General features: G+C 51.0%; 1 protein-coding gene and 1 non-coding gene across 2 annotated transcripts; one reads left to right on the forward strand and one right to left on the reverse strand.

Annotated features, from left to right (window-relative positions):
• Positions 1 to 16,409: 16,409 nt before the first annotated feature.
• Positions 16,410 to 16,482, forward strand: TRNAV-AAC (transfer RNA valine (anticodon AAC)). Its single transcript has one exon. It is a non-coding gene; the product is annotated as a tRNA-Val (tRNA).
• Positions 16,483 to 19,141: 2,659 nt separating this feature from the next.
• LOC127053661 (zinc finger protein 560-like) lies at positions 19,142 to 28,808 on the reverse strand. The gene is made up of 5 exons (XM_050958749.1): positions 28,688 to 28,808; positions 24,725 to 24,808; positions 23,905 to 24,031; positions 22,000 to 22,082; positions 19,142 to 19,725 (listed from the first exon to the last, which is right to left on the reverse strand). The coding sequence occupies exons 2-5, from the start codon at positions 24,794 to 24,796 to the stop codon at positions 19,558 to 19,560; spliced, it is 450 nt and encodes a 149-aa protein (XP_050814706.1). The 5' UTR covers positions 24,797 to 24,808; positions 28,688 to 28,808; the 3' UTR covers positions 19,142 to 19,557.
• Between the last annotated feature and the right edge of the window lie 30,635 nt (positions 28,809 to 59,443).

Genomic DNA, 59,443 nt, shown 5'->3' on the forward strand with positions numbered 1-59,443 from the left:
GCGGAATGGACAAAAGCCTAGTCTGAATTCTCACACCTTGCCTTTTCACCCCGGCAGGCCAGAGAATAACATCCATGTTTCGCTGCAGATCATCTCGTCCTCCCAGGGGCAAGGAAATGGCTGCAATGGAGCTGGCTCAGGTAAGAGATTATCAGGGTGGCGGGCTCTGCTTGGAGGTTGAGGAGCAGTAAATGCATAAGAGGGTGGGAATTGCTAGAGGTGGTGGAAGCAGGAAATATCTCGGGTGGAGAAAGGGAGGGACAGCATGTGACAAACCTGCTGAGACTTGTGTAGTGTAGGAGCGTGATGGGTTGTCACCCCCAGGAGGCAGTTGTGGAGCTTCTGGGAACTGCTGTGTCCTCTAACCCTCACGCTGGGCTGGCCCTTCTCACACTGCTTTGCTGGAGATTTCGCCAGCCTCTCCAGGGCCTGTTATCACCCAACACAACAGCAGGTGGCGCCATGCAGCCAACTAAGCTACCTGAGTGCGTTACCTAAGCCACTCAAGGACAGATAGAAGACAAGAGCCAATTTCCCACTCCCCAACCTTGCACACTTGCTGTAGTATAAATCCAGAATGATACCATCTTATAGTGCACAGGGATCTCTATAATGCAAGCTCATTAATGTAGTTCCCCTTCCCCTCGATATGGGACAGATGTGCACAACAAGCTGAGATTTTCCCCAGACACTTCACTCAAAATACGCTGGTTAAGATAAGCATCAAACAAGTTTATTAACTGCAGAAAGATAGATTAAGTGATTATAAGTGATAACAAACAGATCAAAGCAGATTATTTAGCAAATAACCAAAACTCAGACTAAGCCTAACATACTAGATGGATAGAATTTGAATTAGCAATTCTCACCCTGACTGATGGTACAAGCAGTCCCCCAAGTTTCCATACACAAGCTAGAAATCTCTTGATCCTGGGAGCAGGCACTTCCCCCACATCCGTTTTTGTTTCTCAGTGTTTCCAGAAGTTCTCTTGTGTGGAGAAATGAGGCCAAGAGATGATGTCACACCCCACCTTATGTAGCTTTTCCATATGGTGGGAACCTTTTGTTCCAAACTCAGTTCCTAGTCCAGTTTGTGGAAAAATACAGGTACTAAAATGGAGTTTAGTGTCATGTGGTCTGGTCACAGGCCCTGCTGAGTCATAGTAGCCATGACTCAATAGGCTGCTGAAACATTCACAGGAAGGCTAAGCTCTTCCACAGTCCATTGTCTTTGTTGAGCCATCAGCACTGTCTGGCTTCTTCATTGTTGTACCTGAAAGGCTCATTGTGGGTGTTACCCAGAGTAAGCACATTTGAAATACAGATCCAGAGTCAATATCCATAACTTCAGATACGAACATGATATGTGCACACAAATAGGATAATCATATTCAGCAAATCAGAACTTTTCCAGTGACACCACACATGATGCATCTTCTACAAAATAGATCATAATTATGTCCTAATCATATTATAATCATACCACTATGATGAATATGGGGGTGTAGTGTCAGATAGGTCCTAATTTCAAGGCACAGGAGTTGGGAATGGAACTTCCCCTCTTTGTGGAACAGGAAATAACCCTCCAGCCAGGGCTGGGACAACTTCCCAGACTCTCAGTGATGGAGCCTGAATCTACTGACATTTCATTAATTACCACCAACCCCAATCTTTGTGGCAACTGTAAACTTTATCAGTGATGATTTTGTACTCTCTTCTAAGTCATGGATAAGAATGTTAAATAGCACAGGGCCAAGAACCAATCCCTGCAGGAACCTGCTAGAAAGAAATCCACTCGATCATGGTTCCCCATTTACTATCAGAGTTTTTAATCTATTTAATGTATGCCGTGTTTATTTTGTATCATTCTAGTTTTTTTAGTAAAAATATTGTGCTAATCAAGTCATGTCCCTTACGGAAGTTTAGGTATATTACATCAATACTATTAGCTGCAACCAAACTTTTGATCTCATCCAATAAGGATATCCCGTTAGTTTGATAGGCTCTATTTTCTCTAAACCTTTGTTAATGGGCACTACAATTCTGACCTTCTAACTTCTATTCTTTATGATTGACTTCCCCTTTCTTCCATATATTTTATTTGGAGAGTGCTTGGATTCCTACCAGGGAGCCACTATCAGGGTCCAGAGACAGCCCCATCTCCTATATTAAGCTCTGGCTAGTAGCTATGTGATAAATGTGAAGACCCTGCTTCTGTCTGTCAGATGGGAGACACAAAGGTTCTCTCTTTCTACCCTCTGATGCCTCCTGGCTGCTGTAAGCAAGGTGGGGTGGGACTCTGTTAACATGTGCCTCCCGGAGCTTCCATTTCCCTGGTGCTGCTGTTCCGTGAATAGTGGGGTTGTGAGTGGGTCAGCAGGTACTGAGTATTGGACTCCTGCTCTTTCAGGGGCCGGTGACCTTCGAGGAGGTGTCTGTGTATTTCTCCAGGGAAGAGGGGACTCTGCTGGACCCCACTCAGAGAGCCCTCTACAGAGATGTCATGCAGGGGAACTATGAGACGATGGTCTTGCTGGGTAAGGATTCCTGTCCCTTCTGTTCTTGGAAGGGGAAATGAAGAGTGAAGGTTCATGCCACCCCCACAATGCCATCTGTACCCTGTCCTGTTTCAGCATCACCCCAATAGGCCAGTAACATACATACTACCAGAGACCCTCCTCTGCTGCAGAACACTTTGGGAACAGAGCACAGGAGCAGCATCACACAATGTCAAATATCTCCTCTTTACTCAAGTAAAACTGGGGTTAGGTCCAGCATAATGAACAGAAGCTTCCTACCCCCAGCCTTCTCTCAAACCCTGAGCCTTCTCTACCCAAACCAGAATGTGCTTGGGGTGTAACAAGCAGGCGGCTGGAGTCAGAGCTGCCAGTCCAGGGTTACTTATCATACAGACACTCAGTGCGTCCTTGAACGCTGGCTGGGAGTATCCAGACAGGGGAGCTCCAGCAGCAGAACACTGAATCTCACCCAGGATTACAGATGACACAACTCCTCGCTGATCTGGATTGCACCCCAGCATGTGAAAATGGCCTAGGTTGGTAGTGACATTTCTTGAGACATGGAGAGTCTTGCTCCCATATCACCAGGTGTAATAAAAATAACAGGAAAGGCCAAATATGGAAAACTGATTGTTCAGCTTGCTTTTGACCTGCATCATATTTTGCAATATATTCCAAATAAGGAAATTAACGTGCAACGTATGTGTCATTGTTTGTGGTTTTAAGCTGTAAAAGGCTTGTGTGATTTTTAGCTCGGGAACAGTATTCCAATAGCTGTCGCCCCCTGCGTGCTTGTAACCAAGAAAAGAGCCTCAGGCTGAGCTGATTCAAATATTAATCCTGTGGTCGTTTTCCACAACAGCCTCAATAGGTCCCTGTGATGGAATGTAAGGCTACATCTAGACTACCCACCGTATCGGCGGGTTAAAATCGATTGCTCGGGGATCGATATATCGCGTCTCATCTAGACGCCATATATCGATCCCCGAGCGCGCTTATATCGATTCCGGAACAACACCAACCCCAACGGAGTTGCTGATTTGACAGGGGGAGCCGCGGACATCGATCCCGCGCGGTGAGGATGGGTGAGTAATCCGATCTTAGATATTCGACTTCAGTTACGTTATTCACGTAGCTGAATTTGCGTATCTAAGATCGATTTCCCCCCGTAGTGTAGACCAGCCCTTAATGTCTTCACACCTTCCCCCTGCAGGAGAATGGCTGTTTGACCAGCTGTTTGCCTTGCTGTCTCTGAGGAACTGGTCTGTGGGTGTTCCCCAGAACTGTAACTTTTTCAGTAATATCATACTGTAAAATCTCACAATTTTACATACAGTGTTACTACACATTTTAACAGGAGGATAATATTCAGTAGGTTATGCGTTTTCTAATGATACCTCACAAGCCATACTGGGTACAAAATTGATCATAATTTTCTAGAAGAGTGAACACAGGGGTACAGATTGACACAGTGTCTGTGTGTGTGTTCCCAGCAGATATGTGGGTATTTCAATCCCTCCTAAGCACAATGTTTGGCATCTTCAAGGACCTGGGGAACTGGTCCTGGGAATTCACTAGTTTAGCAAGTGTGAGACTGCATGAAATTGTGAGACACTTTGGTATTAATAATAAAATAATATAATCTGATAAAATTGCAATGAATCATGCTAGGTATGCCATGTAAAGTGTCAGTGAAAATGTTATGATTTGCCAAGTATGATAATTTTATTTCTATGTTTCTATCACCTTTGTATTGTGAGTTACAGATATGTAAGGTATATCTGTATTTCCAGACTTGTGCAGTTTTTCTGGGTGACACCCCCAGACATATTGGCATCAACATTGCCTAGCATGTTTGATGGCCCATTGAGGGTCATCAGCTGTACAATGAACCTATGGACCAAGGGGATACACCTATTGAGTCAGCAAGACATGCCGGGGTTTGCCTGTGTAATGAAACCTCCAAAGCTTTTCCATGCCATGTGCTGTGAAGCTTGTGTTTGGGACACAGGAAGTACAAGCCACATGGCAAAAGGAATATAAAGCGCAGCTGCATCATCTCCATCTTGTCTTCAATCCCCCTTCCTACCTCTGGAGCAACTTCTCTACAAACTGAACCCTGGAACAAAGGACTGAATGACCCATCCAAGCTGTGGATGCGTTCCAGACAGACTTTCAAGCCAGCAACTCACCAATACTGCTAAGAACCTGATATATCCATTTTGGAATGTATCTGACTGCTTTTCCATTTAAATTCTTTCTGTCTTTCTTTCTTTTAAACCTTTAGTTTAGATGCTAAAGAATTGTCTGGAAGGATGGAATTTAACTTCATTCTTTCATTTGTTCTTTCTTCTAAACATTTAGTTTAACTGCTAAAGGATTGGCTGGCAGCATGGTATTTTGGATGAGATCCAAACCTGGGTAATGTGGCTAACCTTCTACCCACCCACTTCCTGGATCCAATTAGGATCACTCTCCTGCTGCCCTCTGGCCATGCTGTATCACAGTGAGCAGAGTTTTTAAATAACCTCTCACTGTACGGGACCTAGTTGCTGATTAGGAGTCAGAGAACTGTCATGCAATAAAGGGGGCCGTGTGATTTCTTTTTTCAGAGTCTCGTTAACCAGTGTGTGGGATCAGAAGCACAGTTTGTGACTGGTCAGTGAGTTTAACTTCAGTGTTAACCACCAGTATGGGGAGCATCTGCTCTCCCTTTTTCAGCCTGCTCTGACCTTGGCATTTTCAGTGAGGACTGCCCCAGGCACACTAGGTCACACTAAGCACTGAAGATAAATTAACAGAATGTTTTTGATGATCAAGTTGTATGAAATCAACTGAACTCCTTTGTTTTCTTTCATCTGAGCGGAGTTTCTGGTTTTCCAACGTGATATGATCTCCCAGCTGGAACAAGGGGAAGAGCCATGGGTCCCAGAGCTCCAGGGTTCAGAGGAAAGAGAGATCCTGAGATCTCCCCGCACAGATGAGGAAACATTAAACCAACTCAGAATCTGTAAGTGCCTGAAGGAAACATCTAGGATGCCCTACAAAGCTCTTGGGAAGTCTCTCAGTTCATTATTGTCCATAGCAGGGGTCGCATCCGCAGGGTAAATATAGCTCAAGGCTTCCTATAGATGCTAGCAGACACCGGGCAGTAGCTTTCTCCCTTCCCCCTGTGAAGTTGGATGGGATGTGAAGGCTGAATTGATCCCCTCCTCTCTCCTGTTGGGGGGAGCTGAGTTCCTGATTTTTATTTGTCCTCTCTCCAGCACTTGTTTTGGTTTGGCCTTCCCCTTTCCATCCCTGTTTGAGGTTTCTGTCTCTATCACAGCAGGTGATGCAATGACGTGTGAGGTTCAGCACAGACCAGAAAAAAGAGCAGGGAAACCAGCCAGGGGAGAAAATGGATAAATTTATTTCCTGTCAGGGAACTCAGAAGGGCCATAAGGAAACCAGAATACAGCAGGAAATCTGCAGGGAAAAGCAAAAAAAATACATGTGCTGAGTGTGGGAAAAACTTCACTTACAGATCAGGCCTTTCTCAACATCAGAGAATCCACACAGGGGAGAGGCCCTGTGAATGCAATGAGTGCGGGAAAACTTTCAGTCGCAGCTCACACCTTATTCGGCATCAGAGAATCCACACACAGGAGGGGTCCTATGAATGCAGTGAGTGCGGGAAAACCTTCAATCGCAGCTCTCACCTTATTCAGCATCAGAGAATCCACACGAGCAAGAAGCCCCGCGAATGCCGTCAGCAGGCCTGCACAACTCGTAAAGTGGTGATGTAGAGAAATCTCTGTATTAACTATCTCTATAAATCTTTATAACGTTGCATTGTGTTATTTTGTATTAAGTATCTTTATCTTTATGACATTGCATCCGGCATGATGTTATTTTGTAATTCATATGACTTGGCATTGTGCCTCTCTATTTTCATACAACTTTGTATTAGATCCCTATATAGAAAATTGGTAGAAAACTTTGTATCAAATGTTATAGCCCCTAAGGATAGTATAGTTAAAGTAAAAGAAAACATGTGCCTTTTTGCTAGAAGTAGAATAAGATCTTCCCCCGCACTCTGTAATCAATTGCTCTATTGACTGAATGAGGTGTGAATGAGTGAGGCTTGGAAGACACCCACCTCCAGACAGCTACAACAGTTGAAGAGGGAATGGGAGCCAGAGCAAAGGACAATACAACTTGTCAAGTGGGCCCAATAAAGAAGAGCAGACATATTGATGGCCTCAGGGATTAGAAGCAAGCACCTTCTTTAGAAAACACCCTCTTTGAGCAGCATTGGGACAACACCCAGAGAAAAGCAGCACAAAGACCAACGGACGCAGACCCAGATTTTGAATCTGGTCTAGATTTGCATAAGAGGGAAGCTGCTATAAATGCGAGGTGTCTTGCAGAAGGACCCCGGATCTCGTCTTGTCACCATCGGACCATCGATTTGGATCGGTAGAAGCCCGGCTCCACCCCTCCCCCATCTAACTCACCTGGCCAGTGCAGTTAAGGGGAGCAACTAGTTGGTAACAACAGCAAGACGGAGTGTGTTTATGTCTGTGTGTGTGCGTGAATGCATGACTGTGATATATATCTCATGTGCATATCATAGAGTATTAATTGATACCTGTATTACTAATAAATGTGGCATTTTGCCTTAATCCCCCTGAAAAGTTCCTGTACAGTACTTTGAGTAAAACAGCGAGGGCCACAATACTCCAAAGAAAACAGCTGAGGACCGAAACCCCCCGGCCCTGCGGAAACACCCCCCACTCAGGACCTCCCAGCCTGGCGGAAACACCCCGCCCAGCCCTGCAGAAACAAACCCTCCTTCCCCAGCGCCGCCTCACCAAAACAGCTGTGGGTCAAAAAGGAAGGTTGGTGGTGGGGAGGTGTTACTTGATGTTAAATCAACCAGGGACTCCCAGCCAAAGAGGTGGCTGGGAGCCCTCAGGGTCAAATTAAAGGGCCTGGGGCTCTGACGACTGGGGAACCCGGAGCTTTTCAGGGCTGGGGCAGGGATTTAAAGGTCCCAGAGCTCCTGCTGCTGAGGGGAGCCTGAGCCCTTGAAATCCCAGCCTCACTCCATCCCCTGGAGCTGCCGCCAGGATTCAAAGGGCTCTGTGCTGCCTGCAGCCACAGGGATCCCTGAGCCCTTTAAATCTCAGCTGCTGCCGGGATTCAAAGGGCTCTGGGCTGCCCGTGGCGGTGGGGAGCCCTGAGACCTTTAAACCTCAGCTGCGGCCGGGAATCTCTGCGAGCAGCCCAGAGCCCTTTGAATCCCGGCCGTGGCTGGCAGGCCGGCTTTAGGAAGTGCGGGGCCCAATTTGAACATTTTTGGCGGGGCCCCGCAGGGATGATTGGGGAAAAAAAAAGCCTTTCAGTTCTTAACAACCGGTTCCCTATAAAAAGTTCTGCCACAGTATGTATTTTTTGTACCAGTAGGGTTACCATACGTCCGTATTTTCCTCCCAGATGGCGATTTAAGAACCAAAAAGCCTGACATGTCCGGGAAAGTACAGATGTATGTTAACCCTACCTAAAAGTTCTTTTTTAAAAAGATGGGTCTGAACTAGAAATGAGCTCTGCCACTCCCTTAGGGTGTGCTAGGGTGCACATGTGTGGGTCCCAGCTGCTCCCTGCCCATCTCATTGAAGCAGGTGTGCAGGGTTACTTCCCTCGGAACTGCAGGGCACCAGTGAACATGGGGCTGGCTGGAGGTGGGGAGAGGGGAGGATGCGAGAGGTAGGGTCTGGCTGCAGGCTGGGCAAGGGGTGTGGGGCAGGCTGGAGACAAGAGGTGTGGGGTGGGCTGGCTGGCTTCAGGCAGGGCCACAGGGAGGGTGCGGCATGGGTTGGCAGGGCTGGAGACAAAGGAGTGCGGGACTGGCTGGCTTCAGGCAGCGGGGTGCGGCAGGGGTTGGCTGGAGACGGGTTGGTGCAGGGCTGAAGGCAAGGCAGGGGGTACGGGGTTGGCTGGAGACAGGGCAGGGGGTGCAGGGCTGGTGCGGGCAGGGCAGGCAGTATGGCAGGGGTTGGCTGGAGACAGGGCAGGGGGTGCAGGGCTGGTGCGGGCAGGGCAGGCAGTGTGGCAGGGGCTGGCTGGAGACAGGGAAGGGGGTGCAGGGCTGGCTGGAGACAGGGGTTGGTGCAGGGCTGAAGGCAAGGCAGGGGGTGTGGGGCTGGCTGGAGATGGGCAGGCTGCAGGCAGGAACTGGTGCAAGCAGGGCAGGAGGTGCGGGGCTGGTGCGGGCAGGGGGTGCAGCAGGGGCTGGCTGGGGACGGGCTGGCTGCAGGCAGGGCAGGGGGTGCAGGTACAGGGGGTACAGCCCATCCTCTATGGTGAGTGCCTCCTTCTCCTCCTCCTCCTCCTCCTCCTCCCCCCTCTCCCACTAGGGTAGCAGCAGCAGCCTGGGGCTTGGGGGCTATTTCAAGGGCCCGGGGCGCCCCTGCTTCCACTGCCCCAGCTCTGTAAATAGCCGCGGGAACCCTGGGGAAGCGGCGGGGCTCCAGTGGCTATTTAAAGGGCCGGGGAGGTAGAAGCAATGGGAGTCCTGGACTTTTTAAATAGCCCCCAGAGCCCCGCAGCCATACCCCAGGGCTCCAGCAGCAGGGCTCTAGTGGCAATTTAAAGGGCCTGGGGTTCCAGCCCCTGCTGGGAGCCCCAGGCCTTTTAAATTGCCCCCTGGGGAAACTGGGCCACCCTGGTACAGCGCACTGGCTTTTGCTGGTACTGGGGCTTGGGTGCGGGGTCCTCTTAGGAGCGAGGCCGATTCAAGGGAATTGGTTAAATTGGCCTAAAGCCGGCCCTGGTGGCTGGGATTTAAAGAGCTCTGAGCTCCCCGCCCGCCTGCCCAGAGCCCTATAAATCCTGGCCGCGGCTGAGATTTAAAGAGCTCTGGGCTCCCTGCGGCTGCGGGCAGCTCAGAACCTTTTGAATCCCGGCCGCGGCTGAACTTTAAAGGGGTTTGGATTCCCCGCGGCTACGGGCAGCCCAGAGCCCTTTGATTCCCGGCTGCGGGACGCACAGTGAGACTTCACGGGCCGCACGTTGCCCGTGGGCCGTATGTTGTGCAGGCCTGGCATGGAGGGGCAAAATAGGTAAGAAATTTCCGTGGCCTGTCACTAGCAAATAGTAGCCACCATGGATCCTGCCAGAGGTGGCTACATCTTAGCACTGTGGGAAGCAACCCTTCACAGAGACCATTTGTCTTGTGGTTTGGGATACTTCTCAAGACATGCTGCACTCAGAGTGACCCCCTCATCCTGTGCCAGCTGGAGAAAAGAAAAGGGGCCAGCCAACTCTCCCACTACCAGCTGCGAACCACTGATCCCCAAACAGGGGGAGGCCTCTGGCTTTGATGTGTATTAAATATCAGGCTGGTCTCTTTCTTTGGCAAATATCTAACAGAGCTAAAAGAGGGAACAAATGATCCTCAAAGGAGAGGGGAAAGACAATCACTGGGAAATTTAATCCCCTGCAACATCCAGAATGGAGAGCGACTCAGGGCAACAGGTTCCCCCGAAGGAAGAAGTTTTGGGATTTAGAAACATAAGGAACAGCACAAAACTTGAGAGGATTGTTAATTGACATTTGATAATGACACAGAGGGAAAACCTGAGCTTTCAGATCAGTGTTCAGAAATGAAAGACAAAGGGTGGAAATCAGAGATTTTGGATCCATTTTGCAAATTATAGAGAGGAAAGTGGAAAATCAGAGGGATTTTATATCAGTTGTTGATAGGAGGTAAAATCTGAGTGTTTCACATGAATACTTGATAAATGAATAAAGAGGAAATGGGCAACATTTGCAAACATTTTGTGTTCAATAATCTGAGAAAAGGTGTAAATCTGAGATTTTCTTATTATTTTATAATTAGAGACAGGAAAATCTCAGGGCATATTCAATTAGAAATAGACAACTAGAGAGAAGTGGGGCAAATGTTTAGGTTATTTTATTTGAATCTTTGAGATTTGCAAAGAAATTGTGTCACAAACTGCATATTTGATAACATGAGAGGAAAACACCAAGATCTGAGGGGAGAGAGTCACTTTCCTGTCAGGGCCCAGTGCTCCCTCCCCCTCCCCCTCCGGGGTCTCTCACTCACTGGGGGCTCCAGGCGGGGCTGGTGCGGTCAGAGCCTGGGGCTGCCTAGGGGGCAGGTCCCAGCTGGAGAAAGCCCCCCCCCCCGGCCAGGATAGGAATGTGCTACTGGTAGCAGCCTGGGGCTGGACCCTCTCTATGGGGGACACTTGCTCCCCCCTCCCCTTCCTGGCCCTTCCCACGCCCTGTTGCCAGCAGAGAGTGGCCCCCCCAGCCCAGCCCAGAGGTGTCCCTGTCTCAGGCCCCCCCCAGCCTCTGCCCAGTTCAGAAATCACTCGGGGGAACCATTTCCCACCTACACAAGGACAAATCACTGCAGGTGAAAATGGGGGGAAACACCCCAAACCTGAGATCTGAACTGGCCATTGGCAAAGGGGAGAGAAAATGGGGCACAATGGGGGGAGGGGAACAGGGAACTTCTCAGGGGTTTGAGGGAAGGGGGTGTCAGCCTGGATGTTGCTTGTTGCTCTCTAGGGAGAAAGGGGGCAGGACAGGAGAGGAGGGGGGTCTCCACGGAGGGGGCAGTGGTAATTCCGAGGGGATCTCAGCCCTCCCTTTTTCTCCCCGCTCCTCAGGGGTCACCTGCTCTTCTCCCCTCGCCCCCCGGCCATGTCCCGGCTGCACAGACATTTTCCATCCATCCCTTTCCCAGGTCTCCCCCCTCCGCAGCCCCCGCCCGACCCCACGCAGGGGCTGCTAGGTGTAATGCATGTTCAGTAGGGATTTCTCCCCTACTAATGCTGGGGTGTCCTTCTCCTATAGGTTAGTCTACTAATGATCTCATCTTGGTGCCATGTGTGTCAGTTCATTGCCATGGCACTCGTGTGCTTAGACATCTGAGGATGCTCTATAGAAAAGCTCCTTGAGTGAGGTGATCCACAGGGAGTAGCTCAAAGCTCCAAAGTGCCTGGCCAGGGGCAGGACATTGGCACAGCAAGGGCGGGGTGTGGCAGTGACATCACAAAGGCCTTTTGCAGGACCTCACACTATTGGTCAAAGACTATTGGTGAGCAGGTGGTGACCTCACAGAGAGATCCTGACATCAGTCAGGGGCCAGGGGCTAGGGAAACCTCAGAGACCCCTGTGGCTTTGCTTCAGCAAGTCTCCTTCTCCAGGTCTCTGTCTGAGGACTGAGAGAGTATTCGGGTTCACGGACGTGAGCGCCAGGAGAAACCTCTTTCCAGTTTTCTCCTTCCCTTGTAGTGATTTTACTAGAAAACAGCCGTCCCTGTTTAGAAGGTAAGAGCCTCCTGGAGGTGTGAAACCTGTTCAGTCTGATCCATCTGGTGAGAGTTGAATTCTAGGCATGGAAAACATGAGCTTAAGGAGGCAGAATTTTATTCCGCACCTGGGATTTTGTCCCTTAGAATCATGGGGACATTAGGGTTTGTCCTTTGTGTTTCACCTTTTCCTCCATCCACCTGTCCCTCCCTCCTTTCTCTTCATCTCTTCTTTTGTCCTTTCTCCTGTTCCCCTCCCAACACCAGGACGAGTGTGTGCGTGTGTGTTGCGGGGGAGTGCTCTGCAGCTCTCACTGTGGGAGTTCCACCCAAAAATGTGAGGCTGAAATAGTGCTCAGGCAGTCAGGGCTGGATTAACCTTTTGTTGGCCCTGGCACCAAACATATTTGTGGGCCCCAGTGTAGTCACTGTGGGCTCCGAGTGTGGGCCTGGTGGGGCAGTGCCATTGGTGCCTTCGTATACCCGGTACTGAACCTCAGAGACATTTTTCATTTTGATCACACACCTCTCCATGACTATATGCATTGCCATACACAGCTCCCTCAGCCCGCGGGTTTTCTTATTGAGCTGTACACCCATGTGGGTTTACCAGTGTCCACAGTGAGCAGAACTTTCATAGTGACCAAGGAAACTCCCCACAGATTTATCTCTTTCCTCATTCAGACCTTCTCTAGCCATGTCTCCAGTACCCCCCCATGTCACCAGTCACTGCATGTGGTCCTAGTCTCAGCTCAAAGTCCTAAAGCCAGCAGACACCTGATCAGTTCTGACAGATCCCTCCCTCAGCCCCCATCCTGCCATGTGAGCAAGCCACCTGCAAACACCATTTCCCCAAAGTGAGGACTTAGCCCTTGGGAATCTGAAGACACCAGCGTCTCTCCCTCTGCTCCCATCTACATGCTAGTCTGCTACCTGGTCACCACCACCTCTCCCCATACTTGTTTCCTTTCTACTTTGGACATGCTCCCAACCAGCTGGAAGCTCCCTCTGCAAGCCTGACCTGCTCCCGCCTTCCCTGCTCCCCCGACATTCCTTTCCTACTGGTGACCTCTGTTCCTTGAGGTTAACTCCAGTGTCTTTAGGTGCTCTAGCTTAATGGCCCCAGGAGTCATAGAGCCACTTGTAGTTTCTCTAGCTACAGCCATGGGGCAACTGCCAGAGGCCAGCCTTAGACAGCTGCAGCTACTAGCCGCAGGAGCGGAGGCAATGCCAAGGCTGAGCATGCTTGAACCTTGCAAGGGCAGCACTAGGGACTCTAAATCCTCAGCACTGGCCCTAGGCAGCTGCAGACTCTGGAGTTAGGCACTTTCCTCCTCTAGGTTCCTGCATGGTTACAGAACTGCAGTAAAGTGGAACAATTATCAGCTTCTGTGATTGGAAGATGTCTGGATCCATCTAATAAGACTGTCCTACATAAATGAGGAAAGTTGAGGTGCCTTTATTATTCTTTTGTTCCATTCTTTGTTTCTATGGGGAATTTGCCAGTGCAATATCACTGTCTTCCTTTTAAACAAACAAAACTAAAAAAAAAAGTGTAATGGCTGTTGAAAATAGCAATTCCAGCCCTCGTTAGCACTGTGAAGACCCCAACGTTTGTTGCTCAATTTTCTCCTACTTTTTCTACAGTAAATGACAGTGGATCAGCATATTTGATTTGGGAGAAATGAAGTAACAGCTGCCCAAATTGAGCTTGAGCACTCCTGATTTTGAGGTGTTCAGATCTGGAAGGCAGGGGCTAGATTCCCTTTATGAATATTAGATACATCTGGAAAGGAAAAGTCAATTTCTATTTTCATGGCTCAGAAGTGGAAATCCTCCTGTCCTGTATCTGAAGCTGTCCAGGTCCAGTAGAGCCTCCCCTTCCTTACTTACCATTTTACCTTCTGGTGGGATCCACATACCTCCCTTGCCCAGCTTCAGATAGAGAGGGGCCCTGTCCAGTTAGTCCACCCAGTTCCATCTTTGGGGGCTGCCAGGCGAGGTCACACCAGCATCCCTAAGCCTGTCTGGGGAAGTCTTCTGAGGGTGCTACCTGGGCCAAAGCCTTCTACTCCTTGGTCACACCTCTTCCCTATTCACAGGTGGCACCCCCTTCTAGCAGCCAGCCCCCAGCCACAGCAAGCTGCAGCGCATGGAGTCTCACAGCTTCCCCCCTCCCTTTCCTGTTGATAGCAGCCAAGGGAATGCTGGGAAATGTTCCTTCTCTGCTCCAAGGCAGGGAGCTGGTCAAGGAACTACAGCTCCCAGGGCCCTATGGGGTCTCAGCTCCCCTACTGAATCCAGGCTGCTCTGAGGCTCCCTTTCTGCAGAGGGGAGGAAGTTACTGTTACAGGTCCCTTCAGAGCTTGGGCCTAGCACTATGGCACCATGTCAAATCCAGTACTGCTCCCAACTCTATCCAGCTCTGCTGCTGGCAGGATCCCTTCCCATTCTTTTTGTTTCCTGTCTCCCCTCCAAGGAGAAGCTCTGCATTGTTCCTGTGTGGGGAATTGAACCCAGGCTGTCTGGGTGAAAGCCAAGAATCCTAACCACTAGACCACATGGGACTTCCATAACACGTTTACATGTTCATATTCAATAACACAATTAAACGTAGCCATTCAAAGTAGCCATTTAAAAGAAGCCATTCAAAAAACTTCAAAAACAGACTTCAAAGAGAAATTGCAGAGTTACAACTGATCTGCAAACTTAACACCATTAATTTGAGCTTGAAGAGGGACTGGGGGTGACTGGCTCACTACAAAAGCAATTTTCCCTCTCTTGGTATTGACACCTCCCTGTCAATTACTTGGAGAGAGCCACATCCACCCTGACTGAATTAGCCTTCAACACTGGTTCTCCCCTTGTATGGTAACTCCCTTTACATCATGTTCCAATATATATTTATGCCTCTATCTGCAATTTTCACTCCATGCATCTGAAGAAGAGGGCTTTTTACCCACGAATGCTTGTGTCCAAATAAATCTGTTAGTTCTTAAGGTGTCACCGGACTCCTCGTTGTTTTTGTGAAATAAAAGCAAAATGCACTCTAAGCTGATCTTAACCCTTTCAATGCCCTTACAAACTTAGATGCTTCTCACCACAGGCCGGCTGGTGGCTTTTCAGCCAGGCTCTCCCCTTTCGTCAGCGCTTCAGTTGCTTGGTGTGGGGGTGTCTGTAGATGTAGGTGGACGAGAGAGACAAAGCATGGCAAATGTCTCTGCTTTTATCATGTCCTTTCTTCCCTCTTGGCTTTGCTCCCCCTTCAGAGTCAGGTGAGCATCACTGCGTCTCTCCAAGCAAGTCTGAGCAATTCCCCTGGGGTGTCCTCTTGCAGGTAAGTGATTGCACTGTAGCTCCCTTGCTGAACAATGGCTGTTGATGGGTTGTTTGACACCCTGTCCGGGTGTTGGTTACTTTCCTTGCTGTTGTCACTGGGGAGCTAATATTTGGCTGACTCCCCCACCTTACAGCATAGTGATAACCACACTGCACAATTCTCATAACTTCATATGCATGAATGGTAAACATCTATGGGTAGAGAAATGACTTTCAGCAGATCATATCCTTTCCCCTGATACCTTACAAGGCATGCTCTGTATATAAGATCACGATTATATGAAAATGAGGAATATGGGGGTTACAGCACACTCCCCCAAAGGTACAGAATGTCACACTGAGATTCTATTTTCATTTGTTATGTAACAGCATTAAAGAGATCCAGTGACTGACCAATGGCATTTTCAAGTGCTAAAATAGCAAGCGCTGTTGGTCTCTCATTGGCCATCAGCGACTGAAGATACGGTTTAATGAGCCAGAGCTTCAAGGCGAGGGTGGCTCTGTCCACTGCCTTCCGTTGCGCTGCTGGGCACCAAGTCCCTGGCGGTCAATATGTGAAGCTGGGAGAAGAGAGTGGGGTGGCAAGCGGTGGTAGAACTTTTGCCACCAGGGTCTAGCTGTCTAACTTCCTCTTCGTACTGCTGGGCCCCCGTTGCCTTCAGGTAACACAGGAACTAAGGCAGGAATAGGGTGAGGAAGCAAGTAAAGCCGAGCAAGGAAGGCAAAAGTTAATCTTATCTTCATGGGCAGCTCGCAATGACGTCCTTTTTCTGTGCCACAGCTGACAACAACATCCCAGACAGAAAAGTAACAGGCCAAAAAGAAACCTAGCAGCTGCTGAAACAGTTCAGTTGGGAGCGTGCTAGACTAACAGGCTCTTCTATCCTCCTTTATGCACGGGCGGGATGTTTTCTGAGAGTGCAGCAGTTCCTTTAACTGCCACGAGTCCCTCATTTCAGGCTATGCAGCAGGAAAAGACAGCATGGGCTTCTGCACCGAGTTGGCCCACCTGACCTTTCATTCTTCTCTTGCTCTTTGTCAGCAAGGAGAAGAAAAAGAAGCTCTCCCTCAAGCTGGAGTCACACGGGCGAGGTAAGGACGACTTCCTGAGTGCTGGCTCCAGTCCTCTGCCCTGCCAGCTGACCTATCGAGGGGCTACCACCACATTCTCTAGATTTGTCCATCGGTCTGTGCCAGAGTGAGCAACAACCCAGTAGGTGGAGTTTCTGTAGTGTAGTGGTTATCACATTTGCCTAACACGCAAAAGGTCCCTGGTTCAAAACCAGGCAGAAACATGCTGGCTTCCTTTTCCCAGATCCCCTTGTTATTCAGAAAGGGCACTCCTCCTATTGGCCTGTCCCTGGGATAACTCCAACCCCTGCATGACAGAGGATGCTGACAGCAGTGGAGAAAGCACCTTGGTGTCAGGCTGGAGAACCTAGAGTAGTTAGGCCAGTCACCATTTGGAGGCTTGTGGCTTGGCCACCTCTGCTGTTGGAGGTTGGCCTATAGAGGCTCTCACTTCCTGCTGGGCTCCTTTGCGTGACTGGCCAAAGGAGGAAGTGAGGCAGGAATGGGGCAATAGAGGAAAGTTGAGCTGAGGAAGGCAGGGAAGAAGCTGTGCGGCTAAGTGGGGTTAGTAGAGCACCACCCTTCATTCTGCAAAGCCTGGGGAGGTGTGGTTGGCTGCTGGGAGGTAGAATCCTGTGCCTGCCTCTTGGCTTCCCAGGAGTGGCTACTTGCAGCCCAGGAGAAGAAGGGAGGTTCTGGGTGAAAGGAAAACAAGCAAAGCTGAGTCCAAGTGGAGAATGGCGGCTCCTTTATGGCCAACCTGGGGGCATGACTGATGGTTTTAGAGGTGGAGGCTGGGCTGGCTGTGAGCAACTGGGATCCAGGAAACCCCCACCTGCCCTTCTGAGGGCTGAACCCATGGAGGTGCGGTTGGCTGCTGGGAGACAGACCCCTGTGGCTGCCTGTTGGCATCCCAGGGATGGCTACTTGCAGCCCAGGAGAAGCGGGGTTCTGGGGGAAAGGAAAAGCAGCAATGGTGAGGCTGAGTGGGCTCCTTTCTGGCCGAGATGGTGGACTGTGGTGAGTCTGGGAGTTGCCTGTAAGCCATAAGTGGACGTAGTGCAGTGAAAACTGCTGCTCCATTCTGGCCGACCTGGGGGCGCCATGGATGACTTGGGAGTGGGGGCAGGGCGCTGGCTGTGAGCAAATGGGATCCAGGAAGCCCCAGCCTGCCCCTCCAGGGGCCGAGTCTTCTTCTCTCCTGCCATGGGGAGCCCGACCTTAAGCCTGCCCAGCATGTGCAGCAGCTCGAGCATTAAGCCTTCCTGTGTGCATAACTGAACTACGCCCTAGTGTAATAAGGTGTAAAGTTTAGATTGTGAATTTATCTTTAATTTCCATGGTAATTTACTTTGATCTTTTATTCCTACCACTTATAATCCTTAAAACTCCATCTTTCTGTAGTTAATAAATCTGTTTTATGCTCTACTTAAACTGGTGTATTTTGCTTGAAGTTCTTGGGAAATCTCAGCTCCATTACAAGGCTGGTTCATGTACTATTCACAGTGAGGGAGGGGTGGACCCTGTGTAATAAACTCACACTGATCAGGCTTCTGATTAAGGCAAGATGGTATGATCCAGGGGTGCAAGGCTGCAGAGCTGTAGGGGGGGCGACTTTCTATCATTAGTGTTATGAGTGGCTGCAGAAGCATTCATGTAATTCAGTTGGCTGTGTCCCTACCTACGGATGTCTGTGTAAGTGCAATATCTGCCAGAGATTCACAGCTTGTCTCAGCATCACATGTGTGAGAGGGAGCCCAGGTGGTGGGACAAAGGGCTCAGGGGTCCCACTGTTCAGTTGCATCCCATAGATCCCATCACAGACTTTCAACAACCACAGCGGGTGCTCACTGAGACAGAGAGAGAGATGCCAAAATAGTGATCTCCAGTGCCAGCAGACATCAAACTATCAGAAATTCTGTGAACAGAGAAGACCCTGCTAGTGGAAAATGGCTTGTGAGGTATCATTAGAAAATGCATAACCTACTGAATATTATCCTCCTGTTAAAATGTGTAGTAACACTGTATGTAAAATTGTGAGATTTTACAGTATGATATTACTGAAAAAGTTACAGTTCTGGGGAACACCCACAGACCAGTTCCTCAGAGACAGCAAGGCAAACAGCTGGTCAAACAGCCATTCTCCTGCAGGGGGAAGGTGTGAAGACATTAAGGGCTGGTCTACACTACGGGGGGAAATCGATCTTAGATACGCAAATTCAGCTACGTGAATAACGTAACTGAAGTCGAATATCTAAGATCGGATTACTCACCCATCCTCACCGCGCGGGATCGATGTCCGCGGCTCCCCCTGTCAAATCAGCAACTCCGTTGGGGTTGGTGTTGTTCCGGAATCGATATAAGCGCGCTCAGGGATCGATATATGGCGTCTAGATGAGACGCGACATATCGATCCCCGAGCAATCGATTTTAACCCGCCGATACGGTGGGTAGTCTAGATGTAGCCTTACATTCCATCACAGGGACCTATTGAGGCTGTTGTGGAAAACGACCACAGGATTAATATTTGAATCAGCTCAGCCTGAGGCTCTTTTCTTGGTTACAAGCACGCAGGGGGCGACAGCTATTGGAATACTGTTCCCGAGCTAAAAATCACACAAGCCTTTTACAGCTTAAATCCACAAACAATAACACATACGTTGCACGTTAATTTCCTTATTTGGAATATATTGCAAAATATGATGCAGGTCAAAAGCAAGCTGAACAATCAGTTTTCCATATTTGGCCTTTCCTGTTATTTTTATTACACCTGGTGATATGGGAGCAAGACTCTCCATGTCTCAAGAAATGTCACTACCAACCTAGGCCATTTTCACATGCTGGGGTGCAATCCAGATCAGCGAGGAGTTGTGTCATCTGTAATCCTGGGTGAGATTCAGTGTTCTGCTGCTGGAGCTCCCCTGTCTGGATACTCCCAGCCAGCGTTCAAGGACGCACTGAGTGTCTGTATGATAAGTAACCCTGGACTGGCAGCTCTGACTCCAGCCGCCTGCTTGTTACACCCCAAGCACATTCTGGTTTGGGTAGAGAAGGCTCAGGGTTTGAGAGAAGGCTGGGGGTAGGAAGCTTCTGTTCATTATGCTGGACCTAACCCCAGTTTTACTTGAGTAAAGAGGAGATATTTGACATTGTGTGATGCTGCTCCTGTGCTCTGTTCCCAAAGTGTTCTGCAGCAGAGGAGGGTCTCTGGTAGTATGTATGTTACTGGCCTATTGGGGTGATGCTGAAACAGGACAGGGTACAGATGGCATTGTGGGGGTGGCATGAACCTTCACTCTTCATTTCCCCTTCCAAGAACAGAAGGGACAGGAATCCTTACCCAGCAAGACCATCGTCTCATAGTTCCCCTGCATGACATCTCTGTAGAGGGCTCTCTGAGTGGGGTCCAGCAGAGTCCCCTCTTCCCTGGAGAAATACACAGACACCTCCTCGAAGGTCACCGGCCCCTGAAAGAGCAGGAGTCCAATACTCAGTACCTGCTGACCCACTCACAACCCCACTATTCACGGAACAGCAGCACCAGGGAAATGGAAGCTCCGGGAGGCACATGTTAACAGAGTCCCACCCCACCTTGCTTACAGCAGCCAGGAGGCATCAGAGGGTAGAAAGAGAGAACCTTTGTGTCTCCCATCTGACAGACAGAAGCAGGGTCTTCACATTTATCACATAGCTACTAGCCAGAGCTTAATATAGGAGATGGGGCTGTCTCTGGACCCTGATAGTGGCTCCCTGGTAGGAATCCAAGCACTCTCCAAATAAAATATATGGAAGAAAGGGGAAGTCAATCATAAAGAATAGAAGTTAGAAGGTCAGAATTGTAGTGCCCATTAACAAAGGTTTAGAGAAAATAGAGCCTATCAAACTAACGGGATATCCTTATTGGATGAGATCAAAAGTTTGGTTGCAGCTAATAGTATTGATGTAATATACCTAAACTTCCGTAAGGGACATGACTTGATTAGCACAATATTTTTACTAAAAAAAACTAGAATGATACAAAATAAACACGGCATACATTAAATAGATTAAAAACTCTGATAGTAAATGGGGAACCATGATCGAGTGGATTTCTTTCTAGCAGGTTCCTGCAGGGATTGTTTCTTGGCCCTGTGCTATTTAACATTCTTATCCATGACTTAGAAGAGAGTACAAAATCATCACTGATAAAGTTTACAGTTGCCACAAAGATTGGGGTTGGTGGTAATTAATGAAATGTCAGTAGATTCAGGCTCCATCACTGAGAGTCTGGGAAGTTGTCCCAGCCCTGGCTGGAGGGTTATTTCCTGTTCCACAAAGAGGGGAAGTTCCATTCCCAACTCCTGTGCCTTGAAATTAGGACCTATCTGACACTACACCCCCATATTCATCATAGTGGTATGATTATAATATGATTAGGACATAATTATGATCTATTTTGTAGAAGATGCATCATGTGTGGTGTCACTGGAAAAGTTCTGATTTGCTGAATATGATTATCCTATTTGTGTGCACATATCATGTTCGTATCTGAAGTTATGGATATTGACTCTGGATCTGTATTTCAAATGTGCTTACTCTGGGTAACACCCACAATGAGCCTTTCAGGTACAACAATGAAGAAGCCAGACAGTGCTGATGGCTCAACAAAGACAATGGACTGTGGAAGAGCTTAGCCTTCCTGTGAATGTTTCAGCCAGCCTATGAGTCATGGCTACTATGACTCAGCAGGGCCTGTGACCAGACCACATGACACTAAACTCCATTTTAGTACCTGTATTTTTCCACAAACTGGACTAGGAACTGAGTTTGGAACAAAAGGTTCCCACCATATGGAAAAGCTACATAAGGTGGGGTGTGACATCATCTCTTGGCCTCATTCTCCACACAAGAGAACTTCTGGAAACACCTGAGAAACAAAAACGGATGTGGGGGAAGTGCTGCTCCCAGGATCAAGAGATTTCTAGCTTGTGTATGGAAACTTGGGGGACTGCTTGTACCATCAGTCAGGGTGAGAAATTGCTAATTCAAATTCTATCCATCTAGTATGTTAGGCTTAGTCTGAGTTTTGGTTATTTGCTAAATAATCTGCTTTGATCTGTTTGTTATCACTTATAATCACTTAATCTATCTTTCTGCAGTTAATAAACTTGTTTGATGCTTTATCTTAACCAGCGTATTTTGAGTGAAGTGTCTGGGGAAAATCTCAGCTTGTTGTGCACATCTGTCCCATATCGAGGGGAAGGGGAACTACATTAATGAGCTTGCATTATAGAGATCCCTGTGCACTATAAGATGGTATCATTCTGGATTTATACTACAGCAAGTGTGCAAGGTTGGGGAGTGGGAAATTGGCTCTTGTCTTCTATCTGTCCTTGAGTGGCTTAGGTAACGCACTCAGGTAGCTTAGTTGGCTGCATGGCGCCACCTGCTGTTGTGTTGGGTGATAACAGGCCCTGGAGAGGCTGGCGAAATCTCCAGCAAAGCAGTGTGAGAAGGGCCAGCCCAGCGTGAGGGTTAGAGGACACAGCAGTTCCCAGAAGCTCCACAAACTGCCTCCTGGGGGTGACAACCCATCACGCCCTACACTACACAAGTCTCAGCAGGTTTGTCACATGCTGTCCCCTCCCTTTCTCCACCCGAGATATTTCCTGCTTCCCACCACCTCTAGCAATTCCCACCCTCTTATGCATTTACTGCTCCTCAACCTCCAAGCAGAGCCCGCCACCCTGATAATCTCTTACCTGAGCCAGCTCCATTGCAGCCATTTCCTTGCCCCTGGGAGGACGAGATGATCTGCAGCGAAACATGGATGTTATTCTCTGGCCTGCCGGGGTGAAAAGGGCAAGGTGTGAGAATTCAGACTAGGCTTTTGTCCATTCCCCAAGCCGATTCCCCCCAGCTTTTCCCCTGCTAATGCACATTCTAGGTTCTAGCACACTGTGAAGCACAGAGTGACCTTATTCCAGTACAGGCCTAGCCCCCTCCCACCAGGGTGTAACCCTCTGACACATGGGGAAACCCTCCCAGTAACAGTCTCTCTCTTACACGTATCAAGTTTGCGGACAACACCAAGCTGGGAGGGGTTGTAAGTGCTTTGGAGGATTGGATTAAAATTCAAAATGATCTGGACAAACGGGAGAAATGATCTGAAGTAAATAGGATCAAATTCAGTAGAGACAAGTGCAAAGTACTCCACGTTGGAAGGAACAATCGGAGGCCAGAGAAGAGCAGAAACAAAGGAGTCACTTTGGGGGATTCTCCCTGTCATTGTCCCCAAGGCAGCTGTCTCAGGTTTACAAAGGTGTTTCATGTTCCAGCCTTTATACAGTCTCTCCTGGGAGTGCCCCTTTCATGGACTGGGCCTAGTTTTAGTTTTTGGTAGTTAACAATCTTGGTTTATTGTTCATCTAACCAGTATGTGTGGATTGAAGTGTGTTGGAAACTCTGTTTGGGATAACAAGCTGGTGCATGTCATTTTCCGCTGATGAAATGACAGACTTCATATGAGCTTGGGTCGTTCAGTAGCGTGCTGGACAGTGCAAGATGCACATTTCTGGGGGAAAGTTGGGCACTTGAGAATTTGCTGGTTTTCTCCTGAGGTGTAATTCATGAGTGGCTGTCTAGCAGCACTCAATACTGTGTAGCTGGGAGTGAGTTACATGCTGGAGACTGTGTGTTAATTGGCCAAGAGGGGCTGTTCTCGCGGGAAAACAGTGGAAAAGGCACCCCATGCTGGAGGACTGAGGGGACAGCTATTTAACAGTCCAGATTGTACTCTGGGTAACATCACAGACACTCATTATGACAGAGCCTCTTACAACACAGAGAAAGTAAATCCATGTCCCAGAAATCGAAGACTCCAGACAGAGGGCAAGTGTCCCTGGCACTGCTTCTTGCTGACAGAGAGGTTCAGAGACAGTGCGAGAATCCTGGGGAAGCTGGGAACAGGAAGCATGGGCTGGCGGGGTTCGGTGGAGAAAGGGAACAGGAAGGGCAGGGATATTACTGAATCCAGGATCTCAGCAGTACTAGATGACAGGATAGCACATAGTGCAGCCCATTGGAAAACACAATCCCAACTATACATACAAAATGATGGGGTCTAAATTAGTTGTTTCCACTCAAGAGATGGATCTTGGAGTCACTGTGGATAGTTCTCTGAAAACATCCACTCAATGTGCAGCAGCAGTGAAAAAAAGTGAACAATGTAGGAAATAATTAAGAAAGTGATAGATATGACAGAATATCTCATAGATCATATTTGTAAAAACAGCAAATAAATCCATGATACACCCACATCTTGAATACTGCATGCACATGTCACCCCATCTCAAAAATAGATATATTGGAATTGGAAAAGGTTCAGAAAAGGGCAACAAAAATGATTAGGGGTATGGGACAGTTATGCCAGACCTAACCCCCAGTTTCACTTGAGCAAACAGGAGATATTTGACACTGTGCAATACGGCTCCTGTGCTCTGTTCCCAAAGTGTTCTGCAGCAGAGGAGGGTCTCTGGTATTATGTGTGTCACTGGCCTATTGGGGTGATGCTGAAACAGGACAGGGTACAGATGGCATTGTGGGGGTGGCGTGAACCTTCACTCTTCATTTCCCCTTCCAAGAACAGAAGGGACAGGAACCCTTACCCAGCGAGGTCACAGTCTCATAGTTCTCCTGCATGACATCCCAGTAGAGGGCTCTCTGAGTGGGGTCCAGCAGAGCCCACTCTTCCCTGGTGAAATACATAGCCATCTCCTTGAAGGTCACCAGCCCCTGAAAGAGTAAGAGTCCAACACTAAGGACTTGCTGCCCCACTCACAGCCCCACTATTTGTGGCAGAGAAGAGTGAATCAAATGGAAGCTCTGGGTGGATCATAGTCAGGAGAGTCCCACCTCGACCTGGCTCAGAGTATCCAGCAAATGCCAGGGTGAGGGGATGAAGAGAGAGCCCCTTATCTCTCCCAGCATATCCATCACCCCCCTACTAGCCACTGACTGATACAGGAGATGGAGCCCCTAGCAGGGTCCAGGGAGAGCTCGCTGGTAGGATGCCCAACACCCTCCTCATTGTGAGGAGCGGGATATGAAGGGAGAGGCAGCTCCAATAAGCCTGACTCATGGGTGTCCCCTTTATATCTCACAGCAGCTGATGGTTAATGAGGTCAGGCTCCAGCACTAGGAGTCTGGTCAGTTTGACTAGCTCCATGTAGGTGGGTTATTTTCTCTCTTCACAAATTAGGGCATTTCCACCTCCAAACCTCCTGGGTCTGTTCCTAGAATCTAGGCCACTTAGTAAATAACTCCCAGCAGGTCTGCCACACCCTGGCCTCCTCCTTTCCCCACGCTGTGAATTTCCTGCCCCGCTCCAACCTCCAAACCAGACTCTGCAAACCTTCCCACCTCTGGTGTATTTGCTCTCCCTTTCCTCCAGCAGGAACCCACCAGCAACCCCCCGATAATCTCTACCTGGACTGACTCCACTGCAGCCATTTCTCTTCCCTGTCCCACGCCAGGCTGGGATGAGCTGGAGCAAAACATTCTGCAGCCTGTCTGGGGGAGAAGGGCAGTTGTGGGCGTTTCACAACCGGTTTTAGTTAATTTCACATCACAATTCCCCCAGGCCCTTTCCCTGCAGACAGACACCCTAGATTCTGTCATGCTGGGAAATGCTCAATCTGTTTATTACAATTTAGACCTGGCCCCTCCTGCCAGGCTAAGTCCACAGACACATTTTTAACCTCCCTTCTCTCTCCCCTCACCCCTTCTCTGAACACAAGGCTAGAAAAGAGCAGAACCAAAGGAGTCACTGTGGGGGATTCCCTCAGACACTGACCCCACGGCAGCCACACCCCAGCAGGGGGAATATGGAGTCAGGAACTGGCTTTTGCTCTGTCTGATCCTTGTTTTGTTCACTGGAAAGTGGTTCTGCCCCAGGATGCAGCAATACATGTGTCTGGGTGGACTAGAGAGCTGGAAATCTCTCCCCCACATTCATTTCTCCCACTGCCCCTTTCAGTCTCTCCTTCCCCTGTCCTCTCTCCCTGCCCCTCTGGCTGGGACAGTCCCATTCCTGGGGGCTTTGCTCTCCCATGGCTGGATTTCCTCCTGGCAACCGCTAATGGGAGGAGAAATGAGGTGGTGTTGTTTGTGCAGAGTCACTTTCTTGCCAGACCCTAGGACATTCCCTGAGGTCTTTCAGTTACCTGGAGACTCTGGCTCAGAATTTAGTAGTAACAGGGCCCAGGACTGCCCTAGGGGGCTAGGACCAGCTGCAGAAAGTCATCCCCTGGGCCGGGCAGAGAAGAAGCTTTAATTAAGGTCACTTCCCAGCACAGAGCCCCACTGGGGGAGCAGCAGCTGCCAAGCCTGGTCTCCCAGATCACAATGGAGGCTGCAGCATCTGACCCAGGAAGCTGAACCCCAATATCCTGAGCAGAGAGGGACAGAGTGTATGAGCAGCTTCCCTCCTTTAGCTCTCTGGGGAGAGCAGCTAATGGGAGCCCCTCCTCACAGGGAGAATGGCTGATCTCATTTGACCCACTGTCCATCTGGAATCACTCCTTGTCTTTCCATACAGTGACTCTGGATTAACAACGGTCTCAATGACACCGGATTTCAGAAAGAATGAGTTCAGAACGCTGTGGAAAAGACCATCGTGTGGCAGTGCTGACTCCCTTCCCACCTCCCTCACCCCCGCAGATCTAGGACAAGGACTGGGGGCAAAAATTTTCCAAACGGAACCGAAAGTTCCTGCAGTTTTCAAAAGAGGAGAAAAGTAAATTCTGTGATTTCACACTAACAGTGTTTGCTAAGTGGACAGAAAGTTATCACAGTGACAGGGCACGTGACTGGGGAATGGACTTGGTGACCTGGTGACTAGGAGCCAGGACTCTGGTACAAGTTGACCAGAGAGAAGGATCATGGTTAGCAGCAGCCCCCAGACACCCCCTAGTACCCAGAGCCCAGACCCCCCAGCCAGGGGCCCCAGACACCCCCCAGCCAGGATCCCATCAGATATTCCCTGGGACGCAGCCCCCAGAGTCCCTGGCCAGGGACCCCAGATACCCCTCAAAGCCCCACCGGCCAGAGAACCCCCACCACACCATGATTGCCAGGTTGGGAATCCCAAAGGGTTCCCCCCACCAAGAGCCCCCAGCAGCCAGGGACCCCCTCAAGGGACCCCCCCCCACTGGGAACTCAGTCCCTCACTGCCTGCCTAGGAACTTCCCCACCCTCCAGAACGATCTACCCTGACATTTGCCTGGGACCCCCTCCTCTGCCCAGTGTGACCCCCTGATGCTTTACAGTGCGACCCATCACTCTGCTTCCCTGGCATGCCCTCACCTAGTGCCAGGGATCCCCTCCCCCAGCTCTGTGCACTGGGCATGGCAACAAAACCAGGAACCAGCGGGGGAAGCACAGACAGAGCCCCTGGCACAGAACCAGGCTCCCTCTAACCCTCTGTCCCGCCTCCCCAAGAGACACCCACCCCCACTGTTCTGCAGCCACCAGGCCCCCAGCGATACCCACCTCCAGGACCCATAGCCTCAGGGATGGGCACATCAGAACCACCACCCCCGAAAACCCCAAACCTCCACAACCCACCAACCTGACTAGGGTACCCCCTGCCCAGCCACCCAGAGGCCTCCCCCTACCACAATGCCCCTTCAGCTGCAATCTCCCCACACAGACACCTTCCCTGCCCCTGCAAGTGTTACCTCACAGAGTGGGAGAAGTGGCTAGAAAGTTAACACCACCTCCTGCTGGCCAGTCACACAGGCAGAGGGAGCCTGGGGAGTGCTTCTTTAACAGGAGAATGGAAGGCCTGGAGGGCAAGAAAGATCCACGGGCTGTCACTAGCAAATAATGGCCACCATGGATCCACCCCAGAGGCGGCTGCATCTTAGCACATTGGGAAACAACCCATCATATTCAATTAGAAATAAAACAACTAGAGAGAAGTGGGGCAAATGTTTGGGGTATTTTATATCAATCTTTGAGACACGCAGAGAGAACCCTGTCACAAAGGACATTTGATAACATGAGAGAAAACCACCAAGATCGGAGGGGATTTGATGTTGCTATTAAATAACTAGTGGAAAAGGGGGACTGTTGGACTGGATTTTATATGACTGTCCAATACATAAACAGAATGTGATGGTCCCCCCCGGCCACGGGGCAACCATTCACGTGAGCAGCTCAGAGCCCTTTGAGGAGCTGATTTAAGGGCGGGGGGGAGCTGGAAGGCTCCCTGGACAATGGAAGGGGGCCGCAGGGGAATTGGGAAATGGGGTCTGGGCAGTCTCCATGGGGGATGTGCTCCTCCCTTCCCTTCCCTGCCCTGGCAGAGAACGGGAACCTCATCCCATCCCACTCCAGTGGGAGCCATGTTCTGGGGAATGACCCAGGGCAACAATTTCCCACCCAAACAAGGACAAATCGCTGCAGATAAAATGGGTGGGAAAATCCACCCCCCATCGGAGAGATTTTAAATTGACATTTGAGAAGTATGGAGAGAAAAGGGAAAATCAGAGGCAATTAGAGAGCTGATCATTGGGGGGGGGAGGAGAATCTCCCTGGATTTTATAGCCACGTGTGATAATGAGAGAGAAAAGGGGAAATCTTGAGAGAATGTGTGTGTGGGAGGAAGTGGCAAAAACAGGGACAGGATCCAGTTAACTCACCTCCCTCCCACCCCGGGAATGTCCTGGCTGCACAGAGACAGATCTACCCCCCCACCCCAGTGACCTCCCCCCCCTGCAACTCCGGCTTCTCCTCCCCCCTCGACACCTCCGCCCTCACACCAAAGGGGGGGGCTCTGCCAGCGCCTCCCCCTGAGCTCAACTCCTGCTCCTCCCCCCAGCCCGGATTGTGCCCTTTAGCCCCCCACGAACCCTGCCTCCAGCTGCCTGACCCCCCCCCGCCCATCAATTTCCTGCTCTGCGCCCGCCCCTCCCACGCTCCCTGTTACTCCCCCGCCCCGCTCCAGCCCCGCCCCCAGCGCCCGGCGGAACGTTACGGCTGGTCCGGGCAGGGGGAAGGGCAGCGGCTTCAGCGGCTGTTACTGGGTATGCGCAGTGCCCGGGAGTAGCACATTGCTATGGGGAGGGATTTAATACACCGCCCCCCCCCGCCTGGCCCGGGGTCCGCCCCTCCCCCCCACACGACGGCCGGGCCCCGGCCCCCCCATCCCAGCGGGGCGGGCGGGCGGATCCTCCTGCAGCTCCACTGGGGCCGAGGCGCCTTCAAGGCTTCTCCCAGGCTCCCTGGGGCAGAGTCACTTTCCTGCCCCCCAGCGCCTCTCATTCCCCGGGGGCTCCGGGTCACAATGTCCCACCGCCCTTCCCCCGCCTGCAGCTCCGGCTTCTCCCCTCCCGCCCCCGCCAGCCACACCAAGGGGAACCCCCGGGCCCCAGTCTCTGTCCCCACCTGGATCCCAGCGGGGCCGGGGGCAGATCCTGGCTGCAGCTGAGAACAGCGGCTCCGCTCCGGCTCGGGCAGCTCCAGCGCTGCTGGCAGCACGTGGAGAACCAGGAAGCAGCTGTTCAGCCCGGGCTCTGTGTCACAATGTGCCAGAGCCCCGCCCCCAGGAGCTGCCCCGCCCCTGAGCTGAGCCAGAGCCCTGCTCCCAGGAGCTGCCCTGCCCATGGGCTGTGCCAGAGCCCAGCCCCCAGGAGCTGCCCTGCCCATGGGCTGTGCCAGAGCCCCGCCCTCAGGAGCTGCTCCACCCCCGCTCTGTGCTGGAGCCCCGGCCCAGGAGCTGCCACGCCCCCGGGCTGTGCCAGAGCCCCACCCCTAGGAGCTGCCCTGCCCATGGGCTGTGCCAGAGCCCCGCCCTCAGGAGCTGCTCCACCCCCGCTCTGTGCTGGAGCCCCGCCCCCAGAAGCTGCCCCGCCCCTGCTCTGTGCTGGAACCCCACCCCGAGCAGCTGCCCTGCCCATGGGCTGTGCCAGAGCCCCTCCCCCAGGAGCTGCCCAGCACCTGGGATGTGTCAGAGCCCCGCCCCCTGTAATTTCCCCATGTTGGGTCTCTGAACTTTGTTCTCCTGCCGCCTTCTTCCCAGCACCCCCTGCTCCCTTCCTGTGTCTGCAAACACCCCCCCTCCCCCGGGGCCGGCTGCAGTGCTCGCTGAGGCTGACTCCAGTGGCTGAAGTTGCCTCCATCTCTGCTTCACCTGGAGGGGGAGAGACAAAGAGAGGAGATGGTCCCAGGGTGTGAAACCAGAATCAGGGGGCAAGGAAAGAAGGACTGTTTGGAAAGGTGGGTTTTTTGTGGGGGGGGGGTGAGCCAGAGGGATTCAGAAGAAGTTGGGCAGCAGAGGCTCAGGGAAATTGAGGGGAACCTCCTGGGTGTCTCAGTGTTGCCCAGGGTTTGTACAGCACCTTGCATAATATGGGGTCTGATCTCAGTCATGGTCTGTGCAGCACCTGGGAGCCCTGATGTCTGTTTCCTGATCACAGGCTCTGGGAATGGAGAGAGGGAAACCTCAGCACCTGAAGGTTAATGCAGCCCTGTGTGCAACCCCTGCTAGGGTGATCCGACAGCAAATGTGAAAAATTGGGATGGGGGTGGGGTTAATAGGCACCTATATAAGAAAAAGACCCAAAAATCGGGACATCTAGTCATGCTAGTCCCTGCTGTTCTCATAAGGGGTCGGCTTAGAGAGGGTTTGGCTACACTTGCAGCTGTCCAGCGCTGGGAGTTAAAGCTGTCTTCCTACAGCTGTTTAGGGAAAGCGCTGCAGTGTGGACACACTGACAGCTACCAGCACTCTGTCATGGCCACATTTGCAGCGCTGTTGGGAGTGGTGCATTATGGGCAGCTATCCCAGCATTCAAGTGGCTGCAATGTGCTTTTCAAAAGAGGAGGGTGGGGTGGAGTGTGACACGGAGCGTGGGGGAGACAGAGCGAGTGGATTTTTGGAGCTGACACTGTGTCAGCTCCCTGCCTGGCAAGTTCAAGCCTCCTCCCCCACCCCTCTCTCATTCACTAAATGCAAATAGCCGCCTTTGTTTTTTTCCTCACAGACCAGATAAGCCGCTGATCCAAAACAGACCCCCCCCCCGTGCCCACCCGGCTGCTTCTCTCCTCAAGCAAACACCAGCTGTGGGTGTTCCAAAGGGATCCCCCTGCCTCTGCTCATTCACTGCAAACAGTAACTGTGTTTGGTTTTTAGATAAGCAGCTCCGGGAGCCTTGAGCTCACAACAAAACAAACAGAGGCATCACACCAAAACAAAGAGCGTTATCTCTACTTAAAAGCATTATGGGAAGGTTCCGGAGGTCAGTGACAGCGTAGTAAGATTAATCACTGTTTACACTGGCACCCCAGCGCTGCATCACCAGCTCTGTTCTCTTTATTCCTCTCGTCGAGGTGGAGCACATGCAGCACTGTAGCCAGGGAGATACAGCGCTGTATGTGCCTTGCCAGTGTGGACGGGGAGTAAGTTACAGCGCTGTAAAGCCACCACCTGCACTGTAACTCTCCAGTGTAGCCAAGGCCTGAGTTGTAGTAATAATAGCAGCCAAGAATCCGGTGGCACCTTATAGACTAACAGACGTATTGGAGCATGAGCTGTCGTGGGTGAATACCCACTTCGTCAGATGCAACAATAGTCCCATATGGGCTAGTGGTCAGGATTCCTGGTTTTCACCCAGGTGGCCTGGGTTCAACTTCTGGTGTGGGAAGAGTGCAGAGCTTTTGCCCAGAGTGGAGGCAGGAAATGAAAGGAACAGGAAGGGATCCTGCCAGCAGTGGAGTTAGACAGTGTAGGGAGGGGACCCCAGAAGTGGGGGTGGGGCAGTGGTTTGGGGGGAGATGAGGGAAGGATCCCAGCAGTGCGGGAAGTTGACAACCTGGAGAGCACAGGCCTGGAATGGGGACCTGGAAGAGTGAATGTGTCCCTCTAAACCCATCAACTGCAGACTAGGCAGGCTTGGAAGAATTGTGTATTTGTTGGTAAATGTCAATTTCTGTGTAAACACACAACCCAATGGCAAAATATTTCCATCAATAATCATCAAAATTGACAGATGGGCAAAGTAAGAAACATGCTGCTTGAGAACTTATCATGTTGTAGGAGCAGCAGTGATCTGTATGCTCTGTATAACCTGTATGCTCAAAAGGTCTGTTAAACTCCCCCAGCTTGTGTCCTTTCCCTCTTTGAATGCCTGTGAAGTGGCTTTCCCACTCTCCTTTGTACCTCCAGTGAATGCCCTTCACCCGGCCCATCTGGCCAGTGGTTCGCTGTGTTACATTCTATTGCACCTCAGGGAGACTGATCTTCATCGCATTGTCCATCGCTGCGCTGTGGGACACTTACCTTAAAGGATCCTGACATCTCCACTGCCAGGCCTGTCCTGGGAGCGTGAGTATGAGTGTGACACCCTCCCCCATCCCTTCTTTTGAGCTTAGCTATCAAGCTAATAAATGTGCTGCTTTCTGCCAAACTCTGGGGGGGAGGGGCATTATTAGTCCTCTCTAAGCTTACTAACTGACCCAATTTTGGGTAACACAAGCAACATTGTTTGATCTGTTATTGTACCAAAGGGGGAGATGGTTGTCTATAAAGGAGGGTGAAGACTAAATGCCTCTGATGAGAATGGGATTTGAACCCATGCAGGCAGAGCATAATGGGGTAGCAGTCCATCACCTTAACCACTCGGTCACCTCATCTGAGCTGTCAAAAAACGGACAGGAGGAGAAATCTAAGGCCGGCAGAGATAGGGACACTAAGGAGTTTTTAAATACTAAGCGTAAGCAGGGTCTGAATGAGCTCCCCTCTCTCACCTAGTGAGGAGCTGGGGAAAGACTTCAGGAACAGACCGTGTTTGCATAGACACACCTACTCTGCCTAGCTATGCAGCATGATGGGGCCGCTTCCCCAAAATGACCAGTTTGGGATGGTCTTGGGTTACAAATCACTTTAGGATTGAGTGGAATGAAATGTTATTCTCCTTCCTGTATGAGTGAAGGGCAGCAGAACATACCTAGTCCGTCCTGATGGAGGGGTAGGTGAGTGAGGAATAGCTTTTATTGGACTGCAGAGAAGTGATTGAGGACGTCACCCTAAACCAGTGGTAACCAAACATTTCACATTGTGCCCTCTTAGCCATGGCTGTGGCCCCTCGGAAGCCACGGTCAAGAACCGGGGCTGGGAGGAGTGGGGCTGTTGCTTGCTGGGGAGAGGGGTGCGGACAGGGGTAAAGGGGTCGACGCCGGGCTGGGAGCCAGAGTCTCAGGCTGAGGGTGGGGTTGGGGAAGAGCTGTGGCAGAGTGGTGCTCCCTCCCTGCCCTCTATGTGGGCTGGCTCAGGTCCTGAGGTGCCCCCATGAATGTTCCTCTGTGTCCCCCTAGGAGTCGCACCCCACATTATGGGGACCACTGAACCCTACTCGCTAAGCCGGGGCTAGTGATGCCAAACCCCCGGGAAAGGGAGAACAAGTGTGGGGGCCCCAGCACCAGAACCATGCCCCTACCTTCTGTCTGTGGCTCTACCCCCTTCCACCCATGGCCCCATCCACTGTCACTTCTGTTCCACCCCTTCCCCCACCAGCCCCACCCTATCACTCCTTTACCCCTGCCCCGCTGTGGCCCTGAGACCAGAGAAGCTCTGTGCCCCTGCTGCAGCCCCCGGGCTGTAGCAGGGAGTGGGAGCTCCTCCAGCCCTGGGGCTGACATAGGGGAGACTTTTCCAGGGGGACCTAACTTGGCCAGGGCCCCTGATCATGGGCCCCACTGTCCCCTTGGCAGTGCAAGGTTTGGGGAGGCTGAGCCCCCTTGTCATAAACAGATAGCTAAGGGTTAATGTTCTTTTACCTATAAAGGGGTAACACCAGTAACCTAAAACACCTGACCAGAGGACCAATCAGGAAACAAGACTTTTTCAAATCTGGGTGGAGGGAAGTTTGTGTGTGAGTTCTTTGTTCTTTGTCTTGTGTCTGTGGCGTCTCGGCTATGAGAGTGATTTTTCTATCTCCTGCCTTTCTAATCTTCTGTTTCCAAGTTGTAAGTACAAAGATAATAAGACAATAAGTTTATATTGTTTTTTTTGTATTTACATGTGTGTAGTTGCTGGAATGTTTAAATTGTATTCTTTTTGGATAAGGCTGTTTATTCATTTTTTTCTTTTAAGCAAATAACCCTGTATTTGTCACCTTAATACAGAGAGACCATTTTTATGTCCTTTTCTTTCTTTTTATATAAAGCTTTCTTTTTAAGACCTGTTGGATTTTTTCTTTAGTGGGGACTCCAGGGAATTGAGTCTGCAGCTCACCAGGGAATTGGTGGGAGGAAGAAGTCAGGGGGAAAATCTCGTTGTGTTAGATTTACTAGCCTGACTTTGCATACCCTCTGGGTAAGGGGGAAGAGAGATTAGCTATCTTGGTACTTCTATTTCCAGGACTGGAAACAGGGAGGGGGGAGTCCCTCTGTTTAGATTCACGGAGCTTGCTTCTGTATATCTCTCCAGGAACCCAGGGAGGGAACACCTGGAGGGGAGGAGGGGGAAGGGAAATGGTTTATTCCCCTTTGTTGTGAGACTCAAGGCATCTGAGTCTGGGGGTCCCCCGGGGAAGGTTTTGGGGAGACCACAGTGAGCCAGGCACTGTATAAATCCCTGGCTGGTGGCAGCTTTACCAGGTCCAAGCTGGTAACTAAGCTTGGAGGTTTTCATGCTAACACCCATATTTTGGACGCTAAGGTCCAAATCTGGGAAAAAATGTTATGACACCCCTCCCCCCTGAGCCTCCATTACGAGCCGCCCAGGCTACCACTGCTCAGTGTGTGGCCAGTCTCTGTGTTTTCTGCTGCTCGTTCTGGGGAGCCTGGCCGGCCTTAGGGGTGGTGCCCCCCGATAGCCGCCCAGGGCTCCAGGGGTCAAAGGGCACCGTGTGGCAGTGCAAAGGTGCTCACTGCTCTCCCCTGCCCCAATGCTCCTCCATGGGTCCATAGAGGTTTGAGGGGAGTAAGGAGCAACCCTATGTGCTCCATGCGTCCTGGTCACTTTTCCCACTTGGGCTGTGCTGTGAGGGGAGCATCAGAAGCTGCTGCTCTCTGCCCTCCCGCTATGCAGCCCGGCTGAGGAAAGTGACCTGGATGCAGGGAGCTCGGATGATCTCACTTCTTGCCCCCACATCCCACAGCCCCTAGGGGTGCCCAGATGAGCAGCGTTCCAGGGAGGAGTGGGGGGCAGCAATGCCAGCTGCTCCATGCACACAGGTCAGTCTCCCCATGTGGGTGCAGGAGGGGGTGCAAGGGTTTCTGTGATGCCTATTCTATCAATATCGTCACTCAATACCAGGCACTCAAATTCACCAGTCTTAGTACTTAGACGTTTAGCGTTTGTATTTAAGCACTTCTAAAATGTGTCCCATTTTAGCTGTCTGCTATTACATGATGTAATTGAGGGAGACTCTTTCATTTCACTGTTTCTCATCAGAACCTACCTGTACATTATCATCTTCCATCCTCTCCACCTTACTAGGCTATAGAGAATCCCTGTGAATAGTTCCTCTCCTAACGGATGTCTCTGTCTGAACCCTGTGCTCCTCAGCGCCTGTCGGCTTTCCCCAGCTCTGAGGCTGTGTCTACACCGCGCACCTTACCACGGTGCAGCTGTGCCACTCTAACCATGCCATTGTAAGGTGCGCTGTGTGGCCGTCCTTATCGCTGAGAGAGAGCTTCCCCGGCAACAAAGCCAAACTACCTCCAATGAGGGGCAGGAGCTTTGTCACCGGGAGCACAGCTCCACCTATGATGCGCTGTTCACACTGCCGCTTTTCATGGCTCAAATTTTGGCATTCGGGGAGTGTTTTTTCTCACCGCAGAGAGACAAAATTTTTAGCAACAAAAGCCGAAATTAAAAAAAACTCCTCTGCAACCTATTTAATTTTACCTTTATACAACCTTTATACTGCCTCCAGTTCTGGTATCCTCATTTGAAAAAGATGTTGTGAAATTGGAGCTAGGGCAGCAAAGAGCCACCAAATGTTCTGAGGGCTGGAGAAAAATGCCTTCCAGTGAGCTATTGAAAGAGCTCAACCTGTTTAGCTTATCAAAAGAAGATTGAAAGGTGATTTCATTGAAATGTTGAAGGGCCTTAATGGAGAGAAAAGATTGGGTATTTACGGGCTCTTGAATGGAGCAGAGAAAGGCATAACAAGACCCAATGGCTGGAAAGTGAAAAGAGACAAATTCATATTACAACTGAGGCACAATAGTCAACAGCGAGGATGATTCACCACAGGAGCAAGCTACCAAGGAAAGTGGTGGATTCACCATCTCCTGATGTCATTTAATGAAGACTAGATGCCTTTCTGGAATGTGTTTGCCCCCAAAGTAGCTGTTATGTCATACAGGAGGCCTGTGATATGCAGGTTAGATGCTCTAATGGTGTCTTCTGACCATGAAGTCGACTAATTTCTGAAAAACTGAGTGTAGCATTGGGAGCAGCGTCTGATGTTTTCCTGTCTAGCCGGCTTGCTGCCTAGAACGAACGCTCCTTGAGTGGGGTGATCCACAGGGAGTAGCTCAAACCTCCAAAGTGCCTGGCCAGGGGCAGGACATTAGCCCAGCAAGGGAGGGGTGTGGCAGTGACATCACAAAGGCCTTTTGCAGGACCTCAGACTATTGGTCCAAGGTGGTGGGGAGGTGGTGACCTCACAGAGAGATGCTGACATCAGCCAGGCAGGACAGGGGCGAGGGGCCAGGGAAACCTCAGAGACCTCTGTGGCTTTGCTTCAGCACGTTTCCTTCTCCAGGTCTCTCTTTGAGGACTGAGAGATTATTTGGGGTCATGGACGTGAGCGCCAGGAGGAACCTCTTTCGAGTTTCCTCCTTCCCTTGTAGTGATTTTACTAGAAAACAGCCGTCCCTGTTTAGAAGGTAAGAGCCTCCTGGAGGTTTGAAACCTGTTCAGTCTGATCTATCTGGTGACAAGTGAATTCTAGGCATGGAAAACACGAGCTTAAGGAGGCAGAATTTTATTGCGCACCTGGGATTTTGTCCCTTAGAATCGCTGGGGACATTAGGGTTTGTCCTTTTTGTTTCACCTCTTCCTCCATCCCTCCCTCCTCTTCTTCTCTTGCTTCTTTTGTCCTTTCTCCTGTTCCCTTCCCAACAACAGGACGGAGGTGTGTGTGTGTGTGTTGCAGGGAAGTCCTCTGCAGCTCCCACTATGGAAGGTCCACCCAAAAATGTGGGACTGAAATAGTGCTCGGGCAGTGATCCCCACCGGTGACCTGGGCCATCCTTTGGGCTCTCTGGTGAGAACCCTCAGCCTCCCGTCCTCAGTCTCTATCCTGATTGGTTGAGCAGGGGGTTATTGACAGGGAGGAGACTCAGGTCCTTGTTGTTCTCTTTTAAGATCAAGTAAATAAGTCAGAACCAGTTCTATCTTTGATTAATTTTGCTGCTTCTCTGCATTAATTGTCTCTGAGCAGTTGATGATTCCCTCTAACATTGCAGTTCTCCTCAAATGCTTGCTGAATAATTACTGTCACTGTTGTTGGTCTGGAGCTCATCTGAGAGCACTGTATTCAGGTCATTCAATGTCTGAAATTCAAGATCCGATGGTTTGTTTGAAAATCAGGGCTCTTGGGTCCTATTCCCAACACTGCCTCTGACGGGCTGTGTGACCTAAGACAAGTCAATTCTCCTTTCTCAGCCTTAGCTTCTCCCTCTTTCAAGTAGGGATAATAATGATCCGCTCTTACCTACCTCATGGTGGGTGAAGGATGCGGATCCATTTGGGAGTGTCACTAGAAGTAGTGCATAATATGAAGTTTCCCATCATGTTTACTCAGAGCAGATTATGACATAATAGATTAGCTGAAATAGTCTATTTTATTTGTATTTTTTTATTTTGAAATTGTTAATAGTAGCAACGACTTAGCTCAGATTGAAGCACCTTATCTAATGGTTGAGATGTAAGTGTCTCCTCTTTGTGTGCGAGGAGACAATTTAAAACACTCTGACAAAGAGGAGATGCTTTTGTTTTGCAACAAAATATTTTTGCAAAGATCTTTCATCCCACTTGTTATGATTTTGAGAAACAAACTGGTTTAGTCTAAATGGGATTTTCGGACAGAAACGGTTTGAATGAAATTTTCCCACCATCTCGATTCCTAGGCTCTGGGGTGTTTTCATCTGTTAGAACAGGAGTCAGAACTGGTTGCTTCTCTTTCTGGCTCTGTCATCGCCTTGTTGTGTAGGCCTTGGGTAGGTCACTTCCCTTCTCCCATCTGTCCAATCGGAACAGGAACAGTTCTCGAACTATGGGCAGTTTAGAGCCCAAGTGAGAGAAGGGGTATTAAAGCCCTCTGTGAAGGAGAAAGGGGAGTTTTACAGTGTTTAGCACCAAGGAATTCTAAAGTTTGCTAAAATGTCTAGTCTGTGGAAACAAGAAATGGTCGGGGCCAAACTTATTAACCACTGCCTTTTTAAAGCCCATTCAAAGATGTGAGTCCCTATCTTTTAGGTACCTGTGGTTCTTTGCCAGCAGCAGAGAAGAGGTTTCTGCCTCCGCTTTTGTGGCCTTAACAAACCAGGTGTTGTTTCCCAGTTCTCGTCTGAGACCCCTGAAAAAGAACATCTTCCCATCCATGAACAAGACAGGACCTATCTTTCAAAGGGGAACAAAAAGACCTCTGGGACTTACAGACTAACTAGCCTGACTGCCAGAGCTGGAGAGATCCTGCAATACATTCTTAAACACTCAGTTTGTCAGCAGCACCTACAGGATGATTTGGTTCTTATGACTAGTGAACGTGGAATTGTCAAGAACAAATCATTCCAAACCAATCCTCTTTCCTTCTTTGGCAGGGTTCTGGGCCTGGTAGAGGTGAGTAAACAATAGATGGGATCTAGCTTGGTGTTACTAAGGCTTTTGACACAGTCCCATAGGACATTCTCAGAAGCAAACGAGGGAAATGCAGTCCAGCTGCAATCAGTGTAATGTGGGTGCAGAGCTGGTTGAAAGCCAAGACTCCAGGAGCCCTTCTCCATGTTTAGCTGCCCAACGGGGAGGGTGAACCTAGTGGGTCTGGCAGGGATCAGTCCGGTGTCAGGTACTATTCTATATTTTCATGAATGATTTGGAAAATGGAGTGGAGAGCATGCTCCTAAAGTTTACAACTGACACCAAGCACTTTGGAGCACAGGATTGAAATTCAAAACACCCTTAACAAATTGGAGACTTGGTCTTCTTGAGCCAAACTCCATGGTTAGGGCTCTCTCTCTACACTGGGCTGAAGTGAAACCCCAGAGCCAAGCACTCCTCCTGGGCAGTGAGCTCCGACCTTGATTGGTCAGATGCTGCTTAGCACTGTCAGAGCAGCTTTTGCTGGGAGATTCTCCCAGCACTTTCCAATAGCGGGAAGGTATGAAATCCCCATTTGACTGCTGGGGACAGAGCCCGAGAGTAGGGAGCAACTTGCCCAAAGTCCCCAGGAAAAGGAAAGCAACCAGCAGAGGAACCAATAGGAAACCCAGCAATGGAAGTCAGGAGTCCTGGGGGTGTGCTGTGGTGACCAGATGTCCCAATTTTATAGGGACAGTCCGAATTTTGGGGTCTTATCTAGGATCCTATTACCCCCCACGCTGTCCCAATTTTTCACACTTGCTGTCTGGTCTCCCTAGGGTGTGCACATGTGTGGGTCCCAGCTGCTCCCTGCCCCCCTCATTGAAGCAGATGTGCAGGGTTACTGCCCTGGGAAGTGCAGGGCACCAGTGGATGTGGGGTTGACTGGAGGTAGGGTCTGGCTTCAGGCAGGGCAAGGGCTGCGTGGCTGGCTGGCTTCAGGCAGGGGAGTGCATCGGGGTTGGCTGGAGACAAGGCAGGGAGGATGCGGCTGGTGCAGGCAAAGCAGAAGGTGCAGGGCTGGTTGGAGACAGAGGCTGACTGCCGGCAGGGCAGGGCAGGGGGTGCAGGGCTGGCTGCAGGCAGGGCGTGGGGCAGGACCGGTGCAAGGAAGTTTCATGCCCTAGGCGAAACTTCCACCTTGCACCCTCCCTCCCCCGCACCCCTGCCCTGAAGCGCCCCACCCGTGGCAGCTCCCCTCTCCACCCTGATGCTCCCCTCTTGTGGCAACTCTCCTGCTCTGCCCTGCGGCACCCCCCTCGCCCGAGCTCACCCCTGCTCCGAGAACGAGCACCCCGAGCACGCCGTGGCCGCTTCACTTCTCCCACCTCCAAGGCTTGCGGTGCCTAAGCCTGCCCGGCAGTCAAGCACCCTCCTCTGAGCCACAGCAGCCATGACAGTTGACAATAGAGGCACCTTAACCCCTGAGTTCCTTCAATGTGTCCCCCTCGGGGGTCCAGCTCCGATCACCAGATACTCGGGGTATGTCTATACCACCTGCCGAATCGGTGGGCAGCGATCGATCCAGCGGGGGTCGATATATCGCGTCTAGTGTAGATGCAATATATTGAGTGCTCTCCCCTCGCCTGCTGTACTCCAGCTCGGTGAGAGGCGCAGGCAGAGTCTATGGGGAACTGAAGCCGTCAACTCACTGAGACAGTGACATTATAAGTATAAGCTAATATCTCATTGAAAGGTGACAGGGGCAAAAGGAGTTAATTAACTAATCTCACCGACTGACCTGACCAGTGGGTGAACCTTAAAAACTGGTTAACGAGATATATAAATGAACAGAGCTTTGAAATGCAAGTCTGCAGTGTTAGAGGTAGAAGGGGAGGTGTTTGCTCAGGTCTTGTGATATAGGCAAACAAGACTTGTCTATTGCTATAGTTTTAATTCAAAGAGCAAAAAAAGAATATTAACATTTATGATGATACTTGAGTGAAATAGTATTATTGTCTGTGTCTCTTTGAAGGTTGTGGTAATCTGTATCTGAACTGTTTAATGAATAAATTACTCTGTACTAATTGCCAGGAGGCTTGGAAGGAGAGTTAAGCCTATTGTTTTCTCAGGCCGAAAGGCTGCTGGAAATGTTTAAGAACCTGGGACACGATCCTTCTTCATCTCAGATCTGCTTTGGGTTTCAAGAGGGGGAAACTTTAAGCCGCAAGGATTGAGATCCCCAGTCATTGACTGGAGCCACCCTGAATATGGACATTGGATTATAACCTATGGACTATTTCTAAAAGGACTTTTGGCAACTACAAGCTCATCTCTACTTTGTATCTGAACCTCAAAAATTGAATTCAAGTCTATATGTCTATTAATCTTTTAACCAACACTCACTCTCTCTCTTTTTTTTCTAATAAATTTTAGCTTAGTTAATAAGAATTGGCTATAGCATGTATTTTAGGTAAAATCTAAGTTATAATTAAAACTGGTTATGTGGCTGATCCTTTGGGATCGGAAGTATCTTTTCTTTTATATGACGAAGTAAGATTTTCAGGAATCATCATCATATCTAACAGGTGTGTCTGGACGGAGGCCTGAGGCTGGGTACGCTAAGCGAACTGCGTGGTTTAAACTTCTAAGTAACCAGTGATGTACTACAGAAGCTGTTTTGTGCTGGCTTGGTAAATCTAAGTATTGAAATAACCAGCAGCTTTTGGGATTTGTCTGCCCTGTTTTGTTTGCAATTCACTCTGATTGAGTGAGCTGAGCTGGCTCCCACGGGCAGCACCGTCACACCTACAGCCAGGCTGCAGAGGTCCGGGGGATCTAGGGGCCTTGGGGTGCACAGATACCTATGTCCAGGCCATAGCGGTCCCTGGGGGGCTTAGAGAGTTTGAGGGGGACACAGATACCAATCTCCATGCTGTAGGGGTCCCATGGGGGCTTAGAGGGTTCGTGGTGGGCACATATTCCTACATCCAGTCTGTAGGGTTACCAGGGGGGCTTAGGGGGTTAGTGGGGGTCAAAGATACCTACGTCCAGGCTGGAGGCATCCTGGGAGTCTTAGGGGATTTGTGGGGGCCAAAGACACCTATGATGTCCAGGCTGTAGGGGTACCAGTGGGTTTTAGGGGTTCGAGTGGGCACAGATACGTATGTCCAGGCTGTATCTTTCCCAGGGGGGGTTAGAGGTTTCGTGAGGGACACAGATATCTACGTCCAGATTGTAGATGTCCCGGGAGGGGGGGGGTTAGGGGGGTTGTGGAATCTATATGGGGTACAGATACCAATGTTCTGGCTGTATAGGTCCCTCGGGGGCTTAGGGGTTTGTGGGGGGCACAGATACCTAAGTTCAGGCTGGAGGGATCTCTGAGTGTCTTAGGTGTTTGGTGGGAGGCACAGATACCTACCTCCAGGCTGCAGGGGTCTCGGAGGGGCTTAGGGTCTGTCACAGAGTGTGGGGGAGTCCGGTCCTGCACCCCTCTTCCTGGGACTCACAGTGACTCTCAGCCAGCCAGTAAAACAGAAGGTTTATTGGACAACAGGAGCAAAGGATACAGCAGAGCCTGGAGGCAAAAGCAGGACCCCAAAATCAAGTCCTTCTATGGGTTCAGGAAACTTAGTTCCCAGTTTGGGAATCCCTGAATTCCAACCACCCAGACCAAAATCGAAACTGAACTAACCCAACTCCCTCCAGCTGGCCATTTCCTGTGTCCAGCTTCACAGGCAAAGGTTCTGACCCCTCCCCCCGCCTAGCTCAGGTTACAGGCTGAGCACGTGTCCGGTCCTAAAGTCACCCCCTGCTCTCCCATCCCCCACACAGACAGTCCCTACTCCATTACAGTAATGCACAGAGCATTTCCCGAATGGCGCAACAGTGACACCGTGTGGCCACACTGGGTAATGCACAGAGCATTTCCCGCATGGAGCAACAGTGACACCATGTGGCCACACACGGTAATGCACAGAACATTTCCCATATGGAGCAACTGTGACACCGTGTGGCCAGGCAGGGTAATGCACAGAGCATTTCCCGCATGGAGCAGCATTGACACCTTGTGACCACACCAGGTAATGGACAGAGCATTTCCTGCATGGAGCAACAGTGACACCATGTGGCCATGCATGGAAATGCTCAGAGCATCACGCCTATGTAGAGGCTGCAGAGATCCCTGGGGGGCTTAGGGGTCGTGGGGGGCACAGATAGCTACGTCCAGGCTGGAGACATTCTGGTGGGCATTAGGGGCTTCATGAGGGCCACAAATATATACGTCAGGGCTGGAGAGGTCCCTGGATGGCTTAGGGGGTTGTGGTGATCATAGATACATACGTCCAGGCTGTAGTGGTCCCTGGGTGTTTAAGGAGTTGGTAAGGGTCACAGAAATCTACGTATTGTCTGGAAGGGTCCCTGGGGGTCTTAAGGGTTTGTAGTTGCGCAGATACCTACTTACCGGTTGGAGGGGGCCCTGGGGAGCTTAGGGGTTTGTGTGGCATACACCTAGCTATAACCAGGCTGGTGGGGGCACTATGGTCTTAGACGGCTGGTGGGGGGCAGAGATACCTATGTAGGGACTGGAGAAGTCCTGGGGAGGGCTTTGGGGGTTCCTGGAAGTCACAAATATCTACGTCCAGGCTCGAGGAGTTCTGGGGGTATTAGGGAGTTGTGCGGGGGCACAGATACCTATATCGAGGCTGTAGGGGTCCTGGGGTTGCTTTGGGGAATTTTGGGGTACAGATACCTACTTCCATGCTGTAGGGGTCGCTGGGAGGATCAGTGGGTTCGTGAGGGTGCACAGATATCTACGTCCGGTCTATAGGGATCCTGGGGGGGGCTTAGGGGTTTGTAAGGGGCACAGATACATTCATCCAGGCAAGAGGGGTCCTGAGGACCTTAGGGGGTTCATGCTGGGCACAGATACCTGCGTCTAGGCTGGAGGGGTTTTGGGGGTCTTAGGAGGGTTGTGTGGGCACAGATACCTATGTCGATGCTGGAGGGGTCCTGTCATGTCTTAGCGGATTTGTGGGGTCAGTGATACCTACATCTAGGCTGGAGGGGTTCCGGGGGGATTAGGTGTGTTTGGGGGGGGAACAGATACCTACATCCTGATGGTAGGTGGCCCTGGGTAGCTTAGGCGGTTTTTGTCGGTCACAGATACAAACATCCATGCTGTAGGGGTCCCGAGGGACTTTTTTGGGCTCTAGGGGTCACAGATACCTACCTATAGTCTGGAAGGTTCCTGTGGGTATTAAGGGGTGTGTGGGGCATACAGATGCCTACATCTGGGCTTGTGGGTTCCCTGGGGGGCTTAGAGGTTTGTGGAGAGCACAGATACCATTATCCAGGCTAGATGGGTTCTGGTGGGATTAGGGGATTGTGTGGGGCACTGATACCTATGTAAGCAGAAGCAGGATGAACTCTACCCTCACATCTGGTGGTGAATTATGGCAAGTGTGGAAAAGGATTTCGGGGTCTGATCATGTTTGCATAGACACACCCACCGTGCGTGACACGGCCACGGCAGCCTGGGATGGTTACTTTGGCAGCTATGGTATCCCCAGTTTATTTGTTGTTGGGGTGTGATGTGTGGAGTGTTGTCACCCTGATTGTGTGGATGAGGAACTGTGAAACAGCTTTGAGACAGGGATTCTCACCATCAGTTGAGTGGCACTCACTACACAAGGGAGTGGGCTCCTTGGATGAGCCAGAAACTCCAATTACATTTTCTTTTCTTTTAACAGTTGAATAGTAGAGTTGGTTGTTGAAATTGTTAATAACTGAAGATCCGGGTTCCTGAACTGAAATCATTGAAGTGCTGTGTTAAGTAGTGGGGGAGTTTGAAACTATATTGCAGAACAGCTGGTTGAGAAAAGCAGTTTGTGGAACACTTGGAATGGCTCCCGCAGTGAAGTAAGCTAAGCAGTTTTTGGAGACAGTTGGAGCAGATCACAGGTTGGCTGGTGGAGCAGAGCAGCTGGTGGACTGAGCTGAGCAGTTTGTGGGAAAGGTAGAAGCAGAATCCCACGGAGAGGCAGGGCAGACAGCAGTGGACCACGTAAGGTGCCCATTTCTACCCAGGCTGTCAGGGGGGAAAACCCAGCAGATAGACTCTTGAACTCTGGGGCTGTGGGAATGTGGGTGATTATGGGGTTTCTGGAGTCTTGAAATATTTGAGGCATTGTACTTTGGAGTCTTGGGGTGATTTGGGGATTGCTAGATTCTAGAGCCCAGGGAAAAGGACACGGCCTAGTTGAGGTGTTTTCCAAATTTAATGCTATGTTGTTTATCTCACGTTATTAAACATTTTCTGCTATACCCAGATTCTATGATTGCGAGAGGGGAAGTATTGCCTCTTTGATTCACCTAGGGGTGTGTATGTAAAATTTTCCCATGTCACTGGGTGAGGGCTCGATCTGGTTTGCATTACGTTATTTGGAAGGGACCCCTATGTATTGAACCCAGTCCTTGCTGCTATCAATTCAGCCTGGCAGACGGGTTCCACCTATGTCCAGGCTGAAGGGGTCCCTGGGGGTTTTAGGGGGTTCCTGGGGGGCACAAAGATCTAGGTCCATGCTGTAAGGGTCCCTGGGGGGCTCAGGGGTTTGGTGGGGGGCACAGATACCTACGTCCCAGCTGCAGGGGTCCCAGAGGGGCTTAGGGGGTGTCATGGAGTGTGGTGGAATCTGGCCTGGCATCCCTCTTCCAGGGTCACACAGTGATTCTGCCACCCAGTAAAACAGAGGGTTGTTTTGGCCAACAGGACGAAGGATACAGCAGGGCTTTGGGGCACAACCAGGACCCGTCAGTCGAGTCCTTCTGGGGGTTCAGGAAGCTTAGTTCCCAGTTTGGGATTCTCTGAATTCCAACTACCCAGATCCAAACCAAAACTGAACTAACTCCCTCTAGCCAACCCCTTCCTGTGTCCAGCTTCCCGGGCAAAGGTGCTCACTCTCTCAGCCCTGCGTAGCTCGAGTTACAGGCTTAGGTCCTGTCCCTCACCTAAAGTCACCCCCTCCTCTCCCATCCCCCACACAGACAGTCCCCACTCCATCACAGTAATGCCCAGAGCATTTTGCGCATGGAACAACAGTAACACTGTGTGGCCATGCAGGGTAATGCCCAGAGCATTTCCCCCGTGGAGCAACAGTGACACCATGTGGCCACACAGGGTAATGCAAAGAGCATTTTCTGCATGGAGCAAGAGTGACACCGTGTGGCCAAGCAGGGTAATACACAGAGCATTTCCTGCATGGAGCAACAGTGACACCATGTGGTCACGCAGGGTAATGCACAGAGCATTTCCCTGCATGGAGCAACAGTGACACCGTGTGACCACGCAGGGTAATACACAGAGCATTTCCTGCTTGGAGCAACAGTGGCATCATGTGCCCACACAGGGTAATACAAGGAGCATTTCCTGCATGGAGCAACAGTGACACCATGTGGTCACGCAGGGTAATGCACAGAGCATTTCCTGCATGGAGCAACAGTGACACCATGTGGCCACACAGGGTAACGCACAGAGCAGCGCACCTACGTAGAGGCTGTAGAGATCACTCGAGGGCTTACGGGGGTTCGTAGGGTCACAGATATCTACATCCAGTATGGACGGGACCCTGGGAGAGTTAGGGTTGTTGTGAGGGGCATAGGTACTTGCGTCCAGGCTGTAGAGGTCCTGGTGGGGATTAAAGGCTTCCTGGAGGACAGCAATATCTACATCCAGGCTGAAGTGGTCCCTGGACGCTTAGGGGGTTGTGGTAAGCACAGTGATCCCTGGGAGTATAGGGACTTGGTGAGGGGCACAGATACCTATGTATGTCCTTTAGGGGTCCCTGGGTGGGGCTTAGTGGTACTGTAGGAGACACAGGTACCTACGTCTAGGCTATAGGCATTCTGGGGGGGCTTAGGGCTTTGGGGGGGCACAGATACCTACATCCAGGCTGGAGGGTTCCCGGGGGGGATTAGGTGGTTTGTGGGGAGGGGCACAGATATGTACATCCAGGCTGGAGATGTTCCGGAGAGGATTAGGCGGTTTTGCGGATGGCAGAGATACCTATCTCCATACTCTAGGGGTCCCGGGGGGCTTAGGGTTTTTTGGGAGGCACAGATATCTATGTCCAGGTTGGAGTGTTTCCTGCGGGGTTTAGGGAATTCCTGGGGGTCACAGATACCTAGGTCCATGCTGCAGGGTTCCCTGGGTGGATTAGGGGTTTTCTGGGTGGCAGAGATACCTACATCTAGGCTGTAGGGGTCCCTGATAGGCTTAGGGGGTTTGTGGGGGGCAGAGATACCTACTTCCAGGCAATAGGTCTTCCAGGGGGAATTAGTGTGTTGGGGGGGCACAGATACCTAGGTTCAGGCTGGAGGGTTCCCGGGGGGGGGTTATGCCGTTTGTGTTGGGCACAGATATCTGCATCCAGGCTAGAGTAGTCCCTGTGGGGGCTAAAGCGGTTTCTGGTGGGCACAGATAACTACCTCCATGCTGGAGGGGTTTCTCGGCACTTAGGGGTTGTGGGGGGCACAGATACTTCCATCCAGGCTGGAGGGTCCCTGGGGGGCTTAGCGGGTTCATGTGGGGCATAGATACCTAAGTCCAGGCTGGATGTTTCCGGGGGGGCTTATGGGGTTCAGGGAGCACAGATGCTTATCTCTAGGCTATAGGGGTCCCTGGTGTGCTTAGGGCGTTTTGGGGGGCCCCAGATACCTAAGTCCATGCTGTAGGCGTCCCTACAGGTGCTTATGGGTTCGTGGGGTGCACAGATACTTATGTCCAGTCTGGAGGGGACGGGGGGGTTGGGGTTTCATGAGGGCACAGATACAAACCTCCAGGCTGTAGAAGTCCCAGGGAGGCTGTGGGGGTACAGATACCTACATCTAGTCTGGATGGGTCCTGGGGGTTATAGGGGGTTTGTGGGGGGAACAGATACCTAGGTACAGGCTGTTGGTGTCCCGAGGAGATGAGGCGGTTCACTGGGGGCTCAGATACATCCAGGCTGGATGTGTCCCGAGGAGCTTAGGGGGTTTGTGGGGTGCTCAGACACCTGTGTCCAGGCTGTAGGGATCCCTGGGAGGTTAGAGGTTCGTGGGTGTCACAGATAGGGACTTCGAGGCTGAAGGGGTCACTGGGACGTTTAGGGGGTTTGTGGGAGTTCAGATAACTACCTCCAGGCTAAAGGGGTAATGGGGGTGCTTAGGGAATCGGGGCGGACACAGATACCTACGTCCAGGGTCTAGGGGTCCCGAGGGGATTGGGGGTTGAAGGGGGAACAGATGCCTACGTCCTAGCTGAAGGGGTCCTGGGTGGTTTAGGAGGTTCGTTGGAGTCACAGATACCTAAGTCCAGGCTGTAGGGGTTCCTGGGGCATTCGGGGATTTCTGGGGTTCACAGATACCTACGTTCAGACTGGGAGGGTTCCAGAGGGCTTAGGAGATTTATAGGGGGACAGATACCAACATCCTGGCTGTAGGGGTTTCCGTGGGGTTTAGGTGGTTTATGGGGGGCACAGATTACTCATACACTCATAGACTCTAGGACTGGAAGGGACCTCGAGAGGTCATCGAGTCCAGTCCCCTGCCCTCATGGCAGGACCAAATACTGTCTAGACCATCCCTAATAGACATTTATCTAACCTACTCTTAAATATCTCCAGAGATGGAGATTCCACAACTTCCCTAGGCAATCTATTCCAGTGTTTAACTACCCTGAGAGTTAGGAACTTTTTCCTAATGTCGAATCTAAATCTCCCTTGCTGCAGTTTAAGCCCATTGCTTCTTGTTCTATCATTGGAGACTAAGGTGAACAAGTTTTCTCCCTCCTCCTGATGACACCTTTTTAGATACCTGAAAACTGCTATCATGTCCCCTCTCAGTCTTCTCTTTTCCAAACTAAACAAACCCAATTCCTTCAGCCTTCCTTCATAGGTCATGTTCTCAAGACCTTTAATCATTCTTGTTGCTCTTCTCTGGACCCTCTCCAATTTCTCCACATCTTTCTTGAAATGTGGTGCCCAGAACTGGACACAATACTCCAGTTGAGGCCTAACCAGCGCAGAGTAAAGCGGAAGAATGACTTCTTGTGTCTTGTTTACAACACACCTGTTAATGCATCCCAGAATCACGTTTGCTTTTTTTGCAACAGTATCACACTGTTGACTCATATTAAGCTTGTGGTCCACTACGACCCCTAGATCTCTTTCTGCCATACTCCTTCCTAGACAGTCTCTTCCCATTCTGTATGTGTGAAACTGATTGTTCCTTCCTAAGTGGAGCACTTTGCATTTATCTTTATTGAACTTCATCCTGTTTACCTCAGACCATTTCTCCAATTTGTCCAGATCATTTTGAATTTTGATCCTGTCCTCCAAAGCAGTTGCAATCCCTCCCAGTTTGGTATCATCCGCAAACTTAATAAGCGTACTTTCTATGCCAACATCTAAATCGTTGATGAAGATATTGAACAGAACCGGTCCCAAAACAGACCCCTGCAGAACCCCACTTGTTATACCTTTCCAGCAGGATTGGGAGCCATTAACAACTACTCTCTGAGTACGGTTATCCAGCCAGTTAAGCACCCACCTTATAGTAGCCCCATCTAAATTGTACTTTCCTAGTTTATCTATAAGAATATCATGCGAGACCGTATCAAATGCCTTACTAAAGTCTAGGTATATCACATCCACCGCTTCTCCCTTATCCACAAGGCTTGTTATCCTATCAAAGAACGCTATCAGATTAGTTTGACACGATTTGTTCTTTACAAATCCATGCTGGCTATTCCCTATCACCTTACCACCTTCCAAGTGTTTGCAGATGATTTCTTTGATTACCTGTTCCATTATCTTCCCTGGCACAGAAGTTAAACTAACTGGTCTGTAGTTTCCTGGGTTGTTTTTATTTCCCTTTTTATAGATGGGCACTATATTTGCCCCCTTCCAGTCTTCTGGAATCTCCCCCGTCTCCCATGATTTCCCAAAGATAATAGCTAGAGGCTCAGATACCTCTTCTATTAACTCCTTGAGTATTCTAGGATGCATTTCATCAGGCCCTGGTGACTTGCAGGCATCTAACTTTTCTAAGTGATTTTTTACTTGCTCTTTCCTTATTTTCTCTTCTAAACCTACCCTCTTCCTGTAAGCATTCACTATACTAGACATTCCTTCAGACTTCTCAGTGAAGACTGAAACAAAGAAGTCATTAAGCATCTCTGCCATTTCCAAGTCTCCCGTTACAGTTTCCCCCTCCTCACTGAGCAGTGGGCCTACCCTGTCCTTAGTCTTCCTCTTGCTTCTAATGTATGACAGATACCAATGTCCTGACTGTAGATGTTCCTCCACGGTGGCCTCAGGGCTGGAAGAGCTCCCACTCCCTTCTATTACCTGGGGGCTGCAGCAGGGGCACAGAGCTTCTCTGGTCTCACTCCTTTACCCCTGCCCCGCTGTGGCCCTGACACCAGAGAAGCTCTGTGACCTTCCGGCTGCAGCCTCTACGCCATATCAGGGAGTGGGAGCTCCTCCATCCCTGGGGCCACCGTGAGGGAGACTTTTCCAGGGGGACCCAATTTGGCCAGGGGCCCCCGGGACCCCGACAACCTGGATGGAGGGTTATGTGCGACCACAGCCCCTCTATGTACCCCAGGAACATCTACAGCCAGGACATTGGTATCTGTACCCCCCGAACCCACAAAGCCCCCCAGGGACCTTTACAGCCAGTATGTTGGTATCTGTGCCCCTCATAAATCTCCTAAGACCTCTCGGACCCCTCTAGTCTGCACGTAGGTATCTGTGACCCGCAGAAATCCCTGAATGCCCCAGGAACCCCTACAGCCTGGACTTAGGTATCTGTGACTCCAACGAACCTCCTAAACCACCCAAGACACCTCCAGCTATGACGTAGGTATCTGTTCCCCCCTCAACCCCCAATCCCCTCGGGACCCCTAGACCCTGGACGTAGGTATCTGTGTCAGCCCCGATCCCTTAAGCACTCCCATTACCCCTTCAGCCTGGACGTAACTAGCTGTGACCCCCACGAACCCCCTAAGCCCCCAGGGATAACTACAGCCTGGACACAGGTGTCTGAGCACCGCACGAACCCCCTAAGCTCCTCGGGACACATCCAGCCTGGATGTATCTGAGCCCCCAGTGAACCGCCTCATCTCCTCGGGACACCGACAGCCTTTACCTAGGTATCTGTACCCCCCAAAAACCCTCTATACCCCCCAGGACCCCTCCAGCCTAGATGTAGGTATCTGTACCCCCACAGCCCCCCTGGGACTCCTACAGCCTGAAGGTTCGTATCTGTGCCCCCCATGAAACCCCAACCCCCCCTGCCCCCTCCAGACTGGACATAAGTATCTGTGCACCCCATGAACCCATAAGCACCTGTAGGGACGCCTACAGCATGGACTTAGGTATCTGGGGCCCCCCAAAACCTCCTAAGCCCACCAGGGACCCCTATAGCCTAGAGATAAGCATCTGTGCTCCCTGAACCCCATAAGCCCCCCCTGGATCCCTCCATCCTGGGTTTAGGTATCTGTGCCCCCTACGAACCCGCTAAGCTCCCCAGGGACCCTCCAGCCTGGACGGAGGTATCTGTGCCCCCCCCACAATCCCTAAGTGACGAGACACCCCTCCAGCCCTTTAGGTAGGTATCTTTGCCGAACACAAACTGCCTAAGCCCCAACCCATCGGGAACCCTCCAGCCTGGATCTAGCTATCTGTGCCGCCTCAACACACTAATTCCCCCTGGAAGCCCTATTGCCTGGACTTAGGTATCGCTGCCCCCACAAACCCCCTAAGACTCCCAGGGACCCCTACAGCCTAGACGTATGTATCTGTACTCCTCAGAAAACCCCTAATCCACCCGCGGGCCCCTACAGCATGGACCTAGGTATCTGTGCCCCCCAGGAACCCCCTAAACCCTCCAGGAACCACTCCAACCTGGACATAGTTATCTGTGCCTCCCAAAAAAACCCTAAGCCCCCCAGGGACCCCTAGATCCTGGAGATAGGTATCTCTTCTGTCCACAAAAATTCCTTATACTCCCTGGAACCTCTCCAGCCTGGACGTACATAGCTGTGCCCCCCACAACCCCCCTAAGCCCCCCGGGACCCCTCCAGCCTGGATGTAGGTATCTGTGCCCCCCCAAAGCCCTAAGCCCCCCCAGAATGCCTCCAGCCTGGACGTAGCTATCTGTACCTCCCATGACCCCTAAGCCCCCAGGGATCTCTACAGCCTCTACGTAGGTGTGATGCTCTGTGCATTACTCTGAGTGGCCACACAGTGTCACTGTTGCTCCATGCAGGAAATGCTCTGGGCATTACCCTGCGTGGCCACATGGTGTCACTGTTGTTCCATGCGGGAAATGCTCTGGGCATTACTGTGATGGAGTGGGGACTGTCTGTGTGGGGAAAGGGAGAGCAGGGGGTGACTTTAGGTGAAGGACAGGACCTAAGCCTGTAACTCGAGCTAGGCAGGGCTGAGAGAGTGAGCACATTTGCACGGGAAGCTGGACACAGGAAGGGGTCGGCTGGAGGGAGTTAGTTCAGTTTTGGTTTGGAGCTGGGTAGTTGGAATTCAGAGAATCCCAAACTGGGAACTAAGCTTCCTGAACCCCCAGAAGGACTCGAGGGAGTTAGTTCAGTTTTGGTTTAGAATTCCTTGGTGCAAAAACACTGTGAAACTCCCCTTTCTTCTTCACAGAGGGCTTCAACAACCCTTTTCTCACTCAGGCTCACAACTGCCCAGAATTCGAGAACTGTCCCTGTTCCCACTGGACGAATGGGAGGAGCCTGAGGTACAGAGAAGAGAGGTGACCTACCCAAGGGCCTACACAGCAAGGCGGTGGCAGAGCCAGAAAGAGAAGCCGCCAGTCAGACTCCTGTTCTAACAGACAACAAATCCCCCCAGAGGCAGGGATAGAGCTCAGGAACTGAGATGGTGGAAAAATTTCATTCCAACCGTTTCTGTCCAAATATCCCATTCAGACTACACCAGTTTGTTTCTCAGAATCATAACAAGTGAGATGGAAGTTCTTTGCAAAAATATTTTGTTGCAAAACAAAAGCATCCCCTGTTTGTCACAGTGTGTTAAATTGTGTCATCACACACAAGGAGAAGACACTTAGATCTTGAAAATTAGATAAGATGCTTCAGTCTGAGCTAAGTCATTGCTGCTCTTAACAGTTCCAAAATAAAAAAATACAAATAAAAAAGACTGTTTCAGCTAATCTATTATGTCATAAACTGCTCTGAGTAAACGTGATGGGACACCTCATATTATGCACTACTCTTAGTGACACTCTCCAAGGATCCCCATCCTCCACCCACCATGAGGTAGGTAAGAGTGGATCATTATTATCCCTACTTGAAAGCACACCATGGCCGCTTCACTTCTCCTGCCTCCCCTAGACCCTGGATGTAGGTATCTGTGCCAGCCCCGATCCCTTAAGCACTCCCATTACCCCTTCAGCCTGGACGTAACAATCTGTGACCCCCACGAACCTCCTAAGCCCCCAGGGATCCCTACAGCCTGGACACAGGTGTCTGAGCACCCCACAAACCCCCTAAGCTCCTCGGGACACATCCAGCCTGGATGTATCTGAGCCCCCAGTGAACCGCCTAATCTCCTCGGGACACCGACAGCCTGTACCTAGGTATCTGTCCCCCCACAAACCCCCTATAACCCCCAGGACCCATCCAGACTAGATGTAGGTATCTGTACCCCCACAGCCTCCCTGGGACTCCTACAGCCTGGAGGTTTGTATCTGTGCCCTCATGAAACCACAACCCCCCCGTCCCCTCCAGAATGGACATAAGTATCTGTGCACCCCACGAACCCATAAGCACCTGTAGGGACGCCTACAGCGTGGACGTAGGTATCTGGGGCCCCCCAAAACGCCCTAAGCACACCAGGAACCCCTATAGCCTAGAGATAAGCATCTGTGCTCCCTGAACCCCATAAGCCCCCCCGGAAACATCCAGCCTGGACTTAGGTATCTATGCCCCACATGAACCCGCTAAGCCCCTCAGGGACCCTCCAGCCTGGATGGAAGTATCTGTGCCCCCCACAACCCCAAAGTGCCGAGAAACCCCTCCAGCATGGAGGTAGTTATCTGTGCCCACCAGAAACAGCTTTAGCCCCCACAGGGACCACTCCTGCCTGGATGCAGATATCGGTGCCCAACACAAACTGCGTAAGCCTCCGCCCCAGGGAACCCTCCAGCCTGAACCTAGGTATCTGTGGCCCCCCAACACACTAATTCCCCCTGGAAGACCTATTGCCTGGAAGTAGGTATCTCTGCCCCCCACAAACCTCCTAAGCCTCCCAGGGACCCCTACAGCCTAGACGTAGGTATCTCTGCCACCCAGAAAACCACTAATCCACCCAGGGAACCCTACAGCATGGACCTAGGTATCTGTGCCCCCCAGGAACTCCCTAAACCCCCCAGGAACCACTCCAACCTGGACATAGATATCTGTGCCTCCCAAAAAACCCTAAGCCCCCTGGACCCCTAGAGTATGGAGATAGGTATCTCTGCCATCCGCAAAAACCCCTAATCCTCTCCGGAACCTCTCCAGCCTGGATTTACATATCTGTGCCCCTCCCCACAAACCACCTAAGTCCCCCGGGGACCCCTCCAGCCTGGATGTAGGTATCTGTGCCCTCCCAAAGCCCTAAGCCCCCCAAGAATGCCTATAGCCTGGACGTAGGTATCTGTGTCTCCTACAGTACCACTAAGCCCCCCCCAGGGACCCCTCTAGGACATACATAGATATCTGTGCCCCTCACCAAGTCCCTATACCCCAGGGATCACTGTGCTAACCACAACCCCCTAAGCGTCCAGGGACCCCTTCAGCCTGGACGTAGATATTGCTGTCCTCCAGGAAGCCTTTAATCCCCACCAGGACCTCTACAGCCTGGACGCAAGTACCTATGCCCCTCACAGCCCCCCTAACTCTCCCAGGGTCCTGTCCATACTGGATGTAGGTATCTGTGACCCTACGAACCCCCATAAGCCCTCGAGGGATCTCTACAGCCTCCACGTAGGTGCGATGCTCTGAGCATTACCCTGTGTAGCCACACGGTGTCACTGTTGCTCCATGCAGGAAATGCTCTGTGTATTGCCCTGCGTGGCCACACGGTGCCACTGTTGCTCCATGCATGGAAATGCTCTGTGCATTACCCTGTGTGGCCACACGGTGTCACTCTTGCTCCATGCAGGAAATGCTCTGTGCATTACCCTGTGTGGCCACACGGTGTCACTGTTGCTTCACGGGGGAAATGCTCTGGGCATTACCCTGCATGGCCACAAAGTGTTACTGTTGCTCCATGCACGAAATACTCTGGGCATTACTGTGATGGAGTGGGGAATGTCTGTGTTGGGTATGGGAGAGCAGCGGGTGACTTTAGGTGAGGGACAGGACCTAAGCCTGTAACTTAAGCTAGGCAGCGGGGAGGGGGTCAGCACCTTTGCCCAGGAAGCTGAATAAAGGAAGCGGCTGGCTGGAGGGAATTAGTTCAGTTTTGGTTTGGAACTGGGTTGTTGGAATTCAGGGAATCCCAAACTGGGAACTAAGCTTCCTGAACCCCCAGAAGGACTCGATTGAGGGGTCCTGGTTGTGCCCAAAAGCCCTGCTGTATCCTTCATTCCTGTTGGCCAAAAAAACCTTCTGTTTTACTGGCTGGCTGAGTCACTGTGTGTCCCAGGAAGAGGGGTGCAGGGCCAGATTCCACCACACTACGTGACACCCCCTAAGTCCCTCTGAGACCCCTGCAGCCTGGACGTAGGTATCTGTGCCCCCCACCAAACTCCTGAGCCCCTCCCGACCCCCTACAGCCTGGACCTAGATATCTGTGCCCCTCACGAACTCCCTAAGCCCCCCAGGGACCCCTTGAGCCTGGACGGAGGTGGAACCCTTCTGCCAGGCTGAACTGATAGCAGCAAGGACTGGGTTCAATACATAGGGGTCCCTTGCCTACAATGTAATGCAAACCAGCTCGAGCCCCCACCCAGTGACATGGGAAAAATTTACATACGCACCCCTAGGTGCCTCAAAGAGGCAATACTTCCCCTCTCGCAAGCATGGAGTCTGGGTGTAGCAGAAAATGTTTAATAACGTGAGATAAACAACATAGCATTAAATTGGGAGAACACCTCAACTAGGCCGTGTCCTTTTCCCTGGGCTCATGAGTCCAGCAATCCACAAATCACCCCAAGGCTCCAAAGTCCAATATCTCCAATGTTTCAAGAGTCCAGCAACCCCAAAATCACAAACAGTTACGCAACCCCAGAGTTCAAGAGTCTATCTGCAGGGTTTTTCCCCCTGGCAACCTGAGTAGAAAGGGACACCTTATGTGGTCCACTGCTGACTGCTCTGCCTCTCCATGGGATTCTGCTTTTGCCTTCCCCACAAACTGCTCAGCTCGGTCCACCAGCTGCTCTGGCAGCCGACCTGTGTTCTGCTCCATCTGTCCCCCAAAACTGCTAGAATCACCTCATTCCTTGGTCTACTCCCACAAACTGCTCCTGTCTCCAACTACTGTGTTGTGCAACACAGTTTCAGAGTGCCCCACAAACTAACACATCTTTTCAGTGATTTCAGCTCAAGAACCTAGAAATTCCGTTCTTAAGAGAATAAAAAAATCAACACTGCTATTCAACTGCTTAAAAAAAAGTGCAATTGGTGACTTTAGCTCCCCCAAGGAGCCCACTCCCTTGTCTAGTGAGTGCCACTCAGCTGATGGTGAGAATCCCTGTCTCAAAGCTGTTTCACAGTTCCTCATCCACACAATCAGGGTGACAACACTCCACATCTCACACCCCAACAACAAATAAACTGGGGATACCGTAGCTGCCAAAGTAACCATCCCAGGCTGCCGTGGCCGTGTCACACATGGTGGGTGTGTCTATGCAAACATGATCAGACCCTGAAATCCTTTTCCACACTTGCCATAATTCACCACCAGATGTGAGGGTAGAGTTCATCCTGCTTCTGCTTACATAGGTATCTGTGCCCCCCACAGCCCCCTAATCCACCCAGAACCCATCTAGCCGGGATAATGGTATCTGTGCTCTCCACAAACCTCTAAGCCCCCCAGGGAACCCACAAGCCCAGATGTAGGCATCTGTATGCCCCACACACCCCTTAATACCCACAGGAACCTTCCAGACTGTAGGTAGGTATCTGTGACCCCTAGAACCCCACAAAGTCCCTCGGGACCCCTACAGCATGGATGTTTGTATCTGTGACCGACAAAAACCGCCTAAGCTACCCAGGGCCACCTACCATCAGGATGTAGGTATCTGTCCCCCCCCCAAACACACCTAATCACCCCGGAACTCCTCCAGCCTAGATGTAGGTATCTCTGACCCCACGAATCCGCTAAGACATGACAGGACCCCTCCAGCATCGACATAGGTATCTGTGCCCACACAACCCTCCTAAGACCCCCAAAACCCCTCCAGCCTAGACGCAGGTATCTGTGCCCAGCATGAACCCCCTAAGAACCCCAGGACCCCTCTTGGATGAATGTATCTGTGCCCCTTACAAAAACCTAAGCACCCCCAGGATCCCTATAGACCGGACGTAGATATCTGTGCACCCTCACGAACCCAGTGATCCTCCCAGCGACCCCTACAGCACGGAAGTAGGTATCTGTACCCCAAAATTCCCCAAAGCAACCCCAGGACCCCTACAGCCTCGATATAGGTATCTGTGCCCCCGGACAACTCCCTAATACCCCCAGAACTCCTCCAGCCTGGACGTAGATATTTGTGACTTTCAGGAACCCCCAAAGCCCTCCCCAGGACTTCTTCAGTCCCTACATAGGTATCTCTGCCCCCCACCAGCCTTCTGAGACCCATAGGGCCCCCACCAGCCTGGTTATAGCTACGTGTACGCCACACAAACCCCCTAAGCTCCCCAGGGCCCCCTCCAACCGGTACGTAGGTATCTGTGCAACCACAAAACCTTAAGTCCCCCAGGGACCCCTCCAGACCATACATAGCTTTCTGTGACTATTACCAACTCCTTAAACCCCCAGGGACCAATACAACCTGAACGTATGTATCTATGCTCACCACAACCCCCTAAGCCATCCAGGGACCTCTGCAGCCCTGACCTAGATATTTGTGCCAATCATGAAGCCCATAATGCCCAATAGAATGTCTCCAGCCTGGACGTAGCTCTCTGTGCCCCCCACGACCCCTAAGCCCCCCAGGGATCTCTACAGCCTCTACTTAGGGGTGATGCTCTGTGCACTACCCTGCATGGCCACATGTTGTCACTGTTCCTCTATGAGAGAAATGCTCTGTGCATTACCCTGCGTGGCCACATGGAATCACTGTTGCTCCATCCAGGAAATACTCTGTGCATTTCCTTGCATGGCCACATGGTGTCACTGTTGCTCCATGCAGGAAATGCTCTGTCCATTACCTGGTGTGGTAAAAAGGTGTCAATCTTGTTCCATGCGGGAAATGCTCTGTGCATTACCCTGCCTGGCCACACGGTGTCACTGTTGCTGCATATGGGAAATGTTCTGTGCGTTACCGTGCGTGGCCACGTGGTGTCACTTTTGCTCCATGCGGGAAATGCTCTGTGCATTACTGTGATGGAGTACGGACTGTCTGTGTGGGGGATGGGAGAGCAGGGGGTGACTTTAGGACCGGACACATGCTCAGCCTGTAACCTGAGCTAGGCGAGGGGAGGGGTCAGCACCTTTGCCCGGGAAGCTGGACACAGGAAATGGCCAGCTGGAGGGAGTAGGGTTAGTTCAGTTTCGGTTTTGGTCTGGGTGGTTGGAATTCAGGGATTCCCAAACTGAGAAATAAGTTTCCTGAACCCCTAGAAGGACTAGATTGTGGGGTCCTCCTTGTGCCTCCAAGCTCTGCTGTATCCTTCGCTCCTGTTGTCCAATAAACCTTCTGTTTTACTGGCTGGCTGAGAGTCACTGTGAGTCCCAGGAAGAGGGGTGCAGGACCGGACTCCCCCACACTCCGTGACAGACCCTAAGCCCCTCCGAGACCCCTGCAGCCTGGACGTAGGTATCTGTGCCTCCCACCAAACACCTAAGACACTCAGATATCCCTCCAGCCTGAACTTAGGCATCTGTGCCCCCCACAAACCCCCTAAGCCCCCGAGGGACCTATACAGCCAGAACATTGGTATCTGTACCCCATATAGACTCCATAAGCCCCTTGCGACACTCCAGTGTGCACGTAGGTATATGTGCCCCTCAGAAACCCTCTAAGCCCCCAGGAACCCCTACAGCCTGGACATAGGTATTTGCACTCCCACAACCCCCCTAATCCCCCCCTCCCGGGACATCTACAATCTGGACGTAGATATCTGTGCCCCTCATGAAACCTCTAACCACCCCTGGGAACGATACAGCCTGGACATACGTATCTGTGCACACTCGAACCCCTAAAACCCACTGGTACCCCTACAGCCTGGACATCATAGGTGTCTTTGGCCCCCACAAATCCCCTAAGACTCCCAGGATGCCTCCAGCCTGAACGTAGGTATCTTTGCCCCCTACTAACCCCCTAAGCCTCCCTGGTAACCCTACAGCCTGGATGTAGGAATATGTGCCCCCCACGAACCCTCTAGGCCCCCATGGTACCCCTAGAGCATGGAGATTGGTATCTGTGTCCCCCCCAAACTCTCTAAGCCCCCCAGGGACCGCTATGGCCTGGACATAGGTATCTGTGCACCCCAAGGCCCCTAAGATCCCCCAGACCTCTGCAGCCTGGCTGTAGGTGTGACGGTGCTGCCCGTGGGAGCCAGCTCAGCTCACTCAATCAGAGTGAATTGCAAACAAAACAGGGTAGACAAATCCCAAACGCTGCTGGTTATTTCAATACTTAGATTTACCAAGCCAGCACAAAACAGCTTCTGTAGTACCTCACTGGTTACTTAGAAGTTTAAACCACGCAGTTCCCTTAAAGTACCCAGACTAAGGCCTCCGTCCAGACACACCTGTTAGATATGATGATGATTCCTGAAAATCTTACTTCATCATATAAAAGAAAAGATTCTTCCGATCCCAAAGGATCAGCCACATAACCAGGTTCAATAATAACTTAGATTTTACCTAAAATACATGCTATAGCCAATTCTTATTAACTAAGCTAAAATTTATTAGAAAAGAAAAGAGAGAGTGAGTGTTGGTTAAAAGATTAATAGACATATAGACTTGATTTCAATTTTTGAAGTTCAGATACAACGTAGAAATTAGCTTGTAGTTGCCAAAAGTCCTTTTAGAAATAGTCCACAGGTTATAATCCAATGTCCATATTCAGGGTTGCTCCAGTCAATGACTGGGGATCTCAAACCTTGTGGCTTAAGGTTTCCCCCTCTTGAAACCCAAAGCAGATCT

This window comes from Gopherus flavomarginatus, chromosome 6 (genome assembly GCF_025201925.1).
Source record: "Gopherus flavomarginatus isolate rGopFla2 chromosome 6, rGopFla2.mat.asm, whole genome shotgun sequence".
In the NCBI taxonomy this organism is placed as follows: domain Eukaryota; kingdom Metazoa; phylum Chordata; order Testudines; family Testudinidae; genus Gopherus; species Gopherus flavomarginatus.

What these genes read in the sequence shown, in the direction of transcription:
- LOC127053661 (XM_050958749.1), bottom strand. Translation starts at nt 24,796, where the DNA reads ATGTTTTGCTCCAGCTCATCCCAGCCTGGCGTGGGACAGGGAAGAGAA. An exon ending in TGAGACTGTGACCTCGCTGG is followed by an intron (nt 22,083 to 23,904) that starts GTAAGGGTTCCT and finishes TCACCCCGGCAG; the next exon opens with GCCAGAGAATAACATCCATG. An exon ending in CTGCAATGGAGCTGGCTCAG is followed by an intron (nt 19,726 to 21,999) that starts GTAAGAGATTAT and finishes CTGCTCTTTCAG; the next exon opens with GGGCCGGTGACCTTCGAGGA.